A 72,089-nucleotide genomic window follows, 5' to 3' on the forward strand; every position below is an offset into this window, starting at 1 on the left:
AAAAAAGAATGAAATCTTGCTATTTGCAATGATGTGGTTGGAGCTAGGGAGTAAAATGCTAAGAAAAATAAGTCAGAGAAAGACAAGTACCATATGATTTCCATTCATATGTGGAATTTAAGAAACAAAAAAATGAGCAAAGGGGGAAAAAATGGAGAGAGAGCCAATCCAAGAAACAGACTCTTAACTATAGAGAACAAACTGAGGGTTACCAGAGGAGAGGTGGATGGTGGGATGGGTGAAATACGTGAAGGGGATTAAGAGCACATTTATAGTGATGAGAACTGAGTAATGTGTAGAATTGTTGAATCATGCATTGTACACCTGAAACTAATATAACACTGTATGTTAACTAACTCAAATTTAAATAAAAACTTAAAACCAAAAACAAAGTAGGTCTCTTAAAACATTTTTTTTCCTCTCATAGTTTTGAAGCACTAGGTCCAAAGGGCCACATTCCCTCTGAAGATTGAAGGGGAGAGTCTTTCCTTGCCTGTCTCCTAGCTTCTGATGAGCGCTGGCAATTCCTGGTGTTCCTTGGCTTGAAGACACATCACTCCAACCTCTGCCTCTTTCATCATGTGGCTTTCTCCCTTCTGTTTCTTCACATCATCTTCCCTTTGTGTTTTTCTGTGTCCATATTTCCTTCTTCTTATGAAGGCCCCAGTCACTAGATTAAGTCCTACCCTAATCCAGTATAACCTTATCTTAATTCGATTACATCTGAAAAGACCCAAATAAGTTCATATTCTGAAGTTCTTGGTGAACATGAGTTTTGGCAGACACTATTCAACTAAGTAAAGCATGCATCTGTTCAGACCAGTTCCTTATGTAAATAAAATTCTCCAAGCATTATTACTACCTGCATAATTATGGGGAAATTATAAAGAAGTTGAGCTTCTGTAACTTTATCTGCAAAATGGATATTATTACACAACTTGAGTTAGAGTAGAAATGGTTCCATGAGCTATTATATATAAAAATACCTAGAATAACTAGCACAGAGCCACTTCAACAGATGGTATGTCTGCTGAAATTAATAGAATGTCAGAAACATAAGACAAGACTCTTCCATTCACTCCTATTCTAGGACAGAACTACCTCAACCTTAGCTATTGCCCTGAACTTTATGGTTTCTTACTATCCAGTATCCTCACATGTTTATCCAAGGTTTGAATGTTACCATTCTTCTCGATCATTAATATTATATTGATAACAGTAGAATACTCATTCCTTTATTTGCTTAATTTTTTAAACTCTGACATGCTGATCATGATGGTGGCCAAAAGTCAGTGTCAAGCATAAATCCTCTCTCTACGTTCCACCCTTCAGTGGGAAATCTGGGTTATGAAATACACAAAGGCACAGGGAAACCACCATAGATTAATTATCTGACTCTACTCTGTTTCCTTCCCCCAGGCTAAACTTCCCCCAACACATCCTTCATAAGAAAAACACTTTCATAGTTAAGAATGAATTAAGAAATTTGTTTACTAAGAGAGATAAATAGCAGAATAGACTGGAGGTAATGGTTTCTTTCTTTTCTTATAGGGGTAATATGATATTCCCCCCTGTTTGGTAAGCCTCTTCCTACTCTGAGGGCTAGACAAGACCGGGGAAAACTAAAGGAAAAGGAATATTTAGTACCGAGGGTTCTCTCGGTCAAGGTCACATGAATTGAAGATGTTCTTAAGGTTTATAGATGGGCGAGCTGAGCAGAGTAGAGAGGAGGTCAGGACTGGTCAGAAGTCCTGGCTAGGTTTAGAACATACATACACAACTCTTATCCCCAGTGTCATATCTTCTTTTTTTTAAATTTTTTATTGTTATGTTAATCACCATATATTACATAATTTGTTTTGGTGTACTGTTCCATGATTCATTGTTTGTTCATAACACCCAGTGCTCCATGCAGAATGTGCCCTCCTCAATACCCATCACCAGGCTAACCCATCCCCCCACCCTCCTCCCCTCCAGAAACCTCAGTTTGTTTTTCAGAGTCCATCATCTCTCCTGGTTCGTCTCCCCCTCTGACTTACTCCCCTTCATTCTTCCTCTCCTGCTATCTTCTTCTTTTTCTTTTTTCTTAAAATATGTTGTGTTATTTGTTTCAGAAGTACAGATCTGTGATTCAACAGTCTTACACAATTCACAGCGCTCACCGTAGCACATATCTTCCCCAATGTCCATCACCCAGCCACCCCATCCCTCCCACCCCCCACCACTCCAGCAACACTCAGTTTGTTCCTGAGATTAAGAATTCCTCATATCAGTGAGGTCATATGATACATGTCTTTCTCTGATTTCTTTTTAAGAATCTCAAACACAGGGGTAGAGATTTAAGAAAGATTTAGAAATATAGGATTCTTTTTTCTGACTTTATAGTCAATAATCAAAATTGTTTAACTTGAAAATTGTGCTAAAACTGTGACTATCTTTTTTTAAAATTATTTATTTATTTATTTGTCAGAGAGAGAGAGAGAGGGAGAGAAAGAGAGCACAAGCAGGGGAAGGGGAAGGCAGAGGGAGAAGCAGGCTTCCTGCTGAGCAAGGAGCCTGACACGGGGCTTGATCAGAGGACCCTGGGATCATGACCTGAGCCAAAGGCAGATGCTTAACAGACTGAGCCACCCAGGCATCCCAAAACTGTGACTATCTTATTTTTTAGTAGTTCCTACCCTATGGATTCATTTTAACTTTTGTCAGAAATGGGGTCATTTCTGCCTAACTATCCAATCTTGTATTTACCTTATTACATTATGCAATTGACCCTATGATAACTATGTATTTAAAATGACTGGATAGAAATCACTACAATGATTTAAGTAGTTCAGCATGGCAAAGCTTCATCATAATTTGGTCTTTGTGCATGATCTGAGTCACCGTGGAATATCACTTGAGGAACAGGTAGTTTCCTGTTAACATATACTTTTTTTTTTTTTTAAAGATCCTGGTCTCAGAAGATTTTTAAATTAGTCATCTGGACACGTGTTTTCCCTTGCAATGAAACCTTCTGTGATATGCATTTCAATAGTCCCTGCGTTCTGAGTCTCTATGTCTTTTTTAATCTCCTTCATTTTTGTTATAAGCATCTACATCATTGCAATCATCCAACTGGTATTGTGAATATGTTGACTTGCCATTGCATTAAAAATAATTCTTATTGAAAAGATCAATTTCCTGAAGAGTTATTACATATTAAGGTGGTTTAGAAATAGACACAGAATTTAAAAAATAAGAAATAGAAAACCAAAGCAAATATAAACTTTCTACCCAGACAAGGAAAGATGATTTTGAATCATTTACAGAAAAATCTTGTGTGTAGCTTATGAACATGAACACAGGTGTGAAAGTCATCAGGAGACCCGTGCCATAAGAGGGCTCTTGTTAAACAGACATAGAAAGAGCTGTCTGGGCCTCTTCCTTTTTAGTTCTTAGCTCAATGAAAACACAAACGTCTTGGTTCTTTGTTCAAGCCAAAACAGAACAAGCCAAAACACAAGAAACCACTCCACACAAACACTCTTCCAGATCTATTTGCTCCACATCTCATTCAGACATACAACTGGGTCTTGGATGTTTGGGCAAAGGCAATGTCAGTTGTCCTCACTGTTTATTTACTCATGGGGATATTGTCTATGCTCACAGCCTCTGCAGGTCTTCTGCAAAAGCATTTGGCCACCTTGTGCCGTATTTCCTTCATTTTTATGCCATAGATGATAGGGTTGAGTACTGAGGGTAAAAGAAGGTAGAAATTGGCAAGGAGAACATGAGCATGAGGTGGGATATTGTGACCTATGCGGTGGGTGAGAGATGAAAAGAGTGCAGGCACATAAGTGACAAGAATGACAAAGAGATGAGCTGAACAGGTGTTGAGGGCTTTGCAGGTAGCATCTCGAGAGTTAAGACGTACCACAGGCTGCAGCATGAGTCCATAAGATAAGCGAATGAGCAGCAAATCAAGTCCCACCATGAGCGGAATCACAAAGAGCCCATAGATATGGTTAGGTCTGGTATGGCCACAAGCCATTTTCACCACAGCCATGTGGTCACAGTACGTATGAGGAAAGACCACGTGGCAGAATTTCAACCTTTGAAGTAGAAGAGGCATGGGCAGAATAAGAATCACACCCTTAGCTAGAGCCACCAGTCCCAGGCATCCAACTAAGGAATGACTCAGAATTGTGTTGTAGCGTAATGGCTCCCACACGGCCATGAAGCTGTCAGAGGCCATTGCTACAAGTAGGGCTGATCGTACCACAGAGGCTCCATGGATGAAAAACATCGGGATGAAAAACATCTGGATGAAACAGGCATTGGCAGCTCTGTCCCGATCTTTGAACCAGAAGAGGCAGAGGAGCTTGGGCAACAGAGCCAGAGTAGATATGAGGTCAGCCCCCAACAGCAAGGCCAGGAACAGGTACATGGGGCTGTGAAGTGATGGCTCTGTGGCCACCAGAAAAAGGATAGCACCATTGCCAATGAGGGTAGCAAAAAACATAGAGGAGAAAGGAAGAGATAACCACAAGTGCTGTGACTCTAAGCCTGGTATGTCCATCAGAGTGAAGGTCAGGAAGCTGGAATGGATGAGGATGAGCATGGTAGAAACTGTTGATGGTTGTTAAAGCAAGTTTAGAGACCTGTCAATGAGACATGGGTGGTGGTTTGTTTATACCAGTTTGGCTTTTAATGACTTGCTGAGATGGGGCTCAGAGAAAGATGGAAAAATACCTCTGGGGTCATGGAGTCTGCAGTCTGGCTTCAAGTCATCTGTAAGCAACTCTATTGTTTTCATATTCATTTCTTTGTGAGCTGAGCTTCGGGATTCTTTTCCGTATAGAGGATGTTGTAGTGGACCTTTACTCTTACCTGTCCCAGTTCAGCAATTCTATACTTCAAGAAATTTTTCTGGAGTCCTAAGTGAGAATAGAAGAAAATATGTTTCTCCTTGATTAAAGGATGGAAAAATCTGATATAAGATCCATGATCTTCTCACTGGGAAGCTTCCCAATTAGAGAAGAAATATGCTTACTCACCCCTTGTTGCAGAAGAGCTGAGCTGTTGGGAGAAACTTCTTTTGAGTTTCTTTGCTTTTATGTGTTGTCCCTCTTTCAGGGATCCACACTCTCTGGTCATGAACCTGTTTCTCCTTCTGGGGTCCTCTTATTTTCAGACAATATATGAAGGATATATTGTCCGAATAAAGACACCATCAGATGGCTTCTTCCCACTAGCTCTCAAGTATTTATGCACTCGATGAACAGTCCTTTGAGGTTTTTTACGTGAACTGTGCATCTTTCTTTCATTCACAACTGGCCTTCATTCACGTCTAGATTGATTGCTTTTAATCATGAGGCATTTATTTCAAATTAGAGCCCACCAGCTCTTTTATTTGTCAGTTCCTATCATGAATTAGCAGAATTTCTCTTTCCTTCCAAAAACCTATAGACACAAGCAATAAAGCGAGAACCCTTTCCACAAATACCTGCCCGCATTGTATCTAATTTTTTCATCTCCCACATGCTGTCCATTTCATCTATTTTTAGGTTATGTGTATCCAATTTATGCCTATAGCCTCTACTCTTTGTCTCACATTTTAGGGAACTTAACATTATCACATAAAATGATATTTAGAAAGTCCTTTGAGCTGTTGTAGTCATGGAGATGATTAGTGATTCCTATAGGAAGTAGGTATGCATTATGATGGAGATTTGTATTAAATTTAGACATCTAGAAGGAAGCTAATCTTTTTAATAAAGTGTGGGGGGTGACGGGGAGGAAACCAGGACCAATAACACAAAGAGAATCTTTGCCCAAATGAAGTTAACACTGTCACTAGCATTTGGTAGAATATACTAGATGGAATAATTCTCCCTGGAAAGTAGTCATACAGGGTGCACTTTTTTTAAGGGGGGGGGCAGAGGGAGAGGGAGAGAGAGAATCTCAAGCAGCCCTGTGTGGGACTCTGTGCTCAGCGTGGAGTCTGCTTGAGATTCTCTTCTTCTCCCTTGCCCCTCCTCCTACTCTCTCTCTCTAAATAAATAAATAAATAAAATATTTAAAAACCCTGCTTATACTAAATATTTTGTGTATGATTTAAAAAATTATAGGCCTGCCTCATTCTAGTTCTTGTCCTAAGATTTGAGCTCATTCGTTATTAATTATTACTCTTGTTTGTATACAATCCCTGATTAGAAATTTCCTTTGCTTTTCATACAGGTATCTGACCCTAACTGACTAAAATCCAGTTCCTGCAATTCTACTACTCTCTTGGTCAATTGACTTTCCCTTTTCCGGTGAGACTTCTGTTCTAATTTACACCACCACCACCATTCTAGCCAACACACATTTTGTTTTCACTTGGACTACTAAAATAATCTCCTCACTGGTCTTTCTGCTTCTCTTTTGCCTACATATTGCTTATTGCCCATAGAGTGGCCCTATTAGCTTTAAAAACATAAATAGCATGATATAATACTCAATAGCTTCCTATCATATATGCAGTAAAATCAAAAGTCTTTGCCATGATGTACAAGGCACTCTGAAGTACTCCAAGCGTGAATACTCATGCTACTCATGACACACAAAGTGTGCTTTGGCCTCAGCTCACCCCTTCAGCTCCAAGTTTCTACCACTCTCTTCCCTGGCTCACTTGGTTCTTGACCATTTTGCTCTTCTTAAATAAGCATGCTAAGTTTGTTCCTGCCTTAGGGTGTTTCCTCTTGCTGTTCCAGCTCCCCACATGCTTTCATATGACCCACTCCCTACCTTTATGTGTGTCTGTGAAGATATAATTGCTTTTTAAACTTCTATTTTTAATCATATTAAACCATATATCATCTCCTGAAACAGCCATTTTTCTTTTTCTCCCTGGTATCTTCATACTTCATAGTCAAAAGAGTGGCTTACATTCCTGGCTGCATTTACAAACATCTGAGGGGTTTAAAATTTGCCAATATTTAGAAAGCTTAGGTATATTTTAAGTAACAGTGAGAAATTCAGTGTGACTTTGGGGTCAAGTGCATGGAATTCTGGAGATGGTGTCAGAAGTGGACCCCTGACTAACAGTTCCTTTTGCCTAAAACGCTTTCCACATTCCTTTCTTCTTTTCTTGGCAAATTCGTATCCTCGCTTCTCTGCTCTTGCCCACATTGTGGCTCTGCCCATATCTGTGTTATATTGCATAGCACTTTTTAAATTTCCTTTCTTAAACAATTCCTCTCATTTAACTTGCATTTATTAAGTACTCACTATGAGCCAGGTTTTGTAAATCAACTCTATTTTGTCATATCTGACAGTGTTTCTGCATCATTTCAAAACCACCTGATTCTTGAATCTTTACTCCCTCAACCCTTACAAGCCTCTGTAAGGGGCTTACTCAATTTTCAGAAGTGGGGCAGTATTTTTAGATATCTGGGGTAGAGTTGCTGGTGCTAGCAAGTTAATGCCAGTTAAATAGAATTATTGGGGACTACAGATAGAAGGCATTTAGGGAAAATAATCTAATTGAAAGAAGAGGTAGGGGTAGTTTTAATGAGAAAAAACAGAACTTACCTAGAAATGTTCTACTCTATTCTTCTTAACCTAATACTCTTACCCTATACTCTTCTCTTTTGATAACCAGAGCCTTGTTATTCTAAGTCACAACTTGAATCTGCCTATTTCATGTTTCATAGCACATTATTTTTCCTTTTTAGGCTGAGCTGATTTTAGCTCCTGGGAAGGGGCTCCCTACCCACCCTAGCTCTGCTCTTGAAGTTATTCCTGGGACAGAACATATAAGCTTTCTTGTTGCAGTGGACCAAAACTCTCATATTATATAGGGGAAATTTTGAACTCTAGTATTTCATCACCCAAGAACTCTGGGTATAACTACGACTCTCCAGAAGCCAAGTAAAAAGGAAAGGTAAAAGAAATAGCTTATTAGGAGATCCCACTAGGCCTGATACTCAAAGAACAACAGTACCTGAAGAGTGGTTCTCAGAGGGAAAGGGACAATTTTGACCACTTCCAGTTTTCATGTAATGATGGTGTTCTGTGACCTCCCTCTGTTTGGTGGATGCCTATAGATACAGCTTTAACCCTTTTCATAGGGACTTCTGAATAAAGTCATGCTTCAAATAGTAACAGTTTATAATCCTCATGCAAAACAATACTGCTTTTGAGGAAACTCAGGTAGCTCTGTGTCATTATAAGAGGAGCATGAAGTGCTGACTTAGCAAATGGTAATTTCCTATCGAAAGAGAATAGAATTCTCTGGATGGACACTAACTTTGGAAGATACAAAGACAGTCATTTTGTATCCAAATGCCTCTGTAATGAATTTCTCTGTATAACCACTGTTGAAAATAATACAGCAGCTGTTCTCAAACTTTCAAAGGGCTTTGAAAACACAGATTGGGAATACCTGGGTGGCTCAGTCGCTTAAGCATCTGACTTCAGCTCAGATCATGATCTCGGGATCCTGGCATGGAGCCCCATGTCAGGCTCCCTGCTCAACGGGGAGTCTGCTTGTCCCTCTACCCCTCCCCCTTCTTATGTGCTCTCTCTCTCTCTCTCTCTTTCTCTCTAATAAATAACATCTTAAAAAGAAACACACACACACACACACACACAGATTGCTGGGCTTCATCCTCAGTATTTCTGTTCAGTGGGTCTGGGGTGGGACCCACTAATTTGTGTGTCTAACAAGTCCCCAAGTGATGTTGATACTACAGTTCTGAAGACCCCACCTTGAGAAGCATTGGGTTAATGTATGGTCAGTTGTATTCCAGGAACTGTACATGGACAATATTTATAAATTTTATCTGATAAAACATTCAAGGTTAGTTGCCGCTGATCACAGATTATGAGCAAGCTCTCAAGATTTACATTTTAAACAGGTAAGTCTTCATATTTATTCAGTTGTGTTTTTTCCCATTTCTGTCAAAATAGGAACAGCTTTGGGGATGCCTTTATCTTAAAAAGCTCAAGATTCCTTAGAAAATTGATTTTGCAATTAAACTATTTTCTTCTTTGATAAAGATATTGAGTAATATTGTTTTTCATTTTGAGATGATGAAGGCATGGTTGCAATTCTTGGTGGAAATCTTAAAGGTGTGGAGAAGATGTTGCCCTTTTTGTATTAATGTGTGCTTTACTCTAGGGTAATGGCTCTATCCCTCTCAAACTGAACATTTCCTTAAGCAATTCTTAATTATGAATTTACATGCATATACTCTTAATAGACCTAAAATCTGTATAATATCCCAATTGTAATACAAAGGATAAAAAATAATTTGCAATAGATGTAACAATTGCATATATGTGATACATACATATATGTGATAAGTATATGTATAATACACACAAGTATGTATAATACATATATGTAATAAAGACAAATGTCTTTTAATGTGCAATATTCAGGCATGACAAGAAATAGAAATCTAGTGAAGTTAGAAGTTAGTCTCTGTAAATAGGACAGTTGTATGGGGGAGAAAATAATTTTCCCTTCACTGTACTGAGTTCTTGGCTGAGCCACCCCGAAATAAAAAGGTTCACAGGAGAAAAACAGAAGTTTGATAACATGTATATCTCTTGTATACATGGGAGAGACTGAGGAAACTGAGTAATTCTCTGAAGTGGCCCAAACCACCCACTGTCTTAAATAATATCTCCAGCTAAAGACAAAATAGGTTGTTGGTGGGTGGAAGGAGGAAAGGAGAAGCAGTTATGGGAGGTTATTAGGGAAAGTACAGTAAACAAGAGCAAGGTTTTGGGGGTTTGTTTTTGTGTTTTGTTTTGTTTTGTTTTGTAGTAAACTCTGTGCCCAATATGGGGCTCAAACTCATGCCCTTGAGATCAAGAGTCACATGATCTACTGCCTGAGCCAACCAGGCTCCCCAAAGAGGGTAAGGTTTTTAATGGAGATTTAAACCATTGTCCTCTCCACTGTTAAGAATGTCCAGTGATGTAGGCTCCTCCTTCTCTTCCTGGAACAGAGAGGGAGACCTCAAAACAAATGGAGATTTCCCTTTTAAGTGTAAATGTTTCTTACAAAAGGATAACTTCTACTCAATTTTTAGAGCTTTTCTTTTGTCTGCTGTTTCTTAAAAATAATCAAGCTAAAATAATTCCTAGGATAAAGAGGCATATTTTGGAGTGACAAATTCTGTTCCCCTTCAGTTGCACATACAGATGGATAGAGGTCAGTGGTGTAAGGAACTCAAATACAACATGCTTTATTGCCATTAGTGACTTTACAGTTCTTGGTAAAGTCCTAAATAAATTAAGGTAGAACCAATTTTCAATTACTTCTCAGAGAAACTCAAATTTTGTGTTTGTGTGGTTGGACTTGGCACTTTGTGTGCACCTATTCTGAGAAGAGCATGGCCCAGGTGGCCTCTGTGTCCTTAGCCTGGGTTCTAGGATGAAAACACTTGGAGTTGTAATGACTTCACATGAATTCAGTTCGAATCCTGAAACCAAGCCAATACAACTTGCCTCATGTACAGAGCCATCCAGCTGTGCCCAGTTTAGAATCTGCCTAATTGAAGTAGAACTGAAACAAAATTCATCTTGCTATAAACTGTATTAATTTCCTAGTTCTACTGTAAGAAGTTATCACACACTAGTAGGCTGAAGACAACACAAATCTGTTACTTTATAATTGTGGTGGTCAGGAGTCCAGAACGATCTCAGTGGGTGAAAATCAAGATGTCGTCAGGGCTATGTTCCTTCTGGAGTATCTAGGAGAGAATCTGTTTCCTTGATTTCTCCAGATCCTGGAGGGCACTCTCATTTCTTGGCTTTTGGCCTTCTTCCTCCATCTTCAAAGCCAGCAAGAGCAGGTCCTTCTCACCCTGCAATCTCTCTGGTTCTCTCTCTCTTTGGCTTTTCTTTCACTTATAAAGACCCTTTTGATTACACTGAGTCCACTTGGATAATCCAAAATAATCTCCTCATCTCAAGGTCAGATGTTGACCAACCTTAATTCCATCTACAACTTTAATTCCCTTTTGCCATGTAACCTAAAATATTCCAGAGATTAGGACTTGGACATTTTTGAAGGGTGTGGGGGCATTATTCTGCCTACTGCATAAACCATTAAGTTTTGGGTTGTTTTGTTATGCAGCATTATCATGACAAAAGATACCCAAAGCTAATAATACTGTGTTTAGTATTTAAATTTTGGCCTAGATAATAATCAAGAGATTTTTATAATTTCTCACTGTGTAGAACTTCATCTCTGCCTTCTGTCGATTAAATGCCAGAAGGGCACAGTCCTCATTCTCACTTAAGATTATTAATGACATAAATTTAGCATATATTTGCACACACTTTGTTTCTGTAATAATTATGAATGAGCTATTAAAATATATTGTCTCACTTTATATATGTGTTTAAATATAGAAGACTTACAGTATAACATTTTCATGCAGTATTTTGCGTAATCTAGCTCTATATTTTATCTGTAACATAACATTCCATCCTTTTAATATAGTGCGACTTTTTAAAAATTTTCATGTGAACGTTTTAACTTTTGTTATCACAGATAAAGAACATCCTTGTTATGTCTCCTTTTACAAGAAGTTTTCTGCATTAGTGTTCTAATTGACCTGCTATAATATGCCTTTTGTGATAATAAATGACTTACAGTTATGCTGAGCTATTGATCTCAGTCCTTATGGCAGCTGGGAGTGGGGTAGGGGTGGGAGTGGGGTGGGAGTGGGAATGGGAATGGGGGGTGGGGATAGGAGTAAGGCAATTAGGATCAGGGTTGGGGGTAAGAATGGAACACTATTATGCAGGCTGGAATGCCTCCAATTATAAGGAGCCTCATTTCTCTATACCATAATGTCATAATTTTTCTTTTTTTTTTAAGTTCCATGGTATTACAATGTTGGAAATATCCTACAGTATAATATATACAAAGAAACAGAGTTGCTTTACTCAAGTGTATGCATACTTTCACCTTTACTACATACTGTTAATTTGTTTTTAAAGATTTTATTTATTTGACAGAGAGAGAGAGACAATGAGAGAGGGAACACAAGCAGGGGGAGTGGGAGAGGGAGAAGCAGTCTTCCCGCTGAGCAGGGAGCTCGATGTGGGGCTCGATCCCAGGACCCTAGGATCATGACCTGAGCCGAAAGCAGATGCTTAACGACTGAGCCACCCCGGTGCCTCTACATACAGTTAAATTTATCTCCAAAATATTTCTGTCATCTTACACATTCATCCACAATATTTGAGAGTGTTCATTTCCCTGTATTTCTTACTAACACTGGTGTGGCTTATTTTTGTTAATCTGATGCATATGAAATGACATCTAATTATTATTTACAGTTTCATTTTTCTTCTAAATTTATTAACCACATGAACTTTCTTTCTGTGTATTTTTCCTATTTTCTTAAACGGTTTTGTCCCTAAAAATTGATTTAGAGTTATTTTTATTTTATGTTTATAAATATATTATCACTTATATCTGTTTCAATAGTTTTCTCCTAACCTATTGAATGTTATTATTCCATGTCATAGTAACATAAATTATGAAAAAGTGAACTGTATCAATTGCTTTGTAGGAGCCAAGGCAGGCCGCCCCCAAGATGTGCCATTTATTTCAGCATGCAGATTATGCCGATCTGAAAACAATGAAAGCCTGGAAGACTCAAGAAGAAACTTTGACTGCCCCCTACAACTGCCTAAAAGAATTTAGGTAGAGAACCTGCTTCAGGGAGAGATATCACCATAATTAAATTTGATTTCTCTTGGTAACCTGTTTCATGTCAATTTGATTCTTAGTCCAGCTAGAAGAATTCTGAAAGGCAAAGGAATTTCTTCCTCACCCCCACCCAGTGTCATTTATGATATGTACATTTTTGTCTTACTTTTCTTAATTGCCCAGGATCATCAAGATCTAAGCCTGCACTATTTTAAGAATTTAACCCATCTAGAATGTTCGTTGTCTATGGATCGTGAAATGATCATATTCGTTATGTTTTAAAATACTTTTTTTTAATTAAAGAGATTATTTATTTGAAAGAGAGAGAAAAAAGAATATGAGGGGGGAAGAGGAGGAGAGGGAGAAGCAGACTCCCCACTGAGCGGGAAATCCAATGTGGGGCCAGATCCCACGACTGGAGATCATGACCTGAGCTGAAGGCAGATGTTTAACTAACTGAGCAATCCAGGGGCCCCTGTTTTAAAATATATTATTAGCCAAATCCAACTACTGATGAGTACATCCTATCCTTTCTGATTATTAATGGCATATATATCAAATAAATGTATGGATCTGTTTCAGGGCTTTCATTATCTTATAATTGTTATTTAATAATTCTTTATATCCAGTAGAGCAAGTCTCCTCACCTTGCTATTGCAAACTTGGCTATTATTAAATTTTTATTTTTTTCCTATAAATGTCACTGTTTGACAAGTTCTACAGAATTCGTTTTGGAATTTTAACTGGGCTTACATCTAATTTATGGATCCATTTGAGGAGATTAGACATCTTTAGGGGGTCAAGTCTTTTATCCAAGATCATGGCATGATGTTCTCTTTAATCACATACAAATAAAATATAAATATATAGCAATAAATATATAATTCATTAATCTCTTACATTGCTCCATACTTTTTAAAATTTTTTTCCATCATTTATGTTGATTTTGTATATGTCAATCTTGTTGAACTCAATAGTCTACAAATTCTCTATAGCTTCTCTTACTTTCTACACAAATACTAATATTCACACTTCTTATTCCTCTTATTTTTTAAGATTTTATTTATTTATTTGAGAGAGCACAAGTGGAGGAGAGGGGCTGAGGGAGACAGAGAGGGAGAAGCAGACTCCCTGCTGAGCAGGAAGCCTGCTGTGGGGTTCATGGGGTTCGATCCCGGGAACCTGGGATCATGACCTGAGCCAAAGGCAGATGCTTAACTGACTGAGCCACACAGGTGCCCCTCTTATACCTTTTATTATTAGTTTTCCTTCTGATTGCATGGCTGTGTTGACCTCCAGTACAGTGTTCGGTATGGAAGGAGTAAGGATACTAGTGGATTTCTTTGTAGTTTTCTTTAGAAGCATTTATAAATGCTTCCAAATTTTCATGATATATTACACACTTCTAATTGTTTGACTTGTCAATACCTGACACCACTTGCTTCCCATTATATTTTATTGAAAATTGTATAGATGGTCTAAGATTTCATACCTATTTTCATTAGGTTTTTGTGGTAACATCATGTAATACTTTTATATTTGCTCTATGTGATTATGTGTTGTTTTCCATTTCTAATATTTATTTTTTTGTCCTTTTTCTTTTCCCAAACACCCCAAATTCCTGGAAGACATACATCAGTAATACAAAGAAATAAGAAAACACATTAGTTTCTGTATCAGTCAAGGTTCAATCAGAAAAACATAAGTGGAAACAGAAACAAACAGAAAAACATAGTGAGATTATAAATATAGGTACAGATACAGATCTAGTTCCATTCAGGACAATGGCTTATACAGTGCTTGCGCTGGCCTAGGAAGTCTGAAATCCAGGAGGCGATGGTCAGGAAGGAAAGGTCACAGCAGGCTAGAGCCACCCCAGGCACGGACTGAAGTTGTTTTCCACAGTGCAAGTTTCTCTTTCCTCTAAGAAGTCCTAAGCCCCTTTTAAGAGCTTCCAAGTGATTGAGAAAGGCCCACTCAAGTGAATTCCCCTAACTTAGAGTCAACTGATTGGGGTGTGTTGTTACATCTATGAAATCCCTTTACAGTAGCACCTATATGAGTGTTTGAATCACTGAGAGGTGCATGTGTGCCACACCGTGGCAGCTGCTTCCCTTCCATCTTCCTACCTTCATTATGTCTAGTGGCCCACACCATCTGGAACATGCTGGGATGGGAATTCTGGGGGATGTAGGCCCAAGTTGACACACCACAGCGCTATCATAGCCTCCACAGAATGCACCACCTGGGACTTTCCCCAGAACTTGCCGACTTGTGTGGGGAAGTGAACAAAGATATTAATTATTTCTTCCTTATTTTATTTTGATTTTTTCCTTTTACCTACAGGAGTGTGATGAATCGAAGGCTTCTGGAGGCACTTTTAGCTGTAGACAAATAAGATGTTTCAGGGAATGTTTCTGTAAAAGGAAAGTTGCTGTTGCAGAGCAAGCCTGCTCTGCTCTAGGTTTTGAAGGTGACTTATTAAAGATGTTTGTGGTAGCTATATTGTCTGATGGAACCAATCAGGAGTACAGACCACACAGCAATTTGGGGAGAAATACCCAATTGAAATTTAAAACAAAAATTTTAATATTCTTTTTTCTTAGAGCAGTGATTCTTAAAATCAATCTCCTAGCCAGCTGCATCAGCATTAATTGGGAAGCCATCTGCTCCAAATTAATTGAATCAGAAATTCTGGGGGTGTGGACTAGCAACTTGTGTTTTAATGAGAGTTACAGGTAATTTTGAAGCACGCTGAAGTTCAAATACTGCTGGCTTAGAAAGTCTCGGGAGCTAGGATCAATAGTATGCAGCTGACCAGAATTTAGACCTGGTCCAGTTGTGGGGATTGCCCACAGCAAGGATAGATCCGTTTCAATATGGTGTGATTAGGAGAGAAAATGACCAGAGGAGTATCTAAAAAAGGTGATGAGAAGACCAAGTCCTGCAGTAAATTGTGAACAGAGACCATAATTTTGCAGACAATTTTTGGAAGACTCCCTGCATAATTTGGGGTCCTAGATGATAGCTGGGGCTGGTTTTCTGAGAAGAGGAGTTTAAGACACTTGTTTATGATCTGAAAGAGGTTTGTGATGCACAATAAAGTAAAGTATATGAGTGGTGAGGCTATACCAAATAAATTCTCTGTGTATGGAAGTCTTGGCCATGAGTGAATTAGACCCCAAAAAACCTGAGTTATGGATTTAATGGAAAGAAACTCTCTGACAACACAGTCTAATGAGGGAAACACAATGAATATAGATTCTCAGCAAAAGACACCAGGAGATATAGGTTTGGTAATGTTTATTGTATAAGTCTTCTTAATATAATTACCTCATATGGTAAAAAACTCCCTTTGGCAATTCACATCTTCTACCAATAAGTGTAATTTCTTATTGAGTTCCATTACCAACTTGCTACATCTTGCATGGATAATATAAAAAAACGACAAGACATCTCACAAGGCCAGTCATTCTGCAGCTGGGTAACAATGGCCAGTCTGGGAACATATACAGTAATAGTGGACTCCCAGGAAGGAGTAAACATAGCAGAACAGGCCAGAGATAATCACTGAGGGCAAGAGGAAGGAAAGCATGTCCCAGGATCCTTGGGGAATGGGGCTGCATTGGAAACAGAGAGGGATTCAGATCATATACCCACAGTCCCTATAGCCTCAGTGCTTCTAAAATATTAGATGCCCTTAGATAAATAGTGCCAGCACTAAGAGATGGAAAATTAAAACTAAAACAAAACAAAAATAGAGAAAGTGCTCCAAGGGAGTAGACTGCAAATACTTTTTTCCTGGCCCTTTAACAAAACCTCTGCCCTCACTTCTACATTCTCTTCTGGCCAACCAAACGACAAAAGCTTAGCTGCTCAATATCCTAGGGAACACAGAAGCTCCCTAGATGGCTCCAGGCATAAATCCAGTGCAACCCCCTGAAATCTCTGGGGGTCCTTTAAGATAGGTTTCATCATTATAACAACCTCTCACCTCAACATTCAGATAGCTGAGGGTGGGAGACTAGTGATGCTCTTTCAGTCTTCTGAGGATGATTCCAAACTGCTGTGCCATCTCATTTCTGCTGTCCTGCAGTCATGTGAGTTTGGGCTAGGGAAAGAGTCTGGAAAAGATATTTCTTAGCCCTCAAGAGAAGTCTATCTGTGAAATGGGTGATAGGTAGTTTACTTCAAAGCAGGGAGGATATTTAGAGGCCAGGAAAGGGGATTTTGCTAAATAACACCCCTGTGTGGTCTGAATTAGAGTTTTAGTTAAGGGGCTTCCTACAATAGAAGTTTTAGTTTGGCATTAGGCCAAATAGAAAGAGGAATGGAGTGGGCAGCTGCCAGCAAAGGAAGAAGCAAGTGATATGTTAGCCAGACCAGGGAAATGGGAGGCATTGTGAAGAAAGTTCAAGACATTTGCTATGATATTCCTGAAATTACTAACAAGAAATAATTACCCACTAGCATTTGAGAGAAATGTGTGTACCTAGTGAAATAGACACTGTATCAACACCAAGAAATTGGGCAGGGGAATCAGTGGGACCTTAATGATTACCTTAAACATGTTGATGGTCTAGAGTTCTAAAATGATTGCTTTGAGCTTTTTCATGGCCCAGTGTTCTCACACTGGACAGAAGTAGACCACATTTACCTGTACTCTTGTGCAGACACAGTGACAGCCTTTGGTCCGTGGTGCACCTTCAGGATCCTCAGTCTTCTCCTGGAATTGTGATATTGGAACTTTTGTCTTACTGAGGGCATTGGCTTTAATGTCACAATAAGAATTGGATTAGAGATTGAGTCAAAGGGACAAGTTCACACTGAAGTGTAAGAATGGTCATACATGTTTATCAACATCATAAACTATTTTATACAAGAGATGCTGTGAGACTACAGACTCATTCCTGTGAATTGGATGGGGTGGTGATGAATGTGGTGAGTTGCTAAGAGTGCAGAGCCCTATGAAGGGGTTGATGTGTGTGTAAAGTTGGGAACCCTTAGAAAGAAACCACAAGAACTGCAAGTAATGTTCACTTACATACAGCCACTTAGGAGCCAATCTAATCAAGTGATACGTGGTAATCTATGCTCAGTCCAGCTTCTATAAGAAAGAAACCATAAAACATAAGGTCTGAGACCTAACACACAGAAAGCAACCTCACTGAAGAATCATCAGGTTAAACCCCCTGGCTAGGAAAGTCTGGCAAAAAACAAATGGTTGGGTGGTGGAATGAGCAGGGCTTTGCTGCTTATGCATCTGACTCCAGCTCCATTATTTATGTTGAGCCACTCCGCTGAGCAGAGATCCACATTAGCTCATCAAGCAAATCTGTGTCATAAAAAAACAGAGTTGGGTATATCCAGGTTAGACGAGAGCAGCCAGGGAAGCTATTTTCCAATCTCCTAGTGATTGCCATGTGACCTCAGAGGGCGCATAGAAAAATTATAAAGAACATTCATTTTTTCAGCAAGCTTGCTCTACAACTAAACAGCTCTCATTACATAAACGTTCACGCTAAAACTAGAATCGATGGCTTAGGAAACTGTGTGAGGATTCTGTATTGGATATGAGATCACTTTTGTCTTAAAATAAAGGCAATGATAATAGTAGATGACATTTATTGGTACCTTCTATGGGCCACAAATGGTACTAGGTACTTTTAAAGTTTTTCAACAACCTTACAAACTATTATTATTATTATCAAAAAATAGGTTGAAAAGCTATAGGATCTTAGAGGAAAACTGATTTGTCCATGGCAGCACTGGCAGTAAGAGGTAAATACAAGGATTTTTTCCCAGTTTCATGGATTCCAATGTCTACACCTTTTTTTTTTTTTTTTTTTTTTTTACCACCCCACCTTTCTGCTTTAAAAACTCCAAGGTCCCATGCTTCCAAAATATCCTACCTCTTCAAAGAATATGTCAAAGCAAGCATGAGATCTGAATGTACTCTTGCCTGAATATTAGGTGGAGATCCCAAGAGCTCAAATCACATCAATAATAGTCTTATTTTTAGATAAGCTCGAACTTTCACCTTGATGTGTTTTTCCTTAGGGAAGATAAGACCCTTGGTCAAACTGATCAGAAATTTAGATCTTTGCTATCTCTGCCCTCCTAGGCATAAGCTCACAGAGTCCTGTGACCAATGAGACTCTTTGTATGCACCTGCTGGTAAAGCCACATTTATCTCTCTTCTGTGGAAGTTATGTGGTTTATTGGCCCTGAGCTGTGATTAGCATGGCATTTACCAACCTCTTCTCCTTCTGTTAGTCCTTATTTCTGAGAACAAATAGTTGATTTTATTTACCAACATGTTTGGTCTATCTGGTGATTTTTTTTTTTCTCTTAAACCCACCTATACGGTAATGAAGGATCTTCTGTGCAGAAGATAGAGAAGCTTCCCTAATTTTTTCTCCAGTGACTATGCACACACAGCATCTGGTCTGTTAAGGAATAGGAGAGTTTACTTCTATTCTCATCTGACATATACACAACAGGAGCAAGAAAGAGTTGTAATAAGGACTCAATTCCCCTTTGATAACTATTTCTAACTCCTCAAATTTCCTAGAATCAGTGGCTTTTTTTTTGTACTGAATGTTCCAGTACTGGTTAGCCAGTTTCTAGAATAGGGATTATTAAAGAGGAGGTTCACATTGAATATTTGTGGTTGAATACATAGAACAAATTTCTGGGCAGTAAAATTCTTATTCCTGTTTGGAAACTTCTAGTTAAAGTGATTTCTCAGCTTTTATCTTAAGGACTAGATTTTTGTTTCTATCTCATTACCATCATGGTTTCACATATTATGCCTAGTTCCTTTGAGCTTAAGTACTCCCCACTGTAGTCTGTGTCCTCTTAGGGAGGAGAGGCATGGTAAAGGTGGGAGAAAGAGTAGTATAAGATTTTTCTTCAACAGAAGATGAGACTTCTCCAACCAGGCATGAGCCAAAGTAGTTACAAAATCACTTCTTGACTGCAGTGCGAAGAACCATGAGCAGCAAAGTCTCCCGCGACACCCTGTACGAGGCGGTGCGGGAAGTCCTGCAAGGGAACCAGCACAAGCGCCGGAAGTTTTAGGAGACGGTGGAGCTGCAGATCAGTCTGAAGAACTATAACCCTCAGAAGGACAAACGCTTCTCGGGCACCGTCAGGCTTAAGTCCACTCCCCGCCCCAAGTTCTCCATATGTGTTTTGGGGGATCAGCAGCACTGTGATGAGGCCAAGGCAGTGGATACTCCCCACATGGATATTGAGGCGCTGAAGAAACTCAACAAGAATAAGAAATTAGTCAAGAAGTTGGCCAAGAAGTATGATGCCTTTTTGGCTTCAGAATCTCTGATCAAGCAGATCCCACGAATCCTGGGCCCAGGCCTGAATAAGGCTGGTAAGTTCCCTTCCTTGCTGACCCACAATGAAAACATGGTGGCCAAAGTGGATGAAGTGAAGTTCACCATCAAATTCCAGATGAAGAAGGTGCTGTGTCTAGCAGTGGCTGTTGGCCATGTGAAGATGACAGATGACGAGCTTGTGTACAACATCCACTTAGTGGTCAATTTCCTGGTGTCCTTGCTCAAGAAGAATTGGCAGAACGTCCGGGCTATATACATCAAGAGCACCATGGGCAAGCCCCAGCACCTGTACTAAGGCACAGTTCCATAAATCCTAGTGCTACCCTTAAAAAAAAAAAAAAGTCACTTCTTGACATTGTGGAAGAGTGAAATTGAGGATTTGGCTACATCCTTTCTTTGAAATCACCAAGAACCACAGTTAGAATGTGAATGAAGGATTATCCCAAGAGTGGAGTGTAAAAGGTTGGAAGTTTCTGTTTCAGAAATAGGATGAAGTCCTAAAAGGGTTAACTTGAGCATCTTGGGAAGTGGAAACTAGATACCTGAAGGTGGATGGAGCATCTTACAGAATTGCAAATGTGGATTGACCAGGAATATGTGAAAATTTCTCTTGGTTAGTGGAAGGAGTAGAAATAACTATGATAATAATAAGAACCGAACTAATTTCCAAGCACTGGGTCCCAAACCAGAATCCATTCTAGGTTGAAAAACAAGAAAAAATCCAACTCTATTCAGTGAACTGTGTTGGCAGTTTATGTTCTGGACTGACAGTCCCCACCATATCTCTTCCCATACTTCAGAAAAGAGTATGAGTGAGTGTGTGTTTGTGTGTGTGTGTGTGTGTGTGTGTGTGTGTGTGTGTTATATACCTGGGAAGAATGGATGAAGTTCGTACCTTTCTTTGACAACAGTAGACTTTAGCTAGAAGACAATTCTGATTTCTTTAAATGCCTGTTTGAATTTTTTTTCCCACATTCATTTATTTTATTTAACAAGTATTATGTATCAAGTACTATTCAAAGCTCTGTACAAATATTAACCAATACAATTCTCTTAACAACTCTAGGGGACATTACTTTTATTATCCCCACTTATAGACGATAGCACTTGCCTAACATTTATAACTAGTAAGTGTCATTTAAGGCTCATTCGTATCTCTGTTCTGTGTTCTCTCTTCAGGTAATGTGATACTGTGTGGGGGTTTCTGACCAGAGAAGATGCCCAGAGATTTTGTCCAGCCCATGGAGTCTCCTAATCACACTAACCTGGACCCTTTTGTTTTCTTCCTCCTGGGCATCCCAGGTCTGGAACAATTTCACTTGTGGCTCTCACTCCCAGTGTGCTGTCTGGGCACAGCCACAGTTGTGGGCAACATCGCCATCCTGCTTGTTGTTGCCATGGAACCAGCATTGCACAAGCCTGTGTACTTGTTCCTGTGCATGCTCTTGACCACTGACTTGGCTGCCTCCTTCTCCACAGTTCCCAAGCTCCTGGCCATCCTCTGGTGTGGAGCTGGACACATCTCTGCCTCTGCCTGCCTGGCTCAGATGCTCTTCATTCATGCCTTCTGCATGATGGAGTCTACTGTGCTGCTGGCCATGGCCTTTGATCGCTATGTGGCCATTTGTCACCCACTTCGCTATGCTACTATCCTCACCGACACCATCATTGCCCGAATTGGAGTGGTAGCTATAGTGCAGGGCTCCAAGCTCATGCTCCCATGTCCCTTCCTCACTGCGCGTTTGAGCTTCTGCCAAAGTCATGTGATCCCCCACACATACTGTGAGCCCATGGCTGTTGTGAAGCTAGCATGTGGAGACACCAGGCCTAACCATGTGTATGGGCTGGCAGCAGCACTATTGGTCATTGGGGTTGACTTATTCTGCATTGGTCTTTCATATGTCTTTATTGCACGAGCTGTCCTTTGTCTTTCATCCCCTGAAGCTCAGTCCAAGGCCTTGGGGACCTGTGGTTCTCATGTCTGTGTCATCCTAATCTCTTATACACCAGCCCTCTTCTCCTTTTTTACCCATTGCTTTGGTCACCATGTTCCACTCCATATTCACATTCTTTTGGCCAATGTTTATCTGCTCTTCCCACCTGCTCTTAACCCTATGGTATATGGAGTTAAGACTAAAGAAATTCGGGAAAGGGTTGTCAGGGTGTTTCAAAGGGGGTAGGGAAGTGGGATCAAGGTATCTGAGTGATCCAGAGGTATAGAAGGGACTTAGTCCAAAAAAGATTTTCAAGATTAAACAATCCTCAGTATTTGAGACTGCAAAGAGGTTTTAGTCTTGTACCTCCTAGACCATTTCCAAGAGTAATAAATCACAGAGGAGGTCAAATTAGTTCAGCATCCTTAATTTCCATCCTGGGAAGTATAACCTAGGGAAGTTCTTCCAACCTAGGTTAGAAGAGCCTCTGCCTAGTCATAGGAACTTCCCGCACTTTCTGGCCTTCTCCTAATACAGCAGGCATGGATTTCTAACCTCACACTCCACACTACAGCTGCTGTGTTACCATCTGCAAGGATCAGGAGATATCACATACAGCCACAGTTAAAGAAAGTAGGCCTGCCAGGTACTTTTGTGCTTTTGCATAAATGTTATACTTTCTCCATTAGCTCTTGAAACCAAAAGAGGAAAAGAAGTCACCAATACCCACAATATTAGCAAATAGGAGAGCAAGGGCTTGAAACCTAGAATCCTCTGGTACAGAACAATAAGACATCTACAGATGAGAGCATAGGATAGAATAGCCCTTCATTTCTAAATTTGGAATATTCATCCCACAGATATATTCTTGTCTCCACCCTCTAAGGAGCCAACTTAATTCCAACTGACCTGGATATTATTCCCTGAAAAGCAATGTCCAAATATCTGTACACATTCTTACAAGAGACTCCCAGAGGTCATTGACTTCTATCTCTAAACTTACAAAGGACAGTCACTTGCACAAACCAATAGATGAGGAAGCTTTAGCCATTCATTCATCCATTTATTTAGAAGGAAAAGAGAGCCATCCCACAATGCCAGGTAGAGGAGACACAAACCCCCCTGCTGGAAATTGATAGGCCCTCCCTCCCTTAAAGAGTATCAGTCCTAAACTCTGAACACTAAGGACCAGCTTTTTAAAGCTTCCTTTTCGGAGAATATGAATGTTTTGACTGTGATACTTCACATAAGTGGGGATAAATAGTTTTGAAATATTACAATTCAGTAAAATATACTGAATACTGTCTGTTTTTCAAAGGAAAGAAAATCACTACGTTCTTCTATAGGAGGAGTGTCAGTGCATGGGTGGTACTGATTTAATTAATTTTTCATTCTAATCCTCAAATTGAGATATTCTTAACAGATTTTTAAGAATTTTAGACAATTCTAAACACCAGAGTTCATCAGCTGACTTAATTTTATGCTTCAAATTTATAATCTTGCCAGCGTACAAACCCTACACCCCAACTCTGGGACACTCTCTATCTGTGTTTTAAGTTCCTACCCTCAGAGTGTGGAGCAGTTCTGAAGACCATATACAGACATGCAGACTGTAAGCACTGTTTGCTTGCAATTTTGGATATTAAGTAGGAACCTATTGCTATATGCCTAGACTTTTACCTGCGCATGGTTTGAAATAGTGTTTATCATTTTCAGTTTTCTTATATGGTTGCCCCCTCATGGTTGCCATAGTACATTTATTTCTATTCCGTAAAGAAAAATGAAACGATTAGAAGTAAACTACCTCAAATTCTAATCCTCACATTAACTTTTGACACCTATAGGCATTGTTTCCTCCTTTATTGCTGTACATATTTATTACTAATTCCTTTTTCTGATCAAGCAAGCTTCACAAAATATGCTCTAGGGAGCCCAGACCATCACCCACTTCTTCTAGTTCTTAATTCCACAAGTGTTCAAATTTATTGGTACACTGACCCAATAGCAAAATTTCTCTTGACCTTTTTTTGTGCAAGTTTCTGGACAATATTTTTGGAGCTAATTACTTCTGCTTTCTTGACTCCTATTCCTTCCTACATTATAATCTGATTTCAAACACAAGTTAAAGTTTCCAGTGAAGTATCTGCCACCAAAGCCACCAGTAATCTTTTCTAACTGGACTTCCTTACAACACATTGTACTATTGACCATATCTACTTCTCCAGAATCTCTCCGCTGTGATATCTGTGATACCACACGATCCTAGCTTTTCTTCTTTGTCAATACTGTTTTCCTCCTTGTTCTCAAAGAAATTATATTAGGTCAAAAAGGAAGCTTCAGTGAGGTCCATAAGAAAGAAATCATTTAAAAAACCCAAAACTGAGGGCAATAAGGCCAGAAATTAAAAAATAAAAGTCGGTATCTTTAGCTATTCAGCACCTATAAATTCAAATGTCATTTGCATATCCACTTCTTCAGTAAAATTAGTATAGACGTTCTGAAGATAAACTTGTTCTTGGCATGACAGAATGGAAACTCTATTTGTTTTAAATAAATAATAGAGTGTCACATATGATTCATGAACAATTATATTTATTGTATTTTTATTAAATAAAAAAGCACTGGATATCAAATGATAGAAAAAATATATAAATACATTCTATTCATCTATTTAATAAATATTTTACAGTCTTAAAAACCTTCTTTTGGAAGAACATTTAATATGCTAGTTATACACTCTTAATTATAAAAACAGCTATTATATGTGTAATAATACAGTATTCCATTTCTATTAAAGCAATACCTGGTCATATATCCATGTTAATAAATTTAAAAAATGTATACTGGTAAATGTTATTTCAATGGAGAGACAAATAAATATATTTTAAAAGGTAACTTTAAAAGAGTAATTTAATGAATGTGTGTGTAAATCATTTACATAATTCACATAATATCCAACTTCGTTCCCTTGGGGTCTTTGCAAAACTTCCTAGGGAAAGGAGTCAAACCTCTGGGGTAGTGAAATCATTAGTTTCTATTAAAATATCTCATTTCTGATCTATATCCAGGTATCTATCTACAAGCACACACACATACACATGTTCATATATATATATATATATATATATATATGCACACATGCATTCACACATATATACAGATACATGTTTAGATATCTGTCAATTACCATTTGGGCTCCCTGGAGGTTAGCTTGATTCCAATACTAGCAGTATATCTCTGATGTTTTGAAATGTTCCTTTGGGATATTTAGGGTATATAACATTCATTTTCCTTCAGGCTCAGGTCAACAGTCTTCATATCAAGAAGTTAAAAATTTGCCCAGAGACTGTGATGTTTAGACAACCAAGTTCCTGGGAAATAGGACCAGATATATTTTATCTCCTTGTTTTTCCTTCCAAAACTAAGGGAAGGAAACAATATAGGGATCAGTGACAAGAAAATTTCCATTTTAGACATAGAGGTAAAGAGGGAAAATGATTTAAGGTTGGTACTAACTGCTTTTTTTACACTCCACAGATGTAAATGTTTTATTCTATTGACCTAGGTTGAAGTCAGAAGGCAATGCAAGACAATGATGCAGAGGCTCATGGAAATATTTATTCCCCACCTTTGGCATTAAAAATTCATTTAGGTGTTCATAATGCCCATGCATCTATATAAACAACTGTTCTAACTGTATAGGAATATGTGCTTTGGGAGTGATGGGAAACAAAGAATGGACCAATACCATGTCAGGGAATAATGGGAAATATATAAAGAACAATTCTAGGTCATGAAAGTCCATGTTCAAATTTCTCTTGCTGCCTACCTGCCTTCCCTTTTTTCCTTATGAGTGTCTGATTTTACTTGAGTTAGACTCTGGAAATTCTTACTTACTTATACCAAAATATATTTTTAGGCCAATATATATCATGTAGCTTTACTTACCAGGAGGAACCTATTGCCATGTCATAAGAATTCAGAATGGTTTAGTGGGAAGGGGTAGTATGAACCCTGACAGTTGGTTTTCCATCTTTGTTATGCAAGTGAATGATTTGTTTTGATTGCCAAGGTATCCATTTCAGAGAGGCACCCACTTCCAAGATGCTATCTCTGATAAACACATTACCAGCCACACACCTGACTAGATAACCCCCACACCTTCTTTGTTTTACAGATCTTGGGTGATTCTGATAATTGACCATTTGGGCCATTTGTTTTGTTTTTTTTTCTCTTGCTGTGCTTTAAATTCCCATTCTTATGTTTTTTGTTTTTTTGTTTTTTAAAGGAAGTGAAAATTTTTATTTTTTATTTATTTTTTAAAATTTTATTTTATTATGTTATCTTAGTCACCATACAATACATCATTCGTTTTTGATGTAGTGATCCACGATTCATTGTTTTCATATAACACCCAGTGCTCCATGCAGTATGTGCCCTCCTTAATACCCATTCTTTTTTTTAAAATTTTTTATTGTTATGTTAATCACCATACATTACATCATTAGTTTTGGATGTAGTGTTCCATGATTCATTGTTTGTGCATAACCCCCAGTGCTCCACGCAGAATGTGCCCTCAATTCACTGATAAAGGGTGAAGCTGAGATATCCTAGGCCCCACCCTCAATCCCAATAAAAGCAGAACCCCAGGCCCCCACACATTCCCCTGCCTTCACTTCTCTGTGTGGTCCCAGATTTGCCATGTGATTTCCAGGACTTATAAGTAATAAAGCTTTTCTCTTTCAAAATTTCCCGATGGTTTCTGCTGAGGGCTGCTTGCAGTTACCACAAGAATCAAAAGGGCCAGTCCAGCCACAACACTGGTTATCCGTAGCCTGAGACCAGCACACCAGGGGGATGGGGTGGGAGGAGGGAACAGATCACTGCCTATAGATTCTGGAAATGAGGATTGACAATGAGTGGTATATCGAGTTGTACTTTATGAAAGGTGAGAGAGGTGTAGCAATATCCAGAAACACTGACTATACACCTGGAGCAGATTATCAGTAAATTTCTCTGGAAAGAGATATTGAATTAGACTGTGGGAAACAATTTTAAATTTGTTTCAAAACAGATTAAATTTGTGATTAATACTGTGTCCCTTTGGTTTAAGCTTCTATCACCAGCAGGGCATTTGGGAAATGAATTGAATCTGTACAGAACATAAAATTTATTGTAAGAATAAAGCCATTCCTAAATTATTAAAGTTATCTTTATGAAAAAAAGAGCATACAGAAGATTATTTTGTAGTAGGTACTAAAGGGGAAATATTAAGACCTAGAATTAAGCATTGTCCAGAATTGTCAAGATTGGCTTATGTTATAGACGAGGCTGCAAACGTGGGTAAATATTTAGAGCACAGGGAGCTACAGACTGAGGCAGAGAGGTGATCATAATAGGGAAGAATTTATAAGTTTACAGACTAAATGTATTTTTTATTCTTTTTTTTTTTAAGTTTTCATTTATTTATTTATTTCGCAGAGAGATAGTGAGAGCAGGAACACAAGCAGAGGGAGTGGGAGAGGGAGAGGCAGGCTTCCCGCCGAGTAGGGAGCCCAATGTGGGACTCCATCCCAGGACCCTGGGATCATGACCTGAGCCAAAGGCAGATGCTTAACGGCTGAGCCACCCAGGTGCCCCAGACTAAATGTATTTTTTAAAGAGAGAATAGTAGTGCAACAGTGCTAGAAGTTCTTTTAAAACATGACCTCTAAGGTTTATAATCCTAATATTGAAATATATTTATCTGTGCTATATATATTTAAATTTATATTTTTGTAAATGATATATGACAGTTCTTTGAAGTGTATAATGTAAACTCATTTGTAAACAATTTTTTAAGTGTATTTAAAACCCTGATGAACTCAGGGTTGCAGTTTTGGTCCTAAGGGACCTAGATGTCCTTGTCTCCACATAATCAAGACTACCATATTTTGACTATTTGTCTAAATTAGAGATTAATAACAAAGCAGAAATGTTAGCTTAAAATCAAATCATTGGCATTAATTTGAAAACTGGAGTTTTCATCAGATTTAAGTGTTAATTTGGAAAGTCTTCATGTTAATACTTATTGTATACTAACAAGTTATGTAAGAGGATTTCTGTGTTTCTCATAATTTAGGTTACAGATATTTTAACAGAGATGGCGTAGAACTATCATTGTTAAAACAATCAACTTTAATTTAATCAACTTTAAAATCATTCTATAACTTTTACCCAGAATTTCTCAAAAAAAAATTCTGACCCAATTCTTTTTTGCTTTAATTGCTACTTCATCTGAAATTAATATGTCTGCTCCAAATTTTATGTGTATTTTCTCTGAAGAGTATACATTATTTTACTTTGTTCTTTGATTTTCTTTATCATATGGCCCTCTATACTGCCTGTATACATTTTTATAAAATTAACAGATTTATCTCCACTTATATAGGGCAATTTAAATTATTTATCCTAATAGCCCGATCAATGCATTTTATCTGCCTTTTGTCCCATTAACATTTTATTGATTTATTTAAGAATCCTTTGTTTTCTCTGTTTTGTGATGAGAATGTTTTGTTTAGTTAATATTTTATAGTGATTTATGCATTTATATTCTGTTTTTATTCTTGGAGGTTCCTTTTGTGTTTTCTAAATAATAGTAAACTATACTTTAATATTTTTAAAATATTCTGACAGGTGTACTTTTCATTATGATATCTGAGAAACAGGATAACCTTCAGGCTATTTCCTTAGAAGAATCCTGCTATTCAGAGATTGATAAAGTGTGTTATGATTGGCTCCTATTTCTAGCCCTATGTCCAACTTCCTAAAGCCCACATGCAAAAGACATTACAATATTTTTTCTCAAGACATGATTTATTTAAAGTTCCATGATTTTTTCATGTTTATTTTTCCATAATATGTGTATAGTTATTAATATTTAAATAATATCATTTAATAAAAATAGACAAACCAAACTTTGTCTTTTATAAATGGACATTTGTCTATTAAAGAACTAGGCAAATATTAAGCACTAAAAAGTATTTGTTGTCTACATTGATAAATGAATGAATAAAAAATAATACATATATAAAATAATCTATTTGGTTTAAACCATATTTATACTCATATTCCCTGGAAGTCAGAAAAATTGGTTGTTTTGCCATTGAAATGTAACTTGAGGAAAAAAGGCAAAAGAAATTAAGACAGTGACTATGACCAAGACATTTTCTTCTTTTATCTCTATCTAGGAGGACCCACAAATGCTGTAAGATGATTAATGATCATCCTAGCTTGATAATGCTAATGCTCAACCAAACAGACCTGACCCTAGTCTCATTCATTCTTAATGGGATCCCAGGCCTGGAGGACATGCACATGTGGATTTCCTTCCCATTCTGCTCCATGTATGCTGTGGCTGTGGTAGGGAATTGTGGGCTACTCTACCTCATCTGCTATGAAGACTCCTTGCACAGGCCCATGTACTATTTTTTAGCTGTGCTTTCCCTAACTGATCTTTTCATATGCTCTAGTACAATCCCTAAAGCTCTCTGCATCTTCTGGTTCCATTTCAAGGAAATCAGCTTTGATGGATGTCTGGTCCAGATGTTCTTCATCCATACCTCCACAGGGATGGAGTCTGGGGTGCTCATGCTTATGGCCCTGGACCGCTACATAGCCATCTGCTACCCACTGCGCTACTCTACTATCCTCACGAATTCTGTTATTGCAAAGGCTGGGCTCTCCACCTTTCTCAGAAGGGTATTCCTCATAATTCCCTTCACTGTCCTCACCAAGCACCTGCCCTACTGCAGAGGGAATATAATTCCCCACACCTACCATGACCACATGTCTGTAGCCAAATTATCCTGTGGGAATATCAAGGTCAATGTCATCTATGGTCTGACAGTTTCCCTCCTGACTGGGGGCTTTGACATCCTGTGCATCACTATCTCCTACACCATGATCCTCCGGGCAGTGGTCAGCCTCTCTTCAGCAGATGCTTGGCACAAGGCCTTCAGCACCTGCACTGCCCACATCTGTGCCATTGTTTTCTCCTACAGCCCAGCCTTCTTCTGCTTCTTTTCCCACTGCTTTGGGGGTCACACAATCTCTCCATCTTGTCACATCATTGTGACCAATATTTACCTGCTCTTGCCTCCACTATGAACCCCATTGTCTATGGGGTGAAAACCAAGCAGGTACAGGACTGTGTCATAAGGATCCCTTCAGGTTCTAAGGATATCAAATTCCAGAGCAAATAAAAGGGATATTTGCCTGGGTTGGGATGTGAAGGGAAAGAATGCTTCTCTCTGTCTGTTTAGGCAGAAGAATTTCCAAGAATAGGTATATAATTTTTCCAGGTAAGCATGATGAATAGTTCATTCCCATTAAATTTTCTGCAGAATACCAAATAATTTTTCATGCCACATCACCTTCCATATGAGTTTTTTACCTCCAGGTTTTCTGTGTAACTTTACCTCCAGGACTCAGTAATATTAGGTTCCAAGAAAGAAAAATCCTAATGAGAAGCTGGGACAATTATCTAGAAAATTGAATCAAGTGAAACTAATGATCTAGGGTTAGATGACTAAAATCATTCTGGGTTTTTTTTTTGTTTTTGTTTTCATTGTTGTTTTTAATTGTAAATGGAATTTCTAGATGGATAACTATAATTTAACCCTGGAAAAAATATATTACATATTCTCATTATCACCAAAATCCTGTTTTCTTAGCAATTTTTAAAGATGAAACTAGAAAGTCTTCTGTGTGTGAGGTGTAAGATTCTGGGGTCCTATGAGAACCTTGGTGACTTTGTACCTGACCAGGTCAGTCCTAGCATGAGACATTCAGGCAATTGCTTCCTTCCCAACTGGTGGGTTGTCTTTTGTCTTCAAGGTGGCTTTCAAAGAATGCACAGTTTTGAAGGAGCTATGAATAACAGTTATGAAACTTATGACATATATTAATGACAGTTATTAATGACCACTACAAAATAACAAATAAATGTATTTCTACAAGTACAGGGCTATGGGGAGCAATAGTTACTTTCCTTTTTTTGAGCTGAGAATTGAACTAAAAATTGCTTGAATATTTTCTGTACAATATTCAATATTCTTTCTAAATTAACATGAAGTAAGAAACTACAAATAATGATAGTTTTACAGCATTGTCACAGATAGCATAAAGAAGATTGCAAAGTTGATTTTTCCTTCTCAACTTCTAAGAACTACTTTTCTCTGATGTTGGTAATTTATGCTCATTAATTTCTGTTTCATTAAAATGTAACATCTAGTGTTTTTCATTTTATAAAGGCATAAAATGTACTGCATGGAGCACTGGGTGTTATATGAGAACAATGAATCGTGGATCACTACATCAAAAGCTAATGATGTATTGTATGGTGACTAACATGACATAATAAAATAAAATTAAAAAATTAAAAAACACAACATAAAAAAACAAATAAATGTTCATCACAAAATCACCCTCTTTTCATATTTCTCTGTATCCTGATAGCAAAATTTCTTTAAAGGTTATCAGTATTCATTATCCTTACTTATACATCTTGAAATAATTCTTACCCATTTCTTGTTTTCTTCAGAATATCTTTCATTGTTTCACTAAAATTGCTTTTGTCAATTTCACAAATGACTTTCATATTACTAAAGCCAATGGTCCTTCTCTATGCCCATCTTGCCCTACCTCTCAACAATACTGAACGTAACTGATTAGTCCTTTTGTCTAGAAACCCTCTCATTTCTTGAATTCTGCAACACATCACACATTCTAAGTCATTCTTCATTTTTACTGAACGGTCTTTATAGTGCCATTTGCTTTCCCGTTTCCTCTGGATTTCTTTATACTAGCATATCCCTGGGTTCAGCTCTCTTTTCTTTTTGCACTCATTCCCTAGGCATTCCAGTACACATAGCCATAAATGCCATTGTATGCTAATAACTGCCAGACTGATTAACTCAGTAATGAATTCACGGAAGCTCAGGTGCAAGTTCAAGGTAAAGAAAATTTCATGATACATTTTTCTTAATGGCATTCTGTCATTTCTAGGTCCTTTTCTTGTTTTGCTTTTTGTTTTTACTTTCATCTTATTTCAGTTCTAATCTTCAGGCCATTGACATTCTCCATGTGTTGTACAAATATTCTTAAACATGTGACTATGAAATCCTTTACGAATGTTTATTTTAGAAACATCCATTTTATTGTACTAAAATAGTACATTCCTTACTTTTAACTCAGTTATTTTTAAAAATGTGTTTTTTAAAAATTATGTATACTTCACTTCTTGCTTCTGATTATTTTATAGATTTTCTTAGCATGCAATCAACACTATTTTCTTAATCATTCCCTGATTATAAATATCTATGTTTTTTCACTCTCTGTCACCACAGATATTACTATGCTAAACATCTTTGCTCACATGCACATACACACACATGCAGGCCCTTATGGAACTGGAGATATTTTATTCAGAATATATACTGTGGAGTGAGTTTGCAGAGTTATAATCTCTGCATACTACCTTTAATGAAGCAGCCTTAGACTGCTGGTCAACTTTCCAATACAAACAATGGAAGCCAAAAGACAATGAAATAATATTTTTGAAGTGCCTAAAAAACACTTGGCAACTTAGGATCCTGATCTCATGAAGGAAGGGAAAACTGAAGGGGGAGTGGAATCAGAGGGGGAGACAAACCATGAGAGACTGGACTCCGGGGAAAAATCTGAGGGTTTTAGAGGGGAGGGGGTAAGGGGGATGGGTTGGCCCAGTAATGGGTATTAAGGAGGGCATGTGTTGCAATGAGCACTGTGTATGTGGTTTTTTTTTAAGTTTTTTTTTTTTTTAAGATTTTATTTATTTATTTGACAGAGAGAGAGAGACAGCAAGAGGGGGAACACAAGCAGGGAGGAGTGGGAGAGGGAGAAGCAGGCTTCCCGTTGAGCAGGGAGCCTGATGCAGGGCTCAATTCCAGGACCCTGGGATCATGACCTGAGCCGAAGGCAGACACTTAATGACCGAGCCACTCAGGCACGCCGGCCATTGGTGTTATATGCAACTAATGAATCATGGAACAATACATCAAAAACTAATGATGCACTGTATGCTGACTAACATAACATAATAAAAAAAAGACGATAAAATAAATACCTATTCACATAAACAAATGTTGAGAGGAAATACTAAAGTAAATGTGTTATTCAGAATATAGAATAATGATTACCTGATGGAAGCTCAGAATGAAATATAGGAATGCATAACAAAACTAACATTGAAGAAAAATACAATGACAATAATAACATCTATTTTATTGGTCCAAAAATGGCAAGAGGAAAAAAGAACAGATGGGACTTGATAAAAAAGACAATAGGAACATGGTAAACTTGACAAAAAATTATGTCAGTAATTACATTAATATAAGTTGACTAAGCAATTCGGTAAAAGAAAATGAAATGAAAAATAAAATATCCCAAGAAACTGTTATTTAGAAGACATAATATATATATCCTGTATATATATGTAACATATATACATAATATATATATAATATAAGAATATTACATAAGAAAAAGCTTGTGTGGCTATAACCAGCAAAGTAGATTTTAACACAATAAATAGAAGTGATAAAATGCAAAGTTTCATAATGATTACAGTAGCAATCCAACAGCAAAATATACCTAACTTTGTATATGGTTAAAATAGAAACATACACACATAAACATACTCACAAAAGAGGTGGAAAGAACTAGAAGGGGAAATTGATAAATCAACAGTGAAATCATAGTTGGATATTTTAACAGTCTTTCAGCAACTGAAGAGCAGAGATTTAGAAAAATCTAAATATAGAATATCTGAACATAAGCAACCCACTTGTCTGCACAGTAAACAACATCCACCAGCTTTAAGTATAGTTTTATTTCTCAAACTAATATGAAACATTTACCAAAATGAACAATAAGAGGATGTCAAGAACAAATTTATCTCATACATCTGAAAAAGTAGATGAGATAAACACATATTAAAAACACTACAAACAATCTAAGAAGGAATATAAGGTTATAGTAGTCACACAATACCATATGATCCAATAATTCTGCTATTGGATATTCATGCAAAGAAAGTGAAAACACGAACTCTAAAAAATATATGCACCACTATGTTTATTATGCACCACTATGTTTATTGCAGCATTATTTACAATAGCTAAGATAGGGAAGCAACCTAAGTATGCATCAATAGACGAGTGAATAAAGAAGTAAAGAAGATATATATATATATATATATATATATATATATGTATCTCATGTCTTCTTTACTTCTTTATTCATATATATATATATATATATATATATATATATATAAAATGGAATATTACTCAGCCATAAAGAAGAATGAGATTTGCCATTTATGACAACGTGGATGGACCTAGAGGGTACTATGAAATCAATCAATCAATCAATCAACCAAAGAAAAACAAATCAGAAAAAGAAAAACATATACCATATAATTTTATTTATATGTGGAATCTAAAAAAACAAAATGAATAAACAAATAAAAAGCAGAATCGGACCTATAAATACAGAGAACAAACTGATAGTTGCCAGAGGGGAGGAGAGCAAGGGGCTGGGTGAAAAAGGTGAAGAGGAGTGGGAGATACAGGCCTCCAGTTATGGAATGAGTAAGTGATGGGGATCGGAGGTACAGGGAGCAGAGTCAATGATACTATAAGAGCATTGTGTGGTGACACACAGCAGCTACCCTTGTGAGCACAGCATAGTGTATAGACTTGTTGAATCACCACGTTGTACACCTGAAACTAGGGTAACATTTTCTGTCAACTCTACTCAAAAAAAAAAAAAAAAAAAAAAAGAGGGAGAAAAGAATTTTTAAGAGAAATTTAAAAAAAACATAAAAGGATTATTCTTCAGTCACATAAATGATCAATTTTACCTCCACCATAGCTTCTAAATCTATTCACTTTTCTTCATCTTTACTGCCCTGATCCTGGTTCAACACACAGTCATCGCTCCTTTGGGTTACTACTATTCACCTGATTTACTCATATTTATTTTTGCCACACGGAATCTGCTCTTTTCATTGCTGCTATGTCCTAATTCTCCTTAAAAACTTCAGTGGTTCCTTATTATTTTAGCATAAATTTGCTCATAAGTCTGTGGCCTCTGTTGTTAGCTCAACAGCTCTATATCACATTGTATTTCATTTCCCACCACTCCTTAGGGCTCCAGCCACATTTATCCTCTTCTATTACATGAAATTTAACATGATCCTGTTTCAGAATCTTAAAGTTCTTGGAATCCTTTTGCTTTCTGTCGTCCCCATTATCAAACAAACACCATTGTTAAGACCTACTCCAAGTGTGTCCTCAATACAAACTGGTGTTTCTTCTGGAAAACCTTCTCTGACACCAAGACTAAATTAATTCTCCCCATTATATGTTATCATAGCTCTTGGTGTTTTTGCTTTAAAGAACTTCTCCCAGCCTACAGGTATATATATGTAAGATGATTTATTTAGTGTTTTATCCCCTTGTCCCAACTAGGTCACAGTTTCCATGTGAACAGGGACCATGACAGTTTATTGATCATTCTATGCCTACCATATTTTGTAAACACAGTAGGAACACTATATATATAGTGTTATATATATATATATATATATATATATGGTGAATAGATACTTTCTCCTCTAAGCATATTTTTTTAAGCAGGATATCATAACCACAGAATTTAGAATCGTCTGAAATGTTGTAGTCAAGAACAATTCAAACACTAATAAAGTTTCCCACTTTTTATAGGGCCATTTTGGTTTCATAAATGAACATATTTTTCTGTTTATGTAAGATCTCAGGTATTATTGATAGGAAACATATCTCTGAATTAATCTCCTCTCCAACCATTTGGGATTTAAATATCCTTAGGACTTCTCCTTTCTCTATGGGCCATTCTCTCTTCATGTCTCCAAGGGAAGTCTATTATCCTTAGATCACTGAGCTGTTTACTACTCCCCATAAATTCAAGAAGCTCATAATTTCTGTGCCACGTGGCAGCTGAAAACATATCCTCACTTCATGTGTAAAGCTCCTTTCTCAGAGTGTTGTGTCTTTTTTCCAGGTAGGAAAACCCTGCCATTGCTGGGACCTCAGACTGTGAGTCTCTGCTCATAACCACAGTTAAGTACTGAAACCTTGGCTAAATCCAAGGGTATCCAATGGCTCATTCTTGACCTTTTCTTATGCAGTTTTGGCAACATCTTGCACGAGAGATGGACACTTTGCTCTGCCCTAGCAGGAAATAGAGACTTGGAGAAGCTTTTTAAGGGGGTTAGAGCTAGAATTAGAGAATGGAGCACTGTTTGTTGTTCTAGAAGTTACTTCATCTATAAAACAGCTACTAGATTATCTTCAGGGAGAATATATTAACTGTTTTCCATAGTAGGATCATATGCCATGTCCTGCTAATCTCTAACTGCTAAAAAATATTTAAAACACTATTTCCTTTGGTGAACTCAAATCTGCTCCTTCTCTTAACTGGTTTGCCCTGATATCAACCAGGGGGAACATCAAAGATCCAAGGTTGTGTCTTTGGTAGGAGGATGTGGAATAATACATGGCTATTTGGCAAAGGTACCAGGCCTCATACGCTCAAGTGGGTCACATACTTCTAAGCTCTCAAGAATGAGCCAGGAAGCTGAAATCCTCGGAATTCTCACCTAAAAGTTCAAAGTCAAACTAGCTTCATCTCCAAGCCTCTTTGTGTCTGTTTTGTCACAATTTGCTGTGAATGCATTTAGATGACTTTACTGTTCATCAAATTACATTACCATTAAAGAGGGACGATTTGCCCCATGATTAGGCAGTACATGTTTATCCAAACACAGAGGCAGCAAGAAATTTCTGGAAAAAATTTCATCCAATTGTGAACAGGAACCATCTTGTGTTGGGGATAACACGAGAGAATTTTAATTTCTTTCAGATATATTTTTCTATATTTAAAAGTATTAAACCAGGAGTAAATCCATAACTGTCTTATGTGTTATAAAGGAATTTAAACTTTATTTGAAAGAAAGTGTGAGGGCTTGGATTATTTTAAGGAACAGAATACCAGTTTTAGTACAATCAGATTGCTGCCAAAAGGAAACAAGCACAGAGAAAGGCAAATATGACAGGCAAGGCTGCAGAAGCAGTGCTCAAGGGAAGGGCTGCCTCAGTGAAGTAAAGGGGAGGAAGCAACAGGACAAAGGAGAAGTTGTTTGCCAACAGGAAAGGCTTGCTTGTTAGTTTCAGACTTCGCTGTTTGTCTCCTGAACAGAATAAAAAATACATGAACAACGACAGTCTAACAAAAGATGAGTCTAGTTTTGAACATGAATCTGAACATACAGTGATAGTGTCTTCAATGTTATGAAAAGCAATTCTTGTTTATTAAGGAAAATCAAATCATCTTATTACCTGTGCCTAACTCCTATATTTATATGTCTTTATAGATTCTCTAAAACTAAACTGGAAAAAAAATTCTTTCTTTTTTTTTTAAAGATTTATTTATTTATTTGAGAGCGAGAGAGAGAGAGAGAATGAGCATGGGGGAGGGGCAGAGAGAGAGAGAGAGAGAGAGAGAGAAGCAGACTCCCTGCTGAGCAGGAAGCCCGACAAGGGACTGGATCCCAGGACTCAGAGATCATGACCTGAGCTGAAGGCAGATGCTTAACTGACTGAGCCACCCAGGGGCCCCTAGAAAAAAACATTTCTATGATTTTCTCCATTATGTGACTCCTGAAACCAACAAATTCAGTCATGAACACTTCACTTTTCAAGCTATTCTTTTGAGACATTCTCAGCAGTCCATACAAGTGGGATGTAAAAAGATAATAATAATTCCTCTTTTAATATGACCGACCATACTTATGTTTGCAACCTCCTAAGTCTATGATATAAAATTTTTGGAAGGTATATAAAACATTAGTGGACATCTATAGCAATGGTAATAATGTAGCTACAAAATTTAATCTCTCATAATTCTGCATTTAAAAAATATTCTTTGTTGTTAGTTAATAAAAATTTGAAGCAAGATTGAGACAAATATGAAGAAAACAAACACATCCACTTGATTCCACAAAATTTCTGAAGAGATGATGAAAGTTAAAAAAACAAAACAAAACCAAAAAGCAACAGCAAAAATTATATTTATGTAATGGTCCCAAATTGAGTTGGCTATGGATAATGCAGAGATTTGAGATGCATACTGAGTCATCCTTGAATAGTCAACAGTGACAATTGCTCCTTGAAAGTTTAACTTCAGAAGCCAAAGCCTCAAAATGTCATAATTTATCTTAAATTGCTGTAAGGAATGGACTGCAGAATTCATTTTGTTACAGTACCAAACTATACTATGTGGAGACATTATTTAAAATTTTGTTCAATAATTGTATGGAGACAGTTTAAAAATAATGTTGATGATAATTCTGTGCAGAGAAAGCAACTTTGAAAACCATTTTCTTTTTCTCTTAGGAAAAGATGTCTGCATCTCTGAAAGGCTCTAATAGCTCCAAATTCCAGGTCTCTGAGTTCATCCTGATGGGATTCCCAGGCATTGATAGCTGGCAACACTGGCTCTCCTTACCATTGGCAATACTCTACCTCTCAGCAATTGGTGCTAACACCCTCATCCTCATCACCATCTGCCAGGACCCTGCCCTTCCGCAGCCAATGTACTATTTCCTAGGCATTCTCTCTGTGGTGGACATGGGGTTGGCCACCACCGTCATGCCCAAGATCCTGGCCATCTTCTGGTTTGATGCCAAGGTCATCTAGCCTCCCTGAGTGTTTTGCTCAGATTTATGCCATTCACTGCTTTGTTGGCGTGGAGTCTGGTATCTTCCTCTGCATGGCTTTTAATATATATGTAGTGATTTGTCACCCTCTTTGCTATCCATCAATTGTCACCAATGCCTTAATCTTAAAAGCTACCATGTTCATGGTACTTAGAAATGGCTTGTTTGTCATTCCCGTGCCTGTGCTTGTAGCCCAGCGTAATTATTGCTCCAGGAATGAGATTGAGCATTGCCTGTGCTCTAACCTAGGGGTCACCAGCCTGGCTTGCGATGACAGGAGGCCAAACAGCATATGCCAATTGCTTCTGGCATGGATTGGAATGGGTAGTGACCTAGGTCTTATAATATTGTCATATACTTTGATTCTGTGCTCTGTACTTAGACTGAACTCAGCTGAAGCTGCATCTAAAGCTCTGAGCACTTGTAGCTCCCATCTGATCCTTATTCTCTTCTTCTACACAGTTGTTGTAGTGGTTTCAGTAACTCACCTGGCAGAACCCAAAGCTCCTTTGATTCCAGTTCTACTCAATGTGCTGCACAACATCATTCCCCCTTCCCTCAACCCTATGGTTTATGCACTTAGGACTAAAGAACTTAGGGCAGACTTCCAAAAGATGTTTTGTTTGAGCTTAGAAAAGAACACAAGGCACCCGTGATCTTCTCCATGATGTACATGATCTTCAGCTTCTTTTAGAATCGATGGTAGAACTTCAAATATTATAGGGCAAGTGAATGCCTTTGAGTTCTCTTTTTCACATTGTAAAAGCATCTAAAAACAACAACAATAACAACAAGTACAAATTCAGAGTAGCTCCAAAATATTCATAAGAGATGAATATATGCGGGTAAAGGAAGTACTTTCTACCAGACCAATGAAATGGAATAAAAACTAGAGTTTATGAATTATGTCTCTCCCCTAAAATAAAAATGAATATAATAATACACATAAAATCAAAGAATAAATGAGTGGGACATGAGTTACATATCATGATTATTCATTGACAGCTGTAACTTAGGACCAAAGTCTATCTGCCTGAACAAGTTCATTCCAATAATGTGCGTGAAGAGGCAGGAAAGGAAAACACTTCAGATGAATAAAGCCAAATCATTTTATGGTGGGTCTCTGGATAGAATAAGGCAAGATGACCAAACTTGGATAAACAGAACCCAAAAGATACAGATAGGTAGGTAGATAAGAGGGGGAGAGAAGGCAAAGAGATAGAAAAGAGAGAATGAGAGAGAAAGACTGAGAGAGACAGAAATAAGGATGCACAGAAGGATTTATCTTTTGCTCCATTTTCCTCTCCGGCTCTGCTCTCTGCCCTTCCAGCACTGTTCTGTATCCTGAAGGTCTGAAGCTCATACACTGTGTACCCTGGGCTACTCTGTTTCTAGTATCCTGTTAGGTTTTTCAATGGGAGTTACTGGCAGGAGACTGGAGTGCAAGAGGAGTTTGGGTTATTTATTCTTCTCCCACCCATGAAGCACTTGCCAGGCAACCCATCTGCAATAGCTACAGCATGTATGGTTTACTCAAGAACATTTTTAAAGGTGTTTAACTTTTTTTTTTTTAATTTTAGAAAGAGAAAGAAAGAACATGAGAAGGGGGGAGGGGCAAAGGGAGAGGGAGAGACAGAATCTTAAGCAGGTCCACAGCTTAGCACAGCTCAATCCCATGATGACCCTGGCTGGGATCATGAATCAAGCCGAAATCAAGAGTCAGAAGCTTAACAACCTGAGCCACCCAGGCATCCCCCAAGAACATTCTTTCAGGACAAGGAAGTGATCAAGTCATTATATTTGTCTCTAGGTACCAAGCATCACTATTTTTTTTAACATGATTTTTGTTTCCTTAACCTCACCTACAAATTGGTTAATGGCAACTTCATGAAATTCTCCTCAGATTCATATTTGTGTGTGCCTTTCGTTTCTTGCCAGGACCCTGCAGACTCTCGAGCTTTACCTGTACCTCCACCACCTCTTCTGCAACTACTCCTCTGCTGTGGCTAAAGAGGATGTGGGCAGTGTGAGTGGGTGGGATGCAGATTCATAATGGACAGACATAAAGAAGTCTGTAGAGCAGCAGGCAGATGCAGGATATTTATCCCAGTGAAAAATCTTTCCTTGATTATGCTGTTGTCTTTTCCATGATGCTAAAACCAATGAATAGCAGAAATAAGGCTTATCTTAATAGTGTCGTGAATTTCATTATGATCTGGGCTGGTTTCCACTCAGCCCGTGATTAGAGTACTTCTTTAAGTAGTTGGCATATCTATGGATTATCTTGGGAAACATGAGGATTAATTTGAGGTATAGGCCTACCAATGCTAACAGCTCTATTAGACAGTGTATACTGTCACTCATCCTCCAGTTAGACATACAAGGTAAATTATATTGGTTCTAAGGTATAATAAAAATAATGTGAAGGATCTTCCTTATTAGTCCGGTTTCCCACACAAAAGGCAGAATATATTTTTGTATTATATTGCCCTGAAATATATCATGATTAAAAAAAGTAATTTTATGAGTCCATAGGACAGTTGGTATTTTTTCTTTGTCAGCCTTTAAATGAAAATAAATAAATTCAAGTTTCTGTGGTAGACCACAGATTTTCAAAATAAGCCATTCTGCTCTGTCATGGAAAAGAAAACTAAACAGATGCCAAGATTCTGAGGACAGAAGTTGTCTGGGTGCATTGGTCACAACTCTTGGGCCAGATCAGGTCCCATGTGACATCCCGTCTTGAGCAGCTCTGAAAGTGGTGTTTAGCCAGATTACCTTCAGAGAAGTTGTCCATTTCTAGTAGCATTTCAAGCCTGTATCATAGATGTTCTTTAAATGGATGACATGGCTCCCACTCAGATTTCTTTATTTTAAATTTTTTTATGGTTATGTTAATCACCATACATTACATGATTAGTTTTTGATGTAGTGTTCCATGGTTCATTGTTGTGTATAACACCCAGTGCTCCATGCAGAATGTACCCTCTTTAATACCCAACACCAGGCTAACCCATCCTCCGACCCCTCTCCCCTCTAGAAACCTCAGTTTGTTTTTCAGAGTCCATCGTCTCTCATGGTTCGTCTCCCCCTCCGATTTCCCCCCCCTTCATTCTTCCCCTCCTGCTATCTTTTTCTTCTTCTTTTTTTTAAACATATATTGTATTATCTGTTTCAGAGGTACAGGTCTGTGATTCAACAGTCTTGCACAATTCACAGCACTCACCATAGCACATACCCTCCCCAATGTCTATCACCCAGCCACCCCATCCCTTCCACCCCATACCACTCCAGCAACCCTCAGTTTGTTTCCTGAAATTAAGAATTCCTCATATCAGTAAGGTCATATGATACATGTCTTCCTCTGATTGACTTATTTCACTCAGCATAACACCCTCCAGTTCCATCCACGTTGTTGCAAATGACAAGATCTCATTCCTTTTGATGGCTGCATAATATTCCATTGTATATATATATCACTTTTCCTTTATCCATTCATCTGTTGATGGACATCTTGGCTCTTTACACAGTTTGGTTATTGTGAACATTGCTACTATAAACATTGGGGTGTACGTAGCCCTTCGGATCCCTACATTTGTATCTTTGCGGTAAATACCCAGTAGTGCAATTGCTGGATCGTATGGTAGCTCTATTTTCAACTTTTTGAGGAACCTCCATACTGTTTTCCAGAGGGGTTGCACCAGCTTGCATTCCCACCAACAGTGTAGAGGGTTCCCCTTTCTCCGCATCCCCGCCAACATCTCTCGTTTCCTGACTTGTTAATTTTAGCCATTCTGACTGGTGTGAGGTGATATCTCATTGAGGTTTTGATTTGGATTTCCCTGATGCTGAGCAATGTTGACCACTTTTTCATGTGTCTGTTGGCCATTTTGATGCCTTCTTTGGAAATATGTCTGTTCATGTCTTCTGCCCATTTCTTGATTGGATCATTTGTTGTCTGGGTGTTGAGTTTCATAAGTTCTTTATAGATTTTGGATACTAGCCCTTTAACTGATATGTCATTTGCAAATATCTTCTCCCATTCTGTCAGTTGTTTTTTGGTTGTGTTGACTGTTTCTTTTGCTGTGCAAAAACTTTTAATCTTGATGAAGTCCCAATGGTTCATTATTGCCCTTGCTTCCCTTGCCTTTGGCGATGTTTCTAGGAAAAATTTGCTGCGGCTAAGGTCGAATAGGTTGCTGCCTGTGTTCTGCTTTAAGATGTTGATGGACTCCTGTCTCACAGTGAGGTCTTTCAACCATTTTGAGTCTATTATTGTGTGTGGTGTAAGGAAATGGTCCAGTTTCATTCTTCTGCACGTGGCTGTCCAATTTTGCTAACACCATTTGGTGAAGAGAACGTCTTTTTTCCATTGGACATTCTTTCCTGCTTTGTCAAAGATGAGTTGACCATAGAGTTGAGGGTCCATTTCTGGGCTCTCTATTCTGTTCCACTGATCCATGTGTCTGTTTTTGTGTCAGTACCATACTGTCTTGATGATGACAGCTTTGTAATAGAGCTGGAAGTCCGGAATTGTGATTCCTCCAACTTTGCTTTTCTTTTTCAACATTCCTCTGGCTATTCGGGGTCTCTTCTGGTTCCATACAAATTTTAGGATTATCTGTTCCATTTCTTTGAAAAAAGTGGATGGTATTTTGATGGGGATTGCATTGAATGTATAGATTGCTCTAGGTAGCATTGACATCTTCACAATGTTTGTTCTTCTAATCCATGAGCATGGAACTTTTTCCATTTCTTTGTGTCTTCCTCAATTTCTTTCATGAGTATTTTATAGTTTTCTGAGTACAGATCCTTTGCCTCTTTGGTTCGATTTATACCTAGGTATCTTATGGTTTTGGGTGCAATTGTAAATGGGATCGACTCCTTAATTTCTCTTTCTTCTGTCTTGCTGTTGGTGTATAAGAATGCCACTGATTTCTGTGCATGATTTTATATCCTGCCACTTTACTGAATTCCTGTGTGAGTTCTAGCAGTTTTGGGGTGGAGTCTTTTCAGTTTTCCACATAAAGTATTATATCATCTGCAAAGAGTGAGAGTTTGACTTCTTCTTTGCTGATTTGGATGCCTTTGATTTCTTTTTGTTGTCTGATTGCTGTGGCTAGGACTTCTAATACTATGTTGAATAGCAGTGCTGATAGTGGACATCCCTGCCGCGTTCCTGACCTTAGGGGAAAGGCTCTCAGCTTTTCCCCATTGAGAATGATATTTGCTGTAGGTTTATCATAGATGGCTTTTATGATGTTGAGGTATGTACCCTCTGTCCCTATACTCTGAAGAGTTTTGATCAAGAAAGGATGCTGTACTTTGTCAAATGCTTTTTCTGCATCTATTGAGAGGATCATATGATTCTTGTTCTTTCTTTTGTTAATGTATTGTATCACGTTGATTGATTTGCGGATGTTGAACCAACCTTGCAGCCCAGGGATAAATCCCACTTGGTCATGCTGAATAATCCTTTTAATGTACTGTTGGATCCTATTGGCTAGTATTTTGGTGAGAATTTTTGCATCCATGTTCTCTTTTCTTTTTGATAAGTCTGGCCAGGGAGTTATCAATCTCGTTAATTCTTTCAAAGAACCAGCTCCTAGTTTCGTTGATCCGTTCTACTGTTCTTTTGGTTTCTAGTTCATTGATTTCTGCTCTGATCTTGATTATTCCTCTTCTCCTGCTGGGTCTAGGCTTTTATTGCTGTTCTTTCTCCAGCTCCTTTAGGTGTAGGGTTAGGTTGTATATTTGAGACCTTTCTTGTTTCTTGAGAAAGGCTTGTATTGGTATATACTTTCCTCTCAGGACTGCCTTTGCTACATTCCAAAGATTTTGAACAGCTGTGTTTTCATTTTCATTTGTTTCCATGAATATTTTTAATTCTTCTTTAATTTCCTGGTCGATCCATTCATTCTTTAGTAGGATGCTATTTAGCCTCCATGTATTTGAGTTCTTTCCGACATTCCTCTTTGATTGAGTTCTAGTTTCAAAGCATTGTGGTCTGAAAATATGCAGGGAATAATCCCAAACTTTTGGTACCGTTGAGACCTGATTTGTGACCTAGGATGTGATCTATTCTGGAGAATGTTCCATAGGAACTAGAGAAGAATGTGTATTCTGTTGCTTTGGGATGGAATGTTCTGAATATATCTGTGAAGTCCATGTGGTCCAGGGTGTCATTTAAAGTCTTTATTTCCTTGTTGATCTTTTGCTAGGTGATCTGTCCATTTCAGTCAGGGGGGTGTTAAAGTCCCCCACTATTATTGTATTGTTGTCGATGTGTTTCTTTGCTTTTGTTATTAATTGCCTTATATAATTGGCTGCTCCCATGTTAGGGGCATAGATATTTACAATTGTTAGATCTTCTTGTTGGATAGACCCGTTAAGGAGGATATAGTGTCCTTCCTCATCTCTTATTACAGTCTTTGTTTTAAAATCTAATTTGTCTGGTATAAGGATTGCCACCCCAGCTTTCTTTTGGTGTCCATTAGCATGGTAAATGGTTTTCCACCCTTTCACTTGCAATCTGGGGGTGTCTTTGGGTCTAAAATGAGTCTCTTGTAGACAGCATATCGATGGGTCTTGTTTTTTTTTATCCAATCTGTTAGCCTGTGTCTTTTGATTGGGGCATTTAGCCCATTTACATTCAGGGTAACTATTGAAAGACATGAATTTAGTGCCATTGTATTGCCTGTAAGGTGACTTTTACTGTATATTGTCTGTGTTCCTTTCTTGTCTAAGTTGCTTTAAGTTCTCTCTTTGCTTAGAGGACCTCTTTCAATATTCTTGTAGGACAGGTTTTGTGTTTGCAAGTTCTTTAGTTTTTGTTTGTCCTGGAAGACTTTTTTCTCTCCTATTTTCAATGACAGCCTAGCTGGATATAGTATTCTTGGCTGCATAGTTTTCTCATTTAGTGCTCTGAATATATCATGCCAGTCCTTTCTGGCCTGCCGGGTCTCTGTGGATAGGTCTGTTGCCAATCTAATGTTTCTACCATTGTAGGTTACATATCTCCTCCGAGCTGCTTTCAGGACTTTTTCTTTGTCTCTGAGACTCGTAAGTTTTACTATTAGACGTCAGGGTGTTGACCTATTTTTATTGATTTTGAGAGGGGTTCTCTGTGCCTCCTGGATTTTGATGCCTGTTTCCTTCCCCACCCTAGGGAAGCTCTCTGCTATCATTTGCTCCAATATACCTTCTGCCCTCCCACTCTTTCTTCTTCTTCTGGGATCCCAATTATTCTAATGGTGTTTCATCTTATGGTATCACTTATCTCTCGAATTCTGCCCTCGTGATCCAGTAGTTGTTTATCTCTCTTTTTCTCAGCTTCTTTATTTTCCATCATTTGGTCTTCTATATCACTAATTCTCTCTTCTGCCGCATTTATCCTAGCAGTTAGAGCCTCCATTTTTTATTGCACCTCTTTATAGCCTTTTTGATTTCGACTTGGTTAGATTTTAGTTCTTTTATTTCTCCAGAAAGGGTTTCTCTTATAATTTCCATGCTTTTTTCAAGCCCAGCTAATATCTTTAAAATCATCCTTCTGAACTCTAGTTCCGACATCGTACTAATGTCCGTATTGAGTAGGTCCCTGGCAGTCAGTACAGCCTTTTGTTCTTTTTGTTGAGGTGATTTTTTCCATCTTCTCATTTTGTCCAGAGGAGAATAGGTGAATGAGAGAACAAAATGCTAACAGGGTAACAACATCCCCAGAAAAGATACACTAAACAAATCAGAAAAGACCTGAAACTGGGGGAAAAGAAAGGGAAAGAAAGAAAAAATAAAAAGAAAAAAAAGGAAAAAGAAAAAGATGAAATATGATCAGGCTGGTGCATAGATACGTGCTACACCCTAGATTGGGTGTATTTTAGTCTGTTAGAAGAAAGTGCCTCCCAAAATTTAAAGAATGAGAAACATATATTTACAAAAATAAGTGTTAATACGATGAAGAGATGGAACATGACTGTAAAGATGAATATTATAAAAGATTTTATAAAAGGAATTGATAAGATGTTGTTTGAAAAAAGAAAGAAGAGGATTTAAAAAAAAAAAGAAAGAAAGGGAGAGAATGTAATCAGGCAGGAGTCTAGAACAAAGCCATACACTAGAGATTTAGGCTCTATTTTGATCTGTTAGAAGAAACTGTATCTCAAAATTTTAAAGAGAGAACCACTTATATACATATGCCAAAAATAAGGGTAACTACTATGAAGGGATAGAATATGACTCTAAAAATGAAAAATAAAAAAATGTTTTTTAAAAAAGGGATTGATAAGATGTTGGTTGAAAAAGGGAAAAAGAAAAATTAAAAAAAAAAGACAGTTAAAAAAATTAACTTGGAAAGACTAAAGAATCATGGTAAAAAGGCCATGAGTTCTATGTGCAGTATCCCCCTAGCGCTGGAGTTCTGCCGTTCTCATTGATCGGTAAACTTGGTCTTGGTTGGCGGTTCCTGCTGATCTTCTTGGGGAGGGGCCTGTTGCTGTGGTTCCCAAGTGTCTTTACCGGAGGCAGAATTGCCCTGCCCTTGCTGAGTCCGGGCTAAGTGATCCACTCAGGTTTGCTCTTGGGAGTTTTTGTTCCCTGCAAGCTTTCGGTACAGCTTTGGAGGACAATAGTGAAAATGGTGGCCTTCCAATCTCCACCCCGGTGGAGCGGAGAATTAGGGGCCCCACTCCTCAGTGTGCCCCAGAGAAAAGCAGTCAATCACTCCCCTCTCCCCGGTCTCCGGTCACACTCTGTGCTCACCCGTCCTATAACCGAGCATTTCTATCTCTGGCACATGACCCCGTGTGGAGTCTCCAAACCGAGCAGATCCCTGTGGTGCGCTCCCGCGCTGCTCCTCCCAGGGGAGGAAGGCGAGTTCCCCAGATCTGCCGCCTGTTTGGTCCCTGCTGGAAGAGCAATGGCTGGACTGTGCCACGGATCATGGTTTATGGCAACCCCAAGCTGAGAGCCCACGCCTCGGCTCCATCTCTGCAGCCACTTTCCTGCTCCGATACCTGGGAGCTCTGCCACACTCAGGCAACCCCCAGTCTTTCTGTGACCCCGAGGGTCCTGAGACCACACTGTCCCAGAGAGGGTTCCACCTCCCCACCCCCCAACCCCCCCAACCCCCAATCCCCCCACCCCCCCACCCCCCCCACCCCCGCTTAGCCGCTGGAGCAACGTCCCTTAGTGAAGCGGACTTCTAAATATTACAATTTTGTGCTCCGTGGCTCTATCACTTGCCAGAAGCGGCGGATGGGCCCCCCTCCCCCACCATCTATCCTCCCGAATATCACCTCGGATTCACTTCTCTGCACGTCCTACCTTCCAGAAAGTGGTCGCTATACACACACACACACACATACACACAGACACACACACACACACACACACACACACACACACACACAGGAATATTACTCAGCCTTCAAAAGGGATGAAATCTTCCCATTTGCATAGACATGGATGGAACTGGAGGGTATTATGCTAAGTGAAATATGTCAATCAGGGAAAGACAATTGTCATATGATTTCACTCATGTGGAATTTAAGAAAGAAAACGAGAAGGGAGGGAAAAATATAACAAGACTAAATCAGAGAGGGAGACAAACCTTAAGAGACTCTTTGTCATAGGAAACAAACGGAGGGTTGCTGGAGGAGAGGGAGTTTGGGGGATGGGGTAACTGGGTGACAGGCTTTAGGGAGGACATGCGATGTAATGAGCACTGGGTGTTATATGCAACTGATGAGTCACTAAACTACCTCTGAAATTATTAATACACTATATGCTAATTAATTGAGTTAAAAATAACGATAAAAATGATAAAAACAAAAAATCCCACTTGATTTGATACATGTATGTTTTAAAACTTGTATCATCAAACCCTCAAAATTAAAATGATGTTGAATTTTACACTTATGAGTACAGAGTGTGATCAGAACTCAAACATCATACAGCAGGCAAGTATGATATATATATATATATTTATATTTAATTTTACACCTAGAAAGGAGATTTGAGCACTAAAAAATAAAAATGTATATGTAGGACTGGATGTATTCTTGCTTTCTCAGGCTACTTGCTGTGGTTTTCAAGATCATAGTGTTATTCTAATTCAGAAAACCAAGGTAATCTGGTAGCAATCTAGTAGTCCAAATAAAGACTTTATATAATAAAGAAAACCAAGCAAAAGGAATAGAAGAATGCATAAAGATATAAATTAAAGAGTACTTATTTGTGGGTCTCTATGTGGTCCAGTCGGTTAAGTGTCTGACTTTTGGTTTCAGCTCAGGATCTTGAGATCAAACCCCAAGGTATGTGGAGTCCGCTTCAGATTTTCTCTCCCTCTCCCACTGTCCCTGTCACTTATGTTTTCTCTCTCTCTGCCTCTCTCTCAAATAAATAAATCTTTTTTAAAAAATAAGAGTACTTATTCTATACAAATATAGTCTTGAGTGTGGGAATCAAGAGGGTTTTTTTCTGACTTTAAGAGGCATAATATCCCTTAAGCCAATAACAACCAAAAGTATGTGACTTAATACAAGGATAGAGGCTTATAGAAGCTAGGGAGAATGTGAAACTGGCCTTCCTGATTCAGAAATTTGAATTCCATAATGAACTAAATATTCCCTGTTCCTCTGAGCTACATGGCTTCTTGTCTCCTATGTACGTCTGTGTGTGTCTGTGTGTGTGAGTGTGTGTGAGTGTGAGAGAGAGAGACAAAGACAGTGAAACAGAGTGACAGAGACAGAGACAGACAGGGAGGGAGGGGATTGACAAAACTTTTCTCCTTACGTAGGTCAGTTTTCCTACTTCTCTATGTGTGTGGTTAGGTGTGCATTCAGGTTTTCTAGAGCCTGAAACACATGCAAATTTAGGAGTTCACTTAAAATATAATACTACCTACAAAATATTTACTTAGAATGAAGGAAGAATTAATAATACAATTCTGAATGCTGACAAATTACATATATATTACAAAATCCTAAAAAAATAACTTTTCAATTAATTTACTGCTTGGTAAATACCTCTAACAAAATTTAAAGAAGTTTTTATTCTTATAATATTTGAAGATGATAGAATAATTGTAAGACTACAAGAAATTTTGTATATTCTTTACACAGATCCACCAATAGCTTAATTTTGCCCCATTTACTTTATCATTTTTCTCTCTTTCTTTCCTTTTGTAGGTATGTATATTTACATACTATTTTTTTCTGAACAATTTGAAAATAATTTGGCTGTTTACTTTTAAACATTTCAGAATTTATTTTCTAAGAATTAACACATTGATTTACATAATCATTAAACAGACCAAAAAATCAGAGAAATTACATTGATATTTTACTATAATCTCACCCACAGTCCATATTCAAATTTCATCAAAGGTCTTTACAAGATCCTTTGTAGCAATTATTTCCAGATTTGGGATCCAATCCAAGATCAGACATTTCATTTCATTGCCATGCTTTCATTTTAATATGGGACATTTCTTCATACTTCTTTGATCTTTACATTTTTTAAGAGTACAAGGCAGGTATTTTGCAAAATGTCTCTCAATTTTGAATTGTCTAAGATTTCATTATAATTAGTGTGGTGATCATGGGTGTGTCCCTTTCACATGATCCTTCCAGAGAAGTTGACATGAAGCTCCACTGACTGATGGCCTCACCTGCTGCACCTTTGGGTGTGCCGTGACACTCACACTTAGATCACACTTCCCTTGGGTGCTCCCTGATAATCACTGAACACAGCAGGGGAACTTGAGCTAGGCCCTTCCTGCCCAAAACAAGATTCCTTTAATGGTCCAACTTTGCTCAAAGATCTCTACCAACCTGGCTGAGGCATTCTCAGAGTTGCACTAAGGGCTTGTGCAATCCTTCCTTACTGCTCTTTCTATAGGTGTCAGACCTGTATCTAAGGCTAAAGCCTCTCCTCATCTTCTCCTGCTTCCTTCATCTTCACACCTCATAGCTGTTTTCCCTAATACATCTATTCAATGTCTAATCCTGTCTTGTAGTATGCTTCTTACAAGTCTATAATCATAGAGTGATTCAAGAAAATAGGTTGTTAGAAATGGTTCTGAAACTGATCTCTCACTTCACAGTGGCAAGAAGAACCCCAATCTGAGAGTAGAAGGGGGCAAAGTTATTTCCTAGCACAAGGTGTTGGTGCACTTGCTGCAGAATTCACCAATGGGGAAGTGGAAAAATGTCTTTGTGGAGGTACATGCCCTTTCTAGCATTTGAAAGAAATGTTGGGGGTAGGGGGAGGAGAACAATGGCTAGAATCATGGAGTTTACTGGTTATTACTATGTTGTATTGAGACCATGTTAAATAATAATGAGAAAACAAAAGCTGTTAACCAATAGTAAATTTAAGTGTGATAGATTTCAAAGAGTTTGCAGAGACTCAATACCCTGAACTAAAAAGAACACAGCTGAGGAGTAAATTTGACCTTGAAAATTGAGTTGCAAAACCCAACAATCATTTAATACTTAGCAAGACAGGTCTGTTATAGTAAGGTCTTGTCCCTGGTTTAGAAAACCTGGGATCCTGAAACATTGCATGTGGGTATCTGCATGGATGCCCCCAAGAATCTGACTCTGCTAACTCTGAACCCTCAGAGTATGGTCTACACCTTTATTTGTAAGAGTTAATGCTACCCTAATGCAGGAAGTCAATGAAGAGGTCTCTCTCATACAAGAATATGGTCATCACCCTCTCCAGGTTGCCAACTGGTAACTAAGGTTAAATCTCAATATGACTACACTGTGAATGAGTTGCAAAAGAAAGATAGTGTGTATTAACAGGAACCAGGACGTTGGAATTTAAGGGTGATTGATCAAGGAGACCAGAACGTAAGACAGAAGAACATAGAGGATAAACAAGAATTCATTGACTTAGGGAGCTTTCTGTAGACACTGTGTTGAGACCCTGGTAGGAATTCTGGGATATAAAACAAATTCACATACAAAGTGCCTCTTTGAAGCCTAGAAAAAGTGGAAATGCCTGAGTTGCTCTGACAGCAGGTAGAGAAAACAATGACAAGGTAAAGGAAGTGGGCATGCAGTAGTTGATGTATTATGTAAAGCCAGAAGCCATCAGAGAACTGTGTTCTATGGGAAAGCCTGGAAGGCACAATATTTACCAAGGAACGCCCTGGTGAGAGGGGCACCAGTATCACTAAAATGTTGAGATATTACTGTCCTCTCCAAGAACAGATCTGAGGTAGGAGAAACAATCAGAGTACTGGGTTAGTAGCTGTGGGGATGATGGAGGCTTGAAGTAACAGAGAACAGGTAGGGGCAAGCAACTGCCGGAAGCCAGGTAATTGCAATTACTTTCACAATCAGCAAGGTCAATGGGGCAGTTAAGAAGGCTTCATGTTACAGAATTATAGAGGTGGATAATGTAACATAGCATCATTAGGGACAAATCTATCTTCCAGTGCATCTACTCTATCACAGACCCATCTATTGATAATTTCCCTGGTCCCTGAGTATATAGTTAGGACTCATAGCTACATTGCTTCCTGGGCCTGTTGAGTAAAAACTGCTGTGGTGGGGAAGGTTATGTGGAAGTCCATAAACTGACCCTTTTCAGTCAAGACAGTAAACAATAAGCCATATCACATCCTGGAGGGATGTGCCTAGAGATAAGTGCTACCATTGAAGATCGAAAGTATGTAAAGTGATGGTAGTCCCTATTTTATTTGGGTGTAAATCTCCAGGCTGGCCCCTGCAGAAAGAAGATGGATCTCCAGGAATGAAGGCATGTGACTGAAAGTTCTATCAAGTTGCCACCGCTGATCCTGAGATTGTGTCTGTGTCAGAACAGATTAATAAAGTTCCACATACCTGGCATGCAGCAGTGACTGTGATAAATGCATTCTTTACTATGTCAATGGAAGAAGAGGATCAGAAGTAGTTCAGATTCAAGTGGAATGAGCAACAGTACCTGTTTACAGCTTTCTCTGGGGCTAGAATGGGTGACACTATTGTACAAGTTCACTATATTTTTGTGGACTTTGTGTGTACTTTTTCCATCAACTATAGAGAGGGTACTGAGATTTCCACTTCAATTTTTGAATTTATCTATTTGTTCTTGCAGGTCCATATGCTTTTGTTCCATGCATTTTGAATTTCTCTTATTAGAATCATGAGCATTTAGAATTTTATGCTCTCTTTATTAATTTACTCCTCACCATTACAAAATTGACCTTTTTTTTTCTTTATCTTTGGCAAAGTCATTTGTCCTGAAATCTACTTTGACGTTGAAATACTTTCTTCAGTTATTTTTTTTTCCTAGGTTTTGCATTGTATAACTTTTCCCATTCTTTTACTTTTCACCTACTTGTGTCTTCCCATTTCAAGTTTGTTGTAGGCAGCATACAGTTTGGTGTTACTCTATTAACCCTCTAACAATTTTGCCCTACAGTTGGGGTGTTCAGACCATTAGTGTTTATTTTTTTTTTTAAGATTTTATTTATTTATTTGAGAGAGAGAGAATGAGAGATAGAGAGCATGAGCGGGAAGAGGGTCAGAGGGAGAAGCAGACTCCCTGCTGAGCAGGGAGCCCGACGTGGGACTCGATCCCGGGACTCCAGGATCATGACCTGAGCCGAAGGCAGTCGTTTAACCAACTGAGCCACCCAGGCGCCCCAGACCATTAGTGTTTAATATGCTTGTTGATATGGTTAAATTTTAGTCCCTTGTCTTTTACTTATTTTCTATTTGTTATATATGTTCTTTATTGCCTTTTCCTCCTTTTTTGCTTTTTTGGGGATTATTTGTTATAATTGCATTTGTCTTTGCGCACATGCAAGGAAGCATACACATAACAACCAACCATGGGGAGTGGAGACTTTAATACACTGTTTTTTGCCCAAGACCAATCAGGAGTACTCAAAATAAATGCAACTAATAAATTAGATGTTTCCTGTGAATATATACTGAGTCTAAGCCCCAGTAATAGACAATATTCATCCTTCTCAAGCATATGTAAAATGTAAACAAAAACATCATATTCTTGTTCATGATATCACACAATACCATCCACAAGCCCTGCAAAGAGAAATAATGCAATCAACTCTCATCAGAATGCATTAAAACTGGTGATGTAAAATTTTGAAATAGCATATTTTTTTAAAAGATTTTATTTATTTATTTGACAGAGAGAGAGACAGCAAGAGAGGGAACACAAGCAGGGAGAGTGAGAGAGGGAGAAGCAGGCTTCCTGCTGACCAGGGAGCCCAATGCGGGGCTCGATCCCAGGGCCCTGGGATCATGACCTGAGCCAAAGGCAGACGCTTAACGACTGAGCCACCCAGGCGCCTCTTTAAATAGCATATTTAATAAGTAATGAAAAGATAGTTAAATGACGGACAGTCTCAAATAAGCACACAAATTAGAGTGAAAGAAAGAGAACTTAATACACAATAGGAATTTATTTTGAGAAATAATCTGATAAAAAATGTCATGTATATTTCACATACATGTTCATTTATTATAACATTTCCTTTAAAAGGATACTTAAGTATAAGAATAGGTATGTTCAAATTAACTATATAAATCCACAATGATCTTTTATTTAATCATAATAACCGTATTTTGGAATGACTAATTATGTAACATTAGAGTAAAATACCAGTCTACATTATGATAATTTTTTGTTGAAGCATATATAATAAATGCATATCAATACATTTACATAGATATATGTTTTAAATCAGGATAAAAAGACACGAGATTCCTCCTACATTCAGAACTATGAGTGTTCTTGATCGCCTTTAAAACATCTTTCTATTTTCCCAAGTTATTCAATGTATGTTGGTATTAGTTTTATCTATTTTAAATAGATGGTAGTTTAAATCAGTTATGTGTTTTTAATTATTGCTATCATCATGATTATTTTGGGTTTATATATTGATGTAATTTTTCCTAACTTAGTATGTAGGTGTAATAAGCCTAAACTTTTGATGACTTTCTTTTTTAGATTGCCATAACAGTTACCATTTTCCCCCCTTAAACGTAAGTTTTAAACCAGGTCCCATGCTTACATATTTCCTAGCATAGTTTGGAGACTAGAAAGTTTTCAATAAACAGTAATCAAATGAAGAGATGAAACAATACATGAATAAAAAAGGAAATTAGAAAATGAATCAGTGTGTGAATCAAAAAAAATTCTCTGCTTAAGTGATTTTGATCTATTTCCCCAGGGCAGTGGGGAAAAAAAGGAAATATAAATCTGTGATAAATATTAATTCCTAGTTTTAATTTAAAATAACAGGTGTTCAGGGGCTCCTGGGTGGCTCAGTCGTTGAGTGTCTGCCTTAGGCTCAAGTCATGATCCCAGGGTCTTGGGATCCAGCCCTGCGTCGGGCTCCCTGCTCGGCGGGAAGCCTGCTTCTCCCTCTCCCACTCCCCGTGCTTGTGTTTCTTCTCTGGCTGTCTCTCTCTCTGTCAAATGAATAAAATCTTTAAAAAAAGAAATAACAGGTTCTCAGTTTCATTCTCTACCTTCCTGTACATACATGTTAACACACAAACACACACATGTGAGATTTTTCACTTATTTATGTATCCATATTGGGGCACTAATAATGGAAATTTCTTGCTCTTTTTTCTCCTCCCATTGAGGTAATCAGGATCCCCACACCAACACCTGTGTCTCCAATACTCTGGAATATTCTCTTGGGACACCTAACACACATTTTGCTTTATAGGCTCAGTTCAATAATACAGATACGAAGGAAGTTGGAGGTTGGCTCTGCATGTGCACATTTATTCTTGGATTGTGATTCTCTTTGAACAAGACCCTAACTACCTGGACCAGACTACATTCAGCTTACTGTTTTGCTATTCAGAAACTAAGGTATTAAAGATATACAAAAGAGGGGATAGTGACAGGATTTACTTTTTCTTTCCTTTTTTGGTAGGCAGCAAGATAAAGTGGAGAGGATCTTTGGGTATATCAGTTGCTTATTATTTTTCCAGAAATCTTTGATTTCATTCACACCATTTGAAGGCAGAAATATTGTGTGGGATTGGTATTCTTTTTAAATGTGTGTTTTTCCAAATATGGCATTAAAATTCAGGATAGTTATTGTGATTATGATCATCTGTATTATATCTCTAATTGGGAATCCTTATTCACTAGTGGTGGAAGTTAGGTGTGATTCACTCCCATGACTCCCAGGAAAAATGAGAGAATAGTTAGAAAATCCTTCTCCACCATTAGATCAATGACCAGATTCCTCTTGCTTCTTACCTGTCCTCTCCTGCTCATTCTCCAAATCATAGCGTAATGTTCCTTGATTATTTTCTAGACAGAATGAGCTGTGACTTTGTCCTTGACTTTGGGTAGCAAAAACAGCACAGAGCAATGAAAAGAAAATGTGAAAATATGAAAAGAAAAATATGGATGTAAAGAATTGAAGATGGCCTGATGGAAAAACAAGTTTTCTTACCTACGGGGTGAAGAATGAGGATAGAGAGCAGGTGATAGCAAAATTGTAGTTTTATAAGCTTGGTGCTAGTCATATGTTATATTACTATTCCAGTAACCCTGTCTACATGCCAGCATAATATAAATCAAATTTCCTTGCAGAAGAAATTGAATTCTGATGCATCAAAATTCTTTTTAAATTTGTTTTGAAAAAGAAAACTGCTTAAGTTTGTAGTTAACACTTAGATCTTTAACTTAGATCTTGGAGAGTTTTGCAAATATATTGAAGACAGTACCTAAATTACTGTGTAAGCATAAAGCCAGTTGCAGTGACTACACCTACGCAGATAAAAAGGAAATTGAGGAGTATAAAGAGAATGTTTATTTCGTATTTTTTAAAAAAAATACATCCTTCAAAAAAGTGCATTTGTAATCCCAGAAAAATATTTTCTGTTTTTAATTTAGTGGTATTTATATTTTTCTTAATTTCTCTTCCTGCTTCTTACACATGGATATAGTGTTAAAATGCAATAGAGCTAAGGAAACACACTTGAATAAAAAAATACAGTTTCTTTTTCTCCAATCCAAGTAGTTCCTTCTGTTCAGAAATCCAGACACTGAACTAATACTGTCCACTCTCATTATGAGACTCTAACTCCAAATCTGTGATATTGTATTATGCACCTGCTATTTACAATACAAATGTATAAACCAGTGACTAAACACCACAGTTCAGAGAATCTGTTCAATGTATGAAAGTGAGTTAAAAGGGAAAAGAATAGTAATCCTTATTGACTAGTTTATGCTAAATTGTAATAAGTTATTAAAACTGATTTTACAAATTTTTATTGCAACCGCAATTGTGTATGCATATATATTGTTTGAAATTTATATTTCTCTTAATGATATATATGTAATAAAACTCAGAAGATATAAATATAAATTGTGAATTTAACAAGTCTAAAGATGAAAGCTTATCAGCAATTCTGGTATTCAAAAAGAAACCTATTTTTATATTGCAAAGGTCGCATTTTATACTTTTATACAAATGAAAATTAATGCACCGCTTGAAATTCCAAAGCTAAAATTTAAAATTATGAATAAACACTTTATCTTAAATAGAAAATTGCAAGTCAACTTAACAAGCTACCATATGATTTAAGTGTGAATTTGAGAAGTCCTCATTTTAAAACTTTCCCCTTGTACTAATAAAGTGAGAAAGTGAATTTAATTGTTTCTGTGGTTTGGAGTGTAAAGAAAGCTTATCAAACCTGGAAATGAAATAATTTGATGCAGTTAGGTTTAATTACACACTATCATGATTTTTATTTCCCCAAAGTGATCTTGACCTAAGTGTTTTACTTTGAATTCTCTTTTTCTGATATTAATATATTCTCCCCAATTCTTTGGTATCCTTTTTACCTAAAAAATGTGTGTGTGTGTGTGTGTGTGTATGCACAGTTTTTAAACGTTTGTATGTAGTTTTCATTCTGATATACTTTTTTGTACTGCATATATAATTTTAAAAATTAATTTGAATAATGTTTAAATTAATGGATAATTTAAATAATTTATATTTACTGAAAAAACAATATATTTGTTCCACCTTTGTCATCTTATTTTTTCTTTCCACTTTCATTGTATTTTCTTTGTTTTCCTACTCTATCAAGGGAATGCTTTATTTATCTTTCCTAATAGTCTTAGGGAAGATGTCCTGTATTCTTTTTTTCCTGTAGTAGTTTCTTTTATGTGTTCCAAGTAATAATATTTAGATTATAACTTGCTAATTATAAAATTCATGTATAAAATATTATTTATTTGTTCAGCCATTTATCCATCTATTATTTATTTAAAGCATTATTATCTTTTATGTACCAGATGTTTTGCTAGACACTGGGGATGGAACTGTAAATACAAACTGCCCTTAATATCAATAGTTTCATTGAGAATTTCCACATTTAAATTGATTTTTATAGTATTGTGAGGTAGATAAAATGAAAGACTAATTCTTCAAACAAAACAGTTCCTTACCTCTAAACATGGCTATTTGTTACTACATTATTTTAAGATTATTTAGAGGATTATGTCACTATTATCACATCCAAGGGACATTTGGGTCTTCCTGAAGGTTTCCCTTGAAGAATGAATAGGAATGAGCCCTATTTGAGGGGGGTCTCAGTTGGGAGCAACGAAACGACAGAGGACCTTGTATTCCAAAGCCAAGAATACCAGTGGGATGTGAGTAGGAAACAGCAAATAACAACAGGAGAGAACATTGTGTCTTCCATTTTGATCCTTCAGAATCCTATTCATGGTTCAGGTCTAACTAAGAGTACTTGGTTCTCCTGAGACTAGGCGGGACACACAGGCGCTTCTATGACACCCACTCTAACTCTACCATTATAATGGTAGAGTTATAATGACCTGAGAAGTCCTTGAAGAGCATGCTTATTCCCATGTTCAACCTGTGTTTCCTTGCTATCCCAAATCAAGTTACCTTTTGACAAATCTGATTGCTCTCTCTTGGGATCATATGTGATGCAGAATTTCCATGTGACTATTTTCCCTATTTGATGATGATGATGTTAAAATAGTCATTTTTTTTAATGGAGGGGAGAATTAATATTTCCTTTGAGGGAACACAGAAGAGAATTTATTTAGTGGCAAATTCAATTGCTTTCCATGATGTTAACTTTTGTAAATGCCCAAATTGCTGTCAGTCTGAGAATATACAAATATAGGTATTGAGTACTTAAAATGTGGTAGTATGTCTTACCATGCTATCTCCTTCATTTTCCCAGCAAAAGGTTTTCTTTTGTTCTTGATAAATTCTAATATACATATGCAATTTTCACAATTACATCTTGAGGAATCCTCACAAACTGAAACTCCTATGCCTCACGACTGTCTATAAAAAAAGAATATTCGCAGCTCTTTAAAAGACCCCTCTACATATGCTTCCTTCCAGTTTCCACTCTCTTCTACCTAGGGAGAACATTCTCCTGTTGCTAACAGCACGGATTTAGCTTGATCCATTTTTGTATTTATATAAATGGCATCAAATATGACACACTATTTTGTGTCTTGTTTTTAAATTAAACACTGTGAGATTTATCCATATTGTGCATGCAGTTACAGATTGTTTATTCTCATTGTTATCTAGAATTTCATTGTGGGAAGGTACAAAATTTTATTTACCCATTCTAACATTAATGGACATTTAAGTATTCCAGTTTTTGATTACTAATATATTACAATTGTGTTGCAATAAACATTCTTGTAAATATGTTCTGGTAAAAATATGTGCACATTTTTGTTAGGAATATAACTAATGGCCGTACACATATTCATCTTTACCAGATAAGCCCAAAATAGTTCAACTCTACACTCCTACCAGCAGTTGTTCCATATTTTTGCCAATACTTGGTATTTTTAGTCTTTTTCATTTGAGTTATTTAGTTTGATATGTATTGCTATGTCATGAGAGATTCAATTTCCACTTATTTTCCTAATGACTAGAAAAGTTGGTGCCTCCTTACATGTTTATTGGTATTTTTTATTCTTCTTTGGTGAAATGTATAAGTAATCTGTTCCTTCCCACGCTTTTATTGTTATTGTGGGAGTATTTCATATATTTTGGATATGAAATTTTTGTTGACTATATGCTTAGCAACTATCCTCTCTTCATCTGTGGCTTGTCTTTTCACTTTTAGCAGTGTCTTTCAAATAAAACTTAATTGTAACAATTTAATCTTTTTTTAATGAGTAGCGATTTTTGTGTCCTGTTTTCAAATCTTTGCCTACTCCAAATACCAAAGATGTGTGTTTTGTATTTCATATTTAACTCTAATATTTTTCTAAGATTGTTTTTGTGTATTACATGATTCAGGGAACAAGGTGTGTTTCTTTTCTCTCCCCACATATATCCTTTGATATCAGGAATATTTATTGAAAATACCATTTTTTTAAAAGTAAGCTCTAACCCAACTTGGGGCTTGAATTTATGGCCCCGAGGTCAAGAGTCACAAACTCTACAAACTAAGGTAGCCAGGACCCCTTGAAAATGCCATTTTTGTTCATAATGTGTTTCCTTTGTCACAAATTAAATGGCTTCATGTGTGTTTCAGTATTTGGTTTCTGGACTCTATTTCTTACAATAGTATTTTTATCTGTCTTTAAAATATAGGTAATCTATTTTTTTAAGGAAGTTACAGAAATCATCTACATGTATACCTTTAGGAATTGGAAAGATGGGGTTAAAATTCATATATTTCACCAACACACTATTCTTATTGTACTGACCTGATCTTAGAGACATTGAAAAAGCAAAGACACCTCATGGAGATCAAGTGAATTACAAAAGTTAGCTCTGGGGTCAAGGTGTTCTGTCTAATAAATTGAGGGAATTTTTAGCATATTCGTTGACAAATTTCTATTTAAAATGATAGGCACCTTTTCCAATTTCTTTTTTTTTTATTTTATTATGTTATGTTAGTCACCGTACAATACACCTTTTCTAATTTCTGGTCATTGTAGGATTACTGGGAAGGTGGTTAATGGAAACCAATCGGGTTGTTTTAGAAACTTGGCCAGAGTTCCTTTCCTTTCAGGAAGCAGAAATCTTCCATAAGTTGCTTGCTGTTGGAATCCGCTAACTAAATGATGACCTGCCATTCTAATCAGCTTCCATCTCTCATTAATTATTTCCCTTACCTGTTGAGCAGAGACTACAATATCAAAGTTTTCCACATCCTTCTGCCCTCTCTTCTGGGGACAGGCTGGGTGGTGGAGAATATTCCCGCAAGGGGCAAGAGGAGGATTCTGACTTTCTCACTGCTTAGTAAGTCTTCCGAGCAGGAGTTCACTCCTGACCCTCTGCATTCTTGTGAATTCTTTGTTACTTACTCTCCATTATCAAGGAATTCCCTATTATCTGGTAACTACAAGAGTCTTTATGATCTAGCCCCTGGGCAAATGTCCAGCTTATCATTTTTTCCCCTTCATACTGGTGAATTCTCACAGACTTGATTGTTTCAATTTCTTTTTGTTTGCTGGCTTGTTTTTGTTTTGATTTCTATACTTTTACATATTGACTTTCCTCTCTGGGATTCCTCTTATAAATGTATCTCCCTTATACCTTGTCTTCCTTCAAAATAGATATCAAAACCTTCTCTTCATTATGGTCCTTTCAGACAATCACTAATGCCTCCTCCAAACACTCCAAAAATGCACATGTACTTTACTAATGTAGGGCTTATTTTGGACCTTGCACATACTTTTTTTGTTTGTTTGTTTGTTTTGTTTTTTTTTAATTTTTATTGTTATGTTAATCACCATACATTACATCATTAGTTTTGGATGTAGCGTTCCATGATTCATTGTTTGTGCATAACACCCGGTGCTCCCCACAGAATGTGCCCTCTTTAATACCCATCACCAGGCTAACCCATCCCCCCAGCCCCCTCCCCTCTAAAACCCTCAGTTTGTTTTTCAGAGTCCATCGTTTCTCATGGTTCGTTTCCCCCTCCGATTCCCCCCCTTCATTCTTCCCCTCCTGCTATCCTCTTCTTTTTTTTTTCTTAACATATATTGCATTATTTGTTTCAGAGGTACAGATCTGTGATTCAACAGTCTTGCACAATTCACAGCACTTGCCATAACACATACCCTCCCCAGTGTCTATCACCCAGCCACCCCATCCCTCCCACACGCCCACCACTCCAGCAACTCTCAGTTTGTTTCCTGAGATTAAGAATTCCTCATATTGGTGAGGTCATATGATACATGTCTTCCTCTGACTGACTTATTTCACTCAGCATAACACCCTCCAGTTCCATCCACATCGTTGCAAATGGCAAGATCTCATTCCTTTTGATGGCTGCATAATATTCCATTGTGTATATATACCACATCTTCTTTATCCATTCATCTGTCGATGGACATCTTGGACCTTGCACATACTTCTATTACAGTTTTTGTTACATTTCTTGTGATTGTGCGCCCTTTGGTCTCTTCAATAAACTCTGAATTCTTTAAAGGATGAAATTGGGTCTGGTTCCCCACATCATCACATTGAAAGTGCTTAGGAAATATTTATGAGAAAGGCAGAGATTAACGAAAGAATGAGATGCCATTTATCTACCCCCAATATTTAGTTAACTTGAAAATGATGTTTAGTTGTGAGTACAGAATTTGGGATTAATGAATTTTTCTCTTGGATACAAATGAATTTGACGTGTGGCTAGAAATATTCAATTTTCATTTATAATAGCTCCCACTAGAACCCAACTACAATGGGTTCCATTGCTAATGTTAGGAAAAAATGTAAACCAGTCAGGAAGAATAGATGAGTACAATAAAAATCGGCGATGTCAACATCTTATTGAATCATAAGTTTTACTGGAGTAACTAGCATAACTGAGGAAAAATGTATCCTTGCCTTTAATAATAATATGAAGGTACTATTTGTTTTCCTTATTCATTTTCTGTTTTGCCACAGACACCAGATAATCTCAGAGGGCAATGTCTGAAGGAAAAACAGGAAGATTGGTAGAAAGACAGAAGGAAAGATTTGCCACCAGTGATAGGTTCAGCATCTGAAGCAACATTAGCTGCTCTCTAGATTTAATTGGAAATTTATTCTGAATACAAATTTAAAGGCATTCCTATAAATGCATATAGACCAGCTATGGGACAAAAATGAGGTGTCTTAAAAGTGAGAAGAGTGAATTAAAAATTTTCCTGAATTGGGAGACTCCAACTCCATTGGGGAATAAATGATTTAACATTTACAAATGCTTCAAGCAGTACCTTGGTAATCAAAGTAATTATTGGCCATCAATTAACAATATGAATATAAAATAATCATATCTGTTGGGTCATTGGTGATGTAATCAAAGAACTCTATGATCACATCAGTAGGTAGACACATAGTTATTAATAAGTAAGTAAGGTATTCTAACTAAAATCCCTTAGAGAATTCACAGTTGATTATAAATCTATCGGGATTGGAATCTTTAAAAAAATAATGTAGGATCAGTATCTGTGGTGAGAACTTGGATTGCTTAATAAGAATTTATTAGGTGAATAGATACTTTAATTAATAAACAACAAATATACAAACAAAAACCTACTCCTTGACTCTCAGAAAATTTGATCATTAAAATGCACTATGGAATTTTAAGACGTGGGTGTGAGAGGAGGACAGTAGCCATAAAGTATATTTTTCTTCTCTTTTTCTTACTCTAGAAAACACACATGAATTTTAGGCCTAATTGATCATGCTAATGTTGAATAAAACAAACTGGACCCCAGCCTCATTCATTCTTAGTGGAGTCCCTGGACTGGAAGATATACACATCTGGATTTCCTTCCCATTCTTCTCCATGTATGTGGTGGCTATGGTAGGGAATTGTGGGCTGCTCTACCTCATCCACTATGAGAAATCATTGCACAGACCCATGTATTACTTTCTAGCCATGCTTTCCATAACTGATATTGTCATGTGCACTAGTACAATCCCTAAGGCTCTCTACATCTTCTGGTTTCATCTCAAGGAAATTGGCTTTGATGAATGTCTGGTCCAGATGTTCTTCATCCATACCTTCACAGGGATGGAGTCTGGGGTGCTCATGCTAATGGCCCTGGACCGCTACGTGGCTATCTGCTACCCGCTGCGCTACTCTACTATCCTCACCAATCCTGTCATTGCAAAAGTTGGGCTTGCTACTTTCCTGAGAGGGGTGTTGCTCATCATTCCTTTCACTTTCCTCACCAAGCGCCTGCCCTACTGCAGAGGGAATATAATCCCCCACACCTACTGTGACCACATGTCTATAACCAAATTATCCTGTGGCAATGTCAAGGTCAATGCCATCTATGGTCTGACGGTTGCCCTCCTAGTTGGGGGCTTTGACATCCTGTGCATCACAATCTCCTACACCATGATCCTCCGGGCAGTGGTCAGCCTCTCTTCAGCAGATGCTCGACAGAAGGCCTTCAGCACCTGCACTGCCCACATCTGTGCCATTGTTTTCTCCTACAGCCCAGCCTTCTTCTGCTTCTTTTCCCACCGCTTTGGGGGCCACACAGTCCCTCCATCTTGCCACATCATTGTGGCCAATATTTATCTGCTCTTGCCTCCTGCTATGAACCCTATTGTCTATGGGGTGAAAACCAAGCAAATACGAGACTGTGTCATAAGGACCCTTTCAGGTTCTAAGGATGTCAAATCCCATGACATATAAATGAGACATTTAAAAAAAAAAAAAAAGACATTTCCAAGACAGAGAGGAGATCCTGTTTAGGCAAGAGGTGTAAAATATTTCTGGAAATACTATTTTAGTCATGAGTTGGAGCTGGTTGTATGATGCATTTCTAAATACATGTCTTGAGAATCTCAACTGGCTTGCTAACCAATCTTTCTATGATTATTTTTCCTTCTCAGTCCTGTAAGAAGGAATACATACCTTTGAACAAACCTTAATTAACCCACTTTCATTAAAAAAATAAAGTAAGAGTAGGTGATCCTGTTTCCAAATAGCTATTATAATTTCTACATTGAGAACCAGTTGTTTCTTTCCTCTGGAAAATATGTGCTATATACTTTAATCACTACTAAAATATGTTTTTTTCAATGACTTCTTCCTGAAAGAGAAGCTATAAATTAACCTATGTATGAAGTCATTAATGTAATGAATTTTTAAGTCTCTGGGTATCTGAGAGAATCTGGCTGAATAGGTCTCTCCTAGCCATGACACACACATTTTTTCATTACCGACTAATCTGATATCCAGTTTACTTCAAGAGGACCTTGGAATGTACACAGTCTGGAAGTTCAGGTGGATAGATCTCTTAACCAAACGTAACACACAGTATAATGTTTTATAATCAGCATGAAAGGGATCAAAATCAACTTGTTTCCTCTTATCTGCAATTGAATCTAATAAATAAATTAAATATCTCTTTCTAATATTTAGTATTCTTATAAATTAATGAACAAATGAAAGACTGAAGGAAATAGTACTTTCATATTAATGTCTCATGATCTAAGCCAACTTTTTAAGGAATATAGGATAAGCTGAATTGTTATTCCTATATCTCTCTGTCAATTTATAAGGATACCTATTATCTCTGCCCAGATTGGTATAGTTAACTATACCAATCAAATTGCATTTAGTTATTTAATTAGTCTTTTTTTTACAATCTCACATTTTAAAATCTTACAAAACAACACCATCCTCTAATATATAACCACCTTCCACTTTTTACCCTAGTTCTCTGCTTACTTTGACCTCAAAAGTTCTAGAACAAGTATTGGTTCATAAACTGGCTTTTGTACATAGAGGGCAAGCAGAAACTGAATAGAGAAGCAGACCACTCCAGACTGGTAAGTGACAGTTTTAATAAGCAAGGGAACATACATACAAGACTTGGGTAGTTGCAAGATGATGAGCTCTCTGCACCTGCCCACCAGAATCTTAAGAGTTTATATGGAGGCCTTAACTGAGTTCAGTCACATATACCATTCAGATGGTCTTAGCAGCACATTACTGCCTTAAAGTTGTGTCCTTGAGGTAGCTTCTAGTGTGGGGGAGGTAAGTGGAATGCACAGCCCAAGGACAGGGGAGAGCATGAGGAGCCTACAATTGCCTGGGTCCAGTGCTCAGGTCAACCTGGGGTCATGCCCTCTTGAGGACCTATTCAAAGAAGAAGTTGTCACCATACTTTCTCAACTTGAAATCATTCTCCCCCTAATTGGTCTTTTTGTCAGCACATCCATAACCTGAAATTGCTTTTGTCAATTTCACCAGTGGCTTCCATGTTAGCAAATTAAATAGGCCTCTTTCTGGGCTCATCTAACTCTACCTTTCGGGAATAGCAAATGGAGTTCCGTATTCCTGATAACTTGAAACATTTTCATTATTTTACCTCAGAAGCACTATACATTTTATGATTTTTATCACTCTTGCTTAATAGGAAGACAGACAAATGGCCAACAGGTACGAAAAGATGTTCAACATCACTAATCATCTGAGAATGCAAATCAAAACCACAATGAGATATCATTTCTCATCTTGTTAGAATGGCAACTATAGGATCAATCAAACAAAGTGTTTTAGGTGAGGATGTGGAAAATTTAGAACCCATGTCCACTGCCAGTGGGAATGAAAAATTGTACAGCCACTGTGAAAAATAGTATGGAGGTGCCTTAAGAAATTAAAAATAGAATTACCATCTGATCCAAAAATCACACTTCTGAGTATTTACCCCAAATAGTTGAAAGTAAGATCTCAATGACATATATGTACTCTCATGTTTATTGCAGCAGTATTCACAAAATCCAAAATATAGAGGTAACCTAAAGGTCCATAGATAGATGAATAGGTAAAGAAATATAATATATACATACAAGGTAATATTTTTCAGTCATAAAAAAAGTAAACTGTCATATGCTACATCATGGGTAGCCCTTGAGGATATCATGCTTAGTGAAATAAGTCAGTCACACAAGAACGAATGTTGTTATGATCCCATTTAAATGAGGTATTTTAATGTAGTTAAGCTCATAGAAGTAGAAGGTGGAATGGTAGTTACCTTTATATATTGTAATAAATAATGAAGGGACATACAATATTCATGGATGAAGAGATATCTGTTATCCCAAAACTGATACACAGGTGTGTTGCAATTCCTATAAAAATCCAGGCAAGATTTTTTGTTGATACAGACAAAATTATTCTCAAATTTATTTGGAACATCAAAGGAATAACAATAGCTAAAACAATTGAAAACACATAATGAAATGAGGAAGGAGTCTTTGCAATTTCAAGACTTGCATAGCTACAGTAATCAAGACTGTGGTATTGATAGAGGATAGGTACAAAGAGCAAAGGAACAGAATAGAAAACCTAGAAATAGACACCCACATACATGTCCAAATGATTTTTGACACATAAACAAAACAAATTCAATAAAGGAAATGTAGCCTTTCAATAAAGTCTGCTGGAAGAGTTGGATGTTGCTAGGAAAAACTAAGAACACTATTGACCTAAATCACAAATTAGCTCAAAAGAATGGACTGTGAACATGAGAAATTTGAAGCTGTAAGACATTTCAAAAAGTAATGGGATAAATCTTTCAGATCCAGGACAAAGCAGAATTCTTAGACTTGACACCAAAGCACAATGCAAAAAAAAAAAAAAAAAAAAAGTGAAAAATTAAATCTTTTAAAAAATTTTTTAAAAAATTTTATTCTGCTAAAGACCCTATTAAGAGGATGAAAAGACAAGCTACAGAATGCAAAAAATATTTTTAAGACCTAACCAACACACATATGCAATTACACACACCCACCCACACACACACACACACACACACAGACACACACACACACACACACAGACTCAAGGGTAAAAAAATCTAATTAGAAAATAGACAAAAAATATAAACAGACATTTCATTGATAAGGACATACAAGTGGCAAATAGATAACATAAAAAAACAGTATATGATCTCACTCATATGTGGAATTTAAGAAACAAAAGAGATGAACATAACAGAAGCGAAGGAAAAATAAGATAAAAAGCAGAGGGAAGCAAACCATAAGAGACCCTTAACTATATGGAACAAACTGCCGGTTGCTGGAGGGGAGGTGGGTGGGGGATGGGATAACTGGGTGATGGGCATTAAGGAGTGCACTTGATGTAATGAGCACTGCGTGTTATATGCCATTGATGAATCACTAAATTCTGCCCTTAAAACTAGTAATACACAATATGTTTACTAATTTTAGTTTAAATAAAAAATTTTTAAAAACATTCAAAATCATTAGTCATACACAAATAAAAATTAAAATTGAGATAGAATGTCACTACACAACTATGACAGAGGATAAAATAAAACCTACTAACAGCATGAGATTCTGGCAAGAATATGGAGAAACTGAATCATTAATACATTACTGGTAGGAGTATAAAATGAGACAGGCAGTCTGGAAAATATTTTGGCAGTTGCTTAAAAAAGCAATATTGGAACTATCATACAATTTAGCAGTTACATTACTGGGCATTTATCCCAGAGAAATACTTGTGTTCACACAAAAACCAGTGTTTGACACTGTGAGTGACATAAGTGAAAATGGCAAAACAGCAATATTAAAAAGTTTGTCCCAAATAAAAGCAATGGATAAACCCTAACAACAAAAAAAAGTCAAACTCAACGTTCTCATCTTCCTGATACTAATTAAAAGTTGGCAGCAATTAGAGGAATGTTTATCCAGAAAAAATAGCTGAGCCACTGTATAAAACAGTATGAAGGTTCCTCAAAATTAAAAACAGAAATTCCATATGATCTAATAATTCCAGTTCTGGGTGTTTATCCAATGAAACCAAAAACACTGATTTGTAATGGTGTATGCATCCTTCTATTTATTGCAGCATTATTTACAGGAGCCAAAATATGGAAGCAACCTAAGTCCATTGACAGATAAATCGATATGGAAGATGTGATACACATCAGCACAAGAAAATATGAAGCCATAAAAAAGGATGAGATCTTGCCATTTGAGACAATATGGATGGATTTAGAGGGTATTATTCTAAGTGAAATAAGTTAGACTGAGAAAGACAAATACATATGATTTCACTTATGTGTGGAATCTTAAAAAAACTAAACAAATGAATTCACAAACAAACAAAAAGCAGAATCAGACCCATAAATACAGAAAACAAACTGATAGTTGCCAGACGGTAAGAAGGTGGGGGGGGGGTTGGCCAAATGAGTGAAGGAGAGTGGGAGATACAGGTTTCCAGTTATGGAATGAGGAAGTCCTGGGAATAAATGGTACAACATAAGGAATGCAGTCAATGATATTGGAATAAATAGTGTTGTGTGGTGACAGAGGATAGCTACACCTGTGGTGAGCATAGCGTAATGTATAGAGATGTTGGATCTCTTATGTCGTACACCTGAAACTTATATAACATTGTGTGTCAACTATAGTCAAATTAAAAAAAGAAAAATAAATCAAAAGAGGTAAAAAATAAAGTGTTTGCACACATGTGTAGAAGCATTTGGGAACAGCTGTATGCTTAACTCATTAAAACTACACTGCATATAAACTCTCTTTCAACCAACATTTTTCATTAAGATCTGGGGCGCTTGGGTGGGTCAGTGGTTGGGTGTCTGTCTCTTGATCTCAGCTTATCTCATGGTCGTGAGTTAAAGCCCTATATTGAGCTCCACAATGGGTGTGGAGCCTACAAAACAAACAAACAAACAAACAAACCAACAAACAAAACCAAGATCTAAGTGTACGTAAACTTAGGTGTAGAAGCATATGGTATTAGCCCTATTGTTAACTCATTGAACCTGCACTGGGCATGTGTCTTTCAAGTAACATCTTCATTGGTTAAGATATGTTTCATAAACTTATGTGTAGAAGCCTGTGGGAATAGATGTATGCTAAACTCATTAAAACTGCACTGCCTGCACCCCAATGTTCATAACAGCAATGTCCACAACAGCCAAACTGTGGAAGGAGCCGAGATGCCCTTCAGCAGATGAATGGATAGAGAAGATGTGGTTCATATATACAATGGAATATTACTCAGCCTTCAGAAAGGATGACTACCCAGGATTTACACTGACATGGATGGAACCGGAGGGTATTATGCTAAGTGAAGTAAGTCAATCAAAGACAATTATCATACAGTTTCATTCATATGTGGAATATAAGAAATAGCTCAAAGGATCATAGGGGAAGGGAGGGAAAACCGAATGGGAAGAAATCGGAGAGGGAGCCAAACCATGAGAGAGACTCAACTCCGGGGAAAAAACTGAGGGTTGTGGAAAGGGAGGTGGGTGGGGAATGGGGTAACTAGGTGATGGGCATTACGGAGGGCACATGATGTTATGAACCCTGGGTGTTATATGCAAATAATGAATCATTGAACACTACACCAAAAACTAATGATGTACTATACGTTGGCTAATTGAATTTAAATTAAAAAAAAAAAGAGAGAGGAAAATAAAAGTTTTATTCTAAAAATAAAACCAAAACTGCACCGCATAGGGGCGCCTAGGTGGCTCCATTAAGCTCCTTCACCTCAGCTCAAGATTCTGAGGTCCTGGGATCCAGCCCCCTGTTGGGGCATCCTGCTCAGTGGGGGAGACTGCTACTCTGTCCCCCTCTGACTGCTGACTCTGCCCACTGCTCGTGCTCTCACTCACTCTCGTTCTCTCTCAAATGAATAAATTTTAAAAAATCTTCTTAAAAAATAAAAACTACCTTGCACAAAAACAAATAAATAAAGCCAAAAAACAGCTGAATCTCAGTGAGAGCTGTGTGACTTTTTAAAAATTTTCATAAAGTTCAATTAATATGAAATTCACTATTTTTAAAAGATTTATTTATTTATATTAGAGAGAGAGCACGAGTGGAAGGAGGGGTAGAGGGAGGTAATCTTCAAGTGGATTCCCCACTGAGCACAGAGCCTGAGGCAGGACTTTGGGTCAGGACCCTTGAGATCACAACTCTTCAGATCATGACCTGAGCCCAAACCAACAGTGAGATGCTTAACAACTAAGCCAACCAGGAGCCCCCCAAATTTACCATTTTAATGATATTCAATGTACTATTCAGTGGCTTTAGTACCTTCACAGTGCTGTGCCATCATCACCACTATCTAATTCCAGAATATTTTAGTCATCTCCCTAAAAGAGCCTATACATTTTAAGCAGTCACCTCCTTACCCTGCCCACGGCAACCAAAAATTTACTTTGTATTCTATGGATTTGTCTCTTCTTAATATTTCATATAAATGGAATAACACAATATGTGGCTGTCTCTGAATTGTTTGACCCAGCATAAAGTTTTCAAGGTTCGTGTTGTTTAACTTCTTTTTTATACTTACTATACTGACTTGGAAATGACTAAGTACTCAGTGATGTTATTGAATTAGAGACATTAAAAAATAAGTGAATAAAAGAAGAAATGGATGGATGTGTGAGGGACTAAAACAGTCCGTGTAAGTGCTTTCACCATGTGTCCTACAAGGCCATACATGGAAAGAAAACTCTGCAGTATTAAAATCACTCACTTCTACTAAAATTTGGTTCAATTCCTCTCCATTAAGTACATGTTCACACATGTGTGCATGCACACACACATACATACGTGCATATGAAATAAGTCACTTAAATATCATATAGCAGTAAGAATGGAGAGCTTCGACACTTTTCCTCCTCCCATAAGGTTAGTTTGTTTGCTACACAAGCATCTGTGTCTAATTTTTGTACTATCCCTTTAGGACATATAGGACATCTTTCTTAAACACCCAATACACTAGTACAGGTATCATGGGACTTAGAAATTGAGGGCTGTGCACGTACATATAGCCTATGCTTTTGAACTAAGATCCTGATCACCTGGACCAGACTGCATTCAGCTCATTATCTGCTATCCAGAACCTAAGGTATTAAAGGAACACAAAAGGGGGACTCGAGACAGGATTTTTTTTTTCTTTCTTTCTTTTTTTGACAGAAAGATAAAGTAGAGGCGTTGAATGTGTGTGAATTGTTTGATATTCTCAGAAACACAGATTTGAGTGCATTCACCATGTTTGAAGGCTGGAGTGTTGTGGGAGGCTGGGAGGTTACAAAATGTTTGTTTCCCCAATTCTTGGATTGTAATTCAGTGTAATTTTGCATCGTGATTATGAATATCTATGTCATTTCCCTAACCAAGTGGGAATCACTGGTTCTGTTGAACTGGAAGTCAGGTATGAATCATGCTCATGACAAGAAAA

The 72,089-nt window shown here is 37.5% G+C and overlaps 5 protein-coding genes and 1 pseudogene across 5 annotated transcripts; 5 read left to right on the forward strand and 1 right to left on the reverse strand.

The window, feature by feature from the left end:
• Nucleotides 1–3,613: 3,613 nt before the first annotated feature.
• LOC113913642 (putative olfactory receptor 52P1) lies at nt 3,614–4,600 on the reverse strand. Its single transcript, XM_027577900.2, has one exon. The coding sequence runs from the start codon at nt 4,598–4,600 to the stop codon at nt 3,614–3,616; it is 987 nt and encodes a 328-aa protein (XP_027433701.2).
• Nucleotides 4,601–19,702: 15,102 nt separating this feature from the next.
• On the forward strand, nt 19,703–20,356 carry LOC113915386 (annotated as a pseudogene).
• A 922-nt stretch (nt 20,357–21,278) lies between these two features.
• Nucleotides 21,279–22,241, forward strand: LOC113913761 (putative olfactory receptor 52P1). The gene has a single exon (XM_027577969.1). It carries the CDS (start codon nt 21,279–21,281, stop codon nt 22,239–22,241), a length of 963 nt encoding a protein of 320 aa, XP_027433770.1.
• Nucleotides 22,242–29,273: 7,032 nt separating this feature from the next.
• Nucleotides 29,274–30,143, forward strand: LOC113914910 (olfactory receptor 52N4-like). The gene has a single exon (XM_027580533.1). The coding sequence runs from the start codon at nt 29,274–29,276 to the stop codon at nt 30,141–30,143; it is 870 nt and encodes a 289-aa protein (XP_027436334.1).
• An 8,378-nt stretch (nt 30,144–38,521) lies between these two features.
• LOC113913641 (olfactory receptor 56B1-like) lies at nt 38,522–39,494 on the forward strand. The gene is given in 2 exon segments (XM_027577899.2): nt 38,522–38,815; nt 38,817–39,494. Coding segments are annotated over 2 exon segments (972 nt in total).
• Nucleotides 39,495–63,560: 24,066 nt separating this feature from the next.
• LOC113914890 (olfactory receptor 52N4) lies at nt 63,561–64,526 on the forward strand. The gene has a single exon (XM_027580505.1). The coding sequence runs from the start codon at nt 63,561–63,563 to the stop codon at nt 64,524–64,526; it is 966 nt and encodes a 321-aa protein (XP_027436306.1).
• The last annotated feature ends 7,563 nt before the right edge of the window (nt 64,527–72,089 follow it).

The sequence above is a fragment of the Zalophus californianus genome, chromosome 11, assembly GCF_009762305.2.
Source record: "Zalophus californianus isolate mZalCal1 chromosome 11, mZalCal1.pri.v2, whole genome shotgun sequence".
Classification (NCBI taxonomy): domain Eukaryota; kingdom Metazoa; phylum Chordata; class Mammalia; order Carnivora; family Otariidae; genus Zalophus; species Zalophus californianus.

Coding starts and splice junctions, on each gene's coding strand:
- LOC113914890 (XM_027580505.1), top strand. CDS start 63,561: ATGCTAATGTTGAATAAAACAAACTGGACCCCAGCCTCATTCATTCTT.
- LOC113914910 (XM_027580533.1), top strand. CDS start 29,274: ATGCTAATGCTCAACCAAACAGACCTGACCCTAGTCTCATTCATTCTT.
- LOC113913761 (XM_027577969.1), top strand. CDS start 21,279: ATGCCCAGAGATTTTGTCCAGCCCATGGAGTCTCCTAATCACACTAAC.
- LOC113913642 (XM_027577900.2), bottom strand. CDS start 4,600: ATGCTCATCCTCATCCATTCCAGCTTCCTGACCTTCACTCTGATGGAC.